The sequence below is a fragment of the Homo sapiens genome, chromosome 5, assembly GCF_000001405.40.
Source record: "Homo sapiens chromosome 5, GRCh38.p14 Primary Assembly".
In the NCBI taxonomy this organism is placed as follows: domain Eukaryota; kingdom Metazoa; phylum Chordata; class Mammalia; order Primates; family Hominidae; genus Homo; species Homo sapiens.
Window position 1 is genome coordinate 3,160,088 of NC_000005.10, and position 71,735 is coordinate 3,231,822.

At 44.6% G+C, this 71,735-nt stretch overlaps 1 long non-coding RNA gene across 1 annotated transcript, besides 6 other annotated features; it reads left to right on the forward strand.

Annotated features, from left to right (window-relative positions):
- Positions 16,716 to 17,915: an enhancer, noted in NCBI's record as "BRD4-independent group 4 enhancer chr5:3176917-3178116 (GRCh37/hg19 assembly coordinates)". NCBI's record gives its function as "activates an origin of replication core promoter dependent on BRD2, P300/CBP, MED14 and CDK7 cofactors, and independent of BRD4, by STARR-seq in HCT116 cells {active_cell/tissue: HCT116}" and the evidence as "EXISTENCE:reporter gene assay evidence [ECO:0000049][PMID:35650434]".
- Positions 17,748 to 21,145, forward strand: LINC01377 (long intergenic non-protein coding RNA 1377). The gene is made up of 2 exons (NR_104617.1): positions 17,748 to 18,092; positions 20,842 to 21,145. It is a non-coding gene; the product is annotated as a long intergenic non-protein coding RNA 1377 (long non-coding RNA).
- Positions 22,017 to 23,070: an enhancer, noted in NCBI's record as "VISTA enhancer hs603". NCBI's record gives its function as "enhancer in: hindbrain (rhombencephalon)[5/10]" and the evidence as "EXISTENCE:transgenic organism evidence [ECO:0001131][PMID:17130149]".
- Positions 25,106 to 25,621: an enhancer, noted in NCBI's record as "H3K4me1 hESC enhancer chr5:3185307-3185822 (GRCh37/hg19 assembly coordinates)". NCBI's record gives its function as "activates a minimal SCP1, AML or CMV promoter by ChIP-STARR-seq in naive H9 embryonic stem cells {active_cell/tissue: H9 hESC(naive)}" and the evidence as "EXISTENCE:reporter gene assay evidence [ECO:0000049][PMID:30033119]".
- Positions 26,238 to 27,725: an enhancer, noted in NCBI's record as "VISTA enhancer hs533". NCBI's record gives its function as "enhancer in: neural tube[9/9] | midbrain (mesencephalon)[9/9]" and the evidence as "EXISTENCE:transgenic organism evidence [ECO:0001131][PMID:17130149]".
- Positions 30,997 to 31,162: a silencer, noted in NCBI's record as "fragment chr5:3191198-3191363 (GRCh37/hg19 assembly coordinates)". NCBI's record gives its function as "represses an EF-1alpha promoter that drives an FKBP-Casp9 reporter gene in an ReSE screen in phorbol 12-myristate 13-acetate-treated (for megakaryocytic differentiation) K562 erythroleukemia cells {active_cell/tissue: K562(+PMA)}" and the evidence as "EXISTENCE:reporter gene assay evidence [ECO:0000049][PMID:32094911]".
- Positions 37,664 to 38,741: an enhancer, noted in NCBI's record as "VISTA enhancer hs754". NCBI's record gives its function as "enhancer in: hindbrain (rhombencephalon)[6/10] | forebrain[5/10]" and the evidence as "EXISTENCE:transgenic organism evidence [ECO:0001131][PMID:17130149]".

The following is a 71,735-nucleotide window of genomic DNA, read 5'->3' on the forward strand; positions in this document are numbered from 1 at the left end:
AGGAGCCCCACGCCAAGTCTCCCTGTAATAAGTAGCTGCTGATGAATGAATGCACATTTTACAGGTTAGTAAGAAGAAGAGGAGGCTTCATTTTGTATCATTTGGAGAGTGATGAGTTTCAGACAGTGAGTCCTGAAAATGCCATGGAATTCAAGGCTGACTGCAGATTGTACACTGGACACAGCCTCAAGACATCTAGGGTAAGAAAACCTGCAAACTGCATAGCCAGGCAGCAAGAGTGACTGCAGATGTGGGGATACTCATCACATAAATAAACAAGTCAGGGGTGTGGATCTTTATCTGGGTGGAGGCATTGGGCAGGGTGGTAAAGTTGGTTTTAGATATTCTGAGTTTGAGAAACTCATGGCACTTCCAAGTTGCAATGCTGATTGTTCCATGATTCATGAGATAGCATGTGACCTTGGCAAATTTCTTAACTCCTCAGGAATTCTCATCCTCATCTGTGCAATGTGAACATTCACATCAGAAGGTATCTACAACTATTAAGTGAGACAAAGTACAGGCATTTTTCAAGCCTGGCACAAAACAAGAACTTGACAAATATTACCTACAATAAAGGTAAAAACATGAATAATAAAATACAATGATGGGGTAAACTTCGTGTGTGTGTGTGTGTCTGTGTGTGTGTCTCTCTCTGTGTGTGTTTGTATGTGCGTGTGTTTTTGTGTGTGTCTGTATGTGTTTGTATGTTGTGTGTATTTCTCTGTGTGTCTCTGTGTGTGTGTGTCTCTGTGTGTGTGTCTCTGTGTGTGTGTTTTTATGTGTGTGTGTCCGTGTGTATGTGTTTGTGTGTGTGTCTCTCTCTCTCTGTGTCTCTGTGTGTGTGTGTGTGTTCTACACATGGAATGAGTGCATTAGTGCAGAATTGATGGGGTATATTTTCCAAAGGTAAGGGAAGCTAGGCTTTTGACGCTATGTGTTTTTTTTTATATTTTTAAAGATTTGTCTATAGAGCACAACCTTGCCTTCACTCACGGTACACTGATAACTACAGACATGGTGATGAATAGATTCCTTATCTTTTATAGATGTCACTGAACACGTGACTTCTGTCTCCTGAGCACCACGCAGAGCTACAGAGATGAAAGCAGAATCCATTCAATCCATAGTTACGGCCTTGGTCTGAGTCAATCGCCTGCCATTTTCCAGAGAAAGAATGAATGAAGACAACTTTGGATACAAGAATACTCGTGACAGTGATTTTCTCCCATCAACCATGCCAGCACTGAGGGGTATTCTCCGTATAATGTGAGGATATGCCCTCTCTTTTAGACCTGTTTCCCCCCAAAATATAGAAATATCACAGTAACATTTTACTTGTCAGAAATCCAAGCCGCTAACAAACTCACTAAATTAGTTAATTTTCACATTGCTATAAAAAACTTCCCTGAGACTGGGTAATTTTAAAGGAAAGAGGTTTAACTGACTTACAGTTCCACATGGCTGGGAAGACTTCAGGAAACTTATAATCATGGCGGAAGGGGAAGCAGGCATCTTCTTAACAAGGCATCAGGAGGGAGAAGAACAAAGGAGGAACTTCTAAACACGCATAAAACCATCAGATCTTGTGAAACTCATTCACTATCATGAGAACAGCATGGGGGAAACTGCCCCATGATCCAATCCCCTCCCAGCCTCGACACACAGGGGTTACAATTTGAGATGAGATTTGGGTGGGGATACAGAGCCAAACTGTATCACTGCCCTATAAAGAAGCCTCCCCGAAACAGAAAGCGAATGTAAGCATTTTCCCACGTGCACTTGAGGGAGATCTCAGCACCTGTGGACCATCCCCTGTGCCCGGCTACGCACATCTTCTTAGGCTGCTGCTCCTGAAGAACACTTACTCCCTGCAGGGTCTTCAGAGCCTACTAAACCACCTTCTGACCTGCTGCAGGGTAGAGGGTGTAGGAAAGAAGAGGTGGTCCTTCTGCGGGTCGGGAAGCCACCAGGGTCTGGTGTGTGCAGTGTGAGGCAGCCGAGTGCGAGGTCGGAAGGTCTGCTCAGGCCTCCTCATTCCCAGACTCCCACTGTGATCTGTTCTTTCTTCCTGGAGTCAGACGCCACACACACCCCAAGGATCCCAGAGCTTCTACCATTGCTGCTGTCTCGTTGGAGCTCCAAACTTGCAGAGCCAGCTGTCTTTCAGCCACCTCTTCTCAGATGTCACACCAATATCACAAATTTGAAGCACTCAAACCTTCACTCTCAGTATCCACACATTCTCCCACCCCTAACATGCGATTTCTCTCCCACTCCCTATCTGGCCATCCAAAGCATAAACCTCTCCCCCAGCACAGCAACCACTAGGTCATGGTGACCTCATGGGGAGTGTCCCCCAGGTTGTCCATTTTCCTCCATCCCCACCCTGGTCCGGGGCCCACCCATTTAACTTGGGTCCCTGAACCCGCGTCTGAGTTCCCTCTCCCTGTACTGTTTTACTGCTTCCAATCCTTTCTCCATGACAGTCAGGGTGATTGTGCTCAGTGGCACATGTGATCCTGCTGCAGCTCTCTCTGGGTCTCCTTTTGTTCTTTGCACAGAATCCCAACCCTAAGGGGTCACCCAACCCTCTTCATGCATTGCCTCTGGCTCACCCTGCAACCTAATGTCCTGTCCCATATCCCCCCAGCCCAGTGTCTGAGCATGCTCACTTCATCTGGTTCCTTGGGGTTCAGCCTCCCCCACACCTCTGGGTTTGTCTGGACATCTGGACATCTTGTCCCACATTCCCCATCCCGGGCCTCCCCAGCCCAGCATATGAGCGTGCTCATTTCATCCTATTCCCTAGAGTTCAGCCTCCTCCACAGCTTTTGGTTTGTCTGGACGTCTGGACAGCTTGTCCCGCATCCCCCACTCCCCAGCCCAGCATCTGAACATGCTGATTTCATCTTGTTTCTCGGGGTTTAGCCTTCCCCCACACCTCTGGGTTCGCCTGGCAGCAGCAGCTTTTCTCCTCCCCACACTTTCTCTCCACTAAGAGGTACAACATCTTTTGGTTCCCAAGATGGCTGCCCCTTCTTTCATGAAGATTTCTGGGATCGCTGAAATATGGAACAGACGCACCATGACACAGGCTTTCTCGGTAGCAGTGATAAGCCCGCTGCCCTTGTTCTTATGGTACAATATTGCAGTTGCTTGTTCGGTGGCTTTCTTCTCCCTTAGACTGCAGGAAAGGAAAGAGAAATGACAGTAACCAGGCATCCTGCTAAGGACATTGCACATACTATGTCATTTAATCCTTAAAGCCTTTTTTAAAAAGTAACATTATTAACCCTACTTTGTGGATGAGAAACTGAGATTAAGAAAGAGTAAGTGATTTTTCCCCAAGTGATCTGGTGTGAAGGAGCCAAGAGTCAAGCTCAGACAATGCAAGCGACGCCCATCCCGGCTTCACTCAGCAGCAGGACCAGGCCTTCCCTTCTCCTGTGCTTCCAGGGTCTCCAGAGCTTAGAAAGTGCACAACAAAGTCCATGCTCAAGTTTCATGGGGTGCAAGCAAAATGAACAGACTATGACCAAAAAAACAGGGAGAATGTATTACTATAGGGGACAAATGGGTGCCCCATGGAGGAACTGGGTTTAGAAGGGCAGGAGCCAGGGTGGTGGTCGGTTTTCAGGGAGCTCAAGAACAGCAGTGCAGAGTGCCGCTTCCTGGAGGGCTGTCCTCAAACACTCTCCCCGGAGTGCAAGTCCCTGTGAAGCGAGTGCCTGGAGGTCTCACTCAATTCCTGTGACACTCCCCTGTGGCTGGGCATATTGACCAACAGTGTCCCCAGGACTACGTGGCCTGGATCAGATGCCACAATGACAACACCCTCAGGCCTTCAGTGGCAGACAGTACAGACACGGACCTATTCCTGAGTCTGATGGGTCTGGGTGAGCACATCTGGGCTGGGTTTGACTAATCTCAGCTCACTGGCGCATCTGCGGTTGCTGCACGTGTGTGTGTTAGGCGGCTCTGCCGATTTTGGCTGGGCTTGCCCACCAGCTGGCTGACCTAGAACCACCTGGGTGGGACCCTGGGTGACCCCCCTCGGGGCCTGTGCCATCCTCCAGTAGATCATCCCGGGGAACACGGGCATGGTGGCAGAGCACCAGCAGGGAGACCATCTCTTCTGCAAATGGTTGAGGGAACTGGATCATGCAAAAGAATGAAATTGCACCCTTATACCAGACACAAAAATCCACTCCAGATGGATTAAAGGCTTAATCATAAGACCCCAAACTGCAAAAGTCCTAGAAGAAAACATAGCGAAGCATCTTCCAGACATTGGTCTTGGCAGTGATTTCCTTGATATGACCCCAAAGCACAGGAAACAAAAGCAAAAATAGGCAAGTGACACTAAGCTTGCTCAAACTAAAAAAGCTCCTGCAAGCAAAGGGCGCAATCAACAGAATGAAAAGGCAGCGTGTAGGATGGGGAAAATATTTGCAAGTTATAAATCGGATTGAGTTAATATCCTAAATATATTAGGAACTGCTATAACTCCACAGCAAAATAATAATAAAAATAATAACATGACTAAAACATGGGTAAATTTTCACTTGTCATTTTTCTATAAATGCACTTCACTGTACGTACATACTTCGAGAATCAGATTCACGAAACAAGTCTACTCGTTTATAAAACGAGTGATTAATTTATAAGAAGTACTTAAATAGTATCCCTTTAAATATATATAGAGAACTATGACAGGCACATTGCTGTTATGTAAACTAAGCTAGTTTAAGCAACTTCTGTGAAAATCGTGTTCACTGCTAATATATTTATAGATTTAATTTTTTTACAGCTGAATAGAAATTTTATCTTACTCCCAAGGCCAATAGCTAACGTTCCCCAATAGAAGCCTCACAAGGCTCTACTTTACCACAACATGGGCTCTGCCTGTCCAAGGGAAAGTTAAACAAAGAAGATTAAATAAGAGTTCAGCATTTTTAAGGTAAAATTAAAATTTACAGGAGCTTCTGCTGGGAGAATGGGCTCTCACTGGGTGCTCTGTGTTATCACTGGGGCACCAGGTTCTAAGCAGGCATCTGCAGCTGAGCAGTGGGCTTCAAGTGGGAGGATGTTTTCATGTGTACCAACACAGAGCTGCGAATTGTCAGAAATACAAAATATTTGCATACATCGATGTGATATATGAACCCTCAAAAAAAAAAAGCAAAACCAACAAAACATAGTGTGTGTGATCTAGCATCATAGATATATTTCTGATTCTCAGGACACACATAGAAGACAATCTGTCCTCTTATTTTGTAAGGGCCAACATTGGTCAACTGTATCTTGGAGAGACCACAGGTGGCCTTGGCCAGTGCATGGCCAAAAATGTAAACAGCCTGTGAACGGGAGTGCTGAGGAGTGAAGGGAGGAAGGTGGTTTCTGCACTCCCGGGTTCCAACAGGAAATGCAATTCTCAAAGTCTGCAAGACCCTAGACTAGAAAAATTCATTTGAGTATTAGAAATAATTTTATTTTTATTGGTTATTTTCTTTATAAAGAAATAAAGTTTTAGAACTTAACTTTAGAAATAAAGTTAAGATAGCCACCTGAAAGAGGTTAGATTGGGATTTTTCAAAAAAATTTTTTTTCCAAAAGTGTTTTGTTGCTGTTAAAAATAAAATTAAGAAAATGCTGATTTAAATTGACACTTAACTATCAGAGCCTACTATTTTCTTTTCTACTATGCAACTAAAATAATCAAGATGGTGCACAAGAAGAAAGAGTTAATAAAGGAAAAATAACATTAGGAATTAGAATAGATCCCAATTCAGGCCATAAGAGGCCCTGAGAAGTGCATTAGAAAACGTGCATATCAATCTACATTCTTGGTTTAGATGTGAAGTGTGGCATCTGCCCCCCTCTAGGTGGAGAGGAAGAGGTCAACTGTGCACCAGGCCTTCTGTAGTGCATAGACACCAGGCTGCAGCCTACGCATCCGTATTTATTTTCAAAGGAAAATAAACCCAGTTAAGAGATAAACATGTGTACCCTAAACTCAACTCCATTGCACAGTGGATATGCATTATTATCTTGAAAATGGAGAGGAAGAGCCTACTTTTAAGATAATTCATCAAAGGGAGCAGAAGGACATTTTAGAAAGTGTCCCTTTTCCATATTTTTCTATTTCCCTTCAGAGTGGCAAAAAGTTGCTATTGATTTTGGGGATTTTTTTTCTTTTATGACAAAATTAACTCAAATAATTTACGAGAAGATGTGCCATTTCTGTCTTTAGATACAAATTGTTGCATGTTCCAGAGTCTTACAAGTTAAGCTGCTGGAATCTGTGGAATATGTAAGGACGGTGCATTTAGAGCCCATCTGGAGGGGCTTGCTCAGTGTTGTGCCTGGTCACAGCGTATCGATCCAGGAACAGTAACCGGGATCAGGGGTGCACGACCATACGGCCCATCTCCACAGAAAGAGCACACGGAGAAGACAACTTGGTGGCTTTGGATTCACCACCAAGATCTGTGTGTGTTTCACATAGAATCTTGATGATTGTGGAATGAACTACTTTGGCCAACATCCCCATATTTGGCAAAATGATTTGCTGAAACTACATGTGAGGAATGGGTTCAAAAAATGTCTTGGTAGACATTTTTTAATGTCTCAGCCTTATGAATTTCGATGGTTTGAATGTGTTTCTCCAAACTTCATGTTGAATTGAATCTCCATTATGGTGGAATTAAGAGGTAGGGCCTGGCCAGGCGTGGTGGCTTACGCCTGTAATCCCAGCACTTTGGGAGGCAGAGGTGGGTGGGTCACCTGAGGTTGGGAGTTTGAGATCAGCCTGACCAACATGCAGAAACCCCGTCTCTACTAAAAATACAAAATTAGCTGGGCGTGGTGGCACATTCCTATAATCTCAGCTACTTGGGAAGCTGAGGCAGGAGAATTGCTTGAACCGGGGAGGCAGAGGTTGTGGTGAGTACCGAGATTGTGCCATTGCACTTCAGCCTGGGTGACAGAGCAAGACTCCATCTCAAAAAAAAGAGGTAGGGCCTTTGGGGAACTGATTGAGTCATGAAAGTCCATCATGTAACAAGTTGGTTGATAGTGTTGTTGATGGCATTTTTGTCTCTTTGTTCTATTAGTTACAAGATGACTACTAAAATCTACAAAGTTATAGAGATTTGTTTATTTCTCCCTTCAGTTCTGTAAGTCAGGGCTTCTTATATTTTGAATCAGTTATTTGCTGCTTATGTGTTTATGGTTGCTTTGTCTTCCTGATAATTTGTCCTCTTTATCATTGCCAAATGTCCCTTTAAATCCCTATTACCATTTAGTTTTCTACATCTATTTTATTACCTATATTGTCACTGTAGCTTTTTGCTCAGTGTTTGCATGATACATATGATACATATATTTCTACCCTTTTACTCTGAAATTATGTATTTCTTTTTTAAAGGGGATTTCTTTCTTCATTCTTTCCTTTTTGTGTGTGTGTTTTGAGACAGGGTCTCACTCTTTTACCCAGGCTGAAGTAAAGTAGATTTTTTTATAGACAACATGTATTTGAGTATTGCTCTTTTTTTGCAATCTTATAATCCCTGTCATTTAACTAAAGATTTAGGCCACTTATATTTAACATAATTTTCTATATGCCTACATTTAAATACACAATCTTGCCATTTATTTTCTATTTATTCTATTCTTTGTTACCATTTTCTTTCCTGCTTTTTTTTCTTCTCTTCTACAACTTTCTATCCTCTACTTTACAAGTAAGGGTATATATTTTTCTCATTCTCAATCCTACTACAATGAACTTTTCTGCAATGTGAAGTTCTCTAGGAAAACAAACAAAGGGGCACTTTGAAATACTGTGTCTTTTACCCACTTACACTAAAAAAGAAATTATAAAAGAGGTGTGTTTGAATGTGTTTGGCTTCCTGAAGTAGCAAGGAACAGCAGACATGATGAACATTATTTTATGATCTTGTTTATTCTATGTCCATACTATTGTCAAGGATACAATGCTCCTGAGGTCCTTGCTATTGAATGAATGTCTGTGTCTCCAAATTTTATACATTGAAGTATTAATCTCCAATGTAATGGTATTAGAATGTGGGGATTTGGAAGGTGATTAGTTTTAGATAAGGTCTGGAGGGTGGAGGCCCCAAGATGGAATTAGTACCCTTACAAGAAGAGGAAGAGGCTGGGTTCAGTGGCTCACAACTGAAATCTCAGCACTTTGTGAGGTCAAGGTGGGAGAATCACTTGAGGCCAGGGGTTCTAAACCAGCCTGGGCAACATAGTGAGACCCTATCTCTAAAAAAAATAAAAAAGAAAAAAAAAAAGAAAAAGAGGAAGAGACCAGAGCCTCTTCACCACATGAAGATACAGCAAGAAGATGGCCATCTATAAGCCAGAAAGTGAACCATCACCAGACATCAAATCTGTCAGTGCCTTGATTTTGGACTTCCCAGCCTCCAGAACTATGCTGTTGAAGCTACCCAGTTTATAGTATTTGATTAGAGCAACTTGAACTAAGACAGACCTTCCCATGAAAACATAGTCAATAAATACTGTTAAAGGTTGTGGAACCCTAATTCATCACAGCAAAAAGCACATGGCAAGGCTTTGAACCTTGTCTATTGTCTGTCTCCATCTATCTGTCTGTTTATCTATGTATCTATTTACCTATCATTGATCTACATTTATTTTTGCCCTATTTATTTTATGATTTGTAAAGTGCATGCTCTGAAAAATCAGTTTCTCTATGCCTTCATTTTCTCCAGTCTTAGCAATGAGAATCAATATAGCACCCAAATCCGATGTGTGTCTCAGTTGCACTCTACATGTTATCAAGGAAGAGAAAGTAAGTTTCTATATTCTCTTCTGACATGTCAATACCAGAATCACATATTGGAGATAAATTAGCATTTTCTATTTATTTGATCATTGTCATTAATTATGCTAAATGATTATTGAATAATGTAAATTTATCGCCTAGGTCACTACAAGCACAAAATACTTAAAATTTCTAATTTATTTGTATATTTTGCAGGAATGTATGATAGGGTGACCAATTTCCACAAAGTAAATAATGAGCATACATTTCTTTTTTTTTTTTTTCGAGAAAGAGTCTCACTCTGTTGCCCAGGCTGGAATGCAGTGGTGTGTTCTTGGCTCACTGCAACCTCTGTCTCCCCGGTTCAAGCAGTTCACCTGCCTCAGCCTCCTGAGTAGCTGGGACTGCGGGTGCTCACCACCACACTGGCTAATTTTGTTGTATTTTTAGTAGAGATGGGTTTCATCATGTCAGTCAGGCTGGTCTGGAACTCCTGACCCCAAGTGATCCTCCCTACTTGGCCACCCAAAGTGCTGGGATTACAGACATGAGCCACTGCACCCAGCCAGCATACATTTCTTTAGAAGTGAAATAGAAATATGAATTCAAGAATTAAAAGAAACAATGTAATATTTATGAGATTTAGACAGCTTGTTCATATATTTTATCATTGATGATATTCATTATATATTTTTATTTCATTAAACATATTTAAAAATGTGTGACAATTTATTTTCTAATACATATTTATAATACAACAGAAATGACTTATTTATAATTGTGTAAACATGGCATAAGATTAGAAATCTGTATCTGTAATATGATTCTACAGTTCTTTCAATGGATAATTAAAAAAACCCATATTATTAGAAACAGAACTTCTGGGTCATAGGTTATATATTTTATGGTCATAATCATTTTATTAACAGTAGCTAAACCCTGGAAACAACCCAAATGTCTGTCAACAAGCAATGGACAAATGAGTTGATGTATTCATGCAATAGAATATCACTGAGTAATAAGGATGAATTAACTATTCTTGCAATAAACTATATGGATAAATATCACATTCATAATGTTGAGTGGAAGAAGTTGGATTAAAAATTACATATAATATACATCAATTTACACAAAATTGTAGAGCAGGCGAAATTAGTCTAAAGTGAAAACACTCAGAACAATTTATTTAGAAGAAAATAAACAGTTAAGTGAAAAATTCTGTTTGGAAATATAAAAACCCACATTTGGTAACTTATGGGTTAAAGAAATGATGATGGAATTTTTTAAAAAGCTAAAACTAAGTAATAGAAATAAAATGTATCAAAAGTCATGAAATGCAGCAAAACATACCTGAGAAGAAATGTTTAGCTTTAAATGCTTATATTTAAAAAACAGAATGACTGAAATTTCTGAAGTATGAATTCTCCATCTTAAAGGTAGAACAAGATCAATAAACACCTCACAAATAGGAAGACGGTAATTTACATTTTAAAGAAATTTTTTTTACAAATTTATAGCCTACATCTGCAATTTTGTCACATACATAGATTGTGTAACGGTCAAATCGGGGCTCATAGAATACCTAGTACCCAAACAATGTATGTTGTACCCATTAATCAATTCTTCTTCATCCTCCCTTCTCCCACACCGTCCTTCTCCTAAATCTCCATTATTTATCCTTCCACTGTCTATGTCAACGTGAAGACATTTTTCAGCCCCCAATTATGAGTGAAAACATGCATTATTTGTCTTTCTGTGCCTGGCTTGTTCCTCTTAAGATAATGGCCTCCAGTTTCTTCTGTTTTGCGGCAAAAGACACGATTTCATTCTTTTTTATGACTGAGTAGTATTCCAGGTACGGTTGTTTTTCACTTTACTGTGTATTGTGCGGTTCTCCAAAGTGCTGTACTTATGTCCCTTCCTACTAGCATTGATTGAAGCTCCACTCTTCCGCAAATTTGTGAAGAAAATGTAATTCATTGTCATTTTAGTTTACATTACTGTACATTACATTACATTGTTAATTACTTCTCATTGGCTAGCAAGATTGAACATCTGTGTATGTTTGTATGCATAAGATTTTCTCATCTGTCAATTGCTTACATGTGTCCATTATATATTTGAAAGGCTTTTCATATTCTCTGGATACAATTCTCTGTTTTGGTAAAAAAAATATATTTTTTAGTATATTACTTGTATTTTAATGTTGATTATACTATGTTTTATTATATGAGTTATAAATGATAATGTAGCCATATTTATCAAATATTTCCTTTATTATTCATACAAATTTTGTCTTGTGAAATAAATTATTCTCCATCCCAAGGTTTGGGATGCTAGGTTTTGTTTGCATAAATTTTATTCAGGATTATATACATATATGAGTATATAAATATTATATATACATATATGTACAAATACACATACATTTCATACATATTATATATCAATGAAGACATGTAATGTACTATGCATATAAAATATTGACAAATATTACAATAATTATATAATTGGTCATTTAACTCAAATAACTAAAAAACTGACAAATTATTCCCAACTCTTTGTGTTGCTGTTGTCTTACATATAAAACGGAGATTATTTATCTTAATGTGTTTTGTCAGTGCTTTAAACACTTATAAAAGTGAAGTGCTTAGATCAGTGCCTGGTATCTTAAAACGCTTAATAAAAACTCGGTATCATTTTGTCATCATTATTATGTTTTACACGTTTGTTTTCTGGCCTCGGTACAAGGCTAGGCTAACGTAATAAAATGGCATGAACTTCATTTTGTATGATTTTAAAAAATATCTACTCTATCTTACAATCTATTTCATAATACAAGTATTATGTGAACATGATTTTTTTTCCTTACAACCATTTAGGTTGTTTGTACATTTTATGAGTCTTTAACTAAAATGCTTTTTATACATGCTCTCTCTCTTTTATATTTAATTTATATTGATTTTTTAATGCTATTTTAAAATTTGTTTTTCCTCTATTTTTCCAAATTTTTAATTTGATTAATAATGTTCATTCCCTATCCCTTTGTAGATTTTGAATATAAAGTAGTAACCTTTCCCCTAAATATTATGTTGGTGTACCCTACAAGAGCTTTGGTTTTATTCTGTTTGAAATATCTTCTAATTTCCCATAGAATTTTATCTTTGAGTAATAAATTACTTGGGTCTTAGTTTTTAATTTCCAAATGCTTTAGTATTGGTGACTATTTTGTGTTACTTTCTCCTGGTATTTTTTTGTTAAAAGAAAATAATATAAACTTTTTTGGCTTTTAAAAACTTTTCTGAATCCCACTGCATGTTAAATTTTTAAAAGTTGTATATGCCTAAAAAGGGAACTGAGAGTTTTGAAATCCTTGAGTATAGGTTCCTAGGGTATTTATTTGATCAACTTTGATAATTTGTGTTATTCAAATTTTTTATTGTAACTAATTTTACTTGCTTGCTTTATTCATTTTCAGAATATTTTGTTAAAAGCACTTATTACAATGACAGATTTGCCCACTTTTTTTGCTTATTTGTCATTGTTTATGGACTCTATGTTATTGTGTACATGAAGGATATAGTTTCTTTGTTTCCACAGGTGTTTCTGTTTGCTAAAAAGTCTATTACATTTGTTATTGACAGTTTAACCGTCTTGTTTTACTAGATTTTTTAAATCTCTTATTTTCACTATTTTTGCTTCTTTCTGTGTTTCGAGTTATTCTTTTAAAATGGATGTAGATAGATTTTTACTTGCTTCTTTCTGATAATCTACAACTTTGAAAAAGATAGTTTATTATTTCTATCTTTATTTTAATTGATAACATATTCGGGGTTATTTCTGTCACTGTATGTTAAGTTTTTCATTTACCATGTATTCTCATTTCTTTTTTTCTTAGTCCACATTTTTTTTAAATTGCATTAAATTAGGCTTATCTACTCATTTCCCCCTTATTATCAATTTGATACTTTTATGTCCTATCTATATAAAAACATCAAAATGTTTACTGATATGGTTTGGAGGTTTGTCCCCTCCAAATCTTGTGTTGACCTATGTTGTCCAGTGTTGGATGTGGGGCCTAGTAGGACATGACTGGATCATGGGGGCGGATCCCTCATGAATGGTTCAGCACCATCCCCTGGGTACTGTCCTGGTGATAGTGAGTGAGTTCTCATGAGACCTGGTCATTTAAAAGTGTGTGCCGCCTCCCTCATCCCTCTTGCTCCCTTTCTTGCCGTAAGAGGCGTTGGCTCCCACTTTGCCTTCTGCCGTGATTGGAAGCTTCCTGAGGCCTCTCCAGAGGCTGAGGCTGTACCATGCTTCTTGTACAGCTTGAAGAACTGTGAGCCAATTGAGTCTCTTTTCTTTAAAAATTGCCCAGTCTCAGTTATTCCCTTATAGAAATGCAAATGGACTAATACATTTGTTTATTGTATAAAACCAATCAATAGCTTTATGTGAAGATTTTAACTTTTTTTCACCGATAAAATTTTAATGTTTAACCAACATTAAAATTTTATTGGTGTAAAAATGTTTAACTCTCAACCACTTGTTCATATTCATTGACATTTTGTTCAGTCTATTATTTTTCATATTATTTTTCACCTCACACATGACTATTTTTAGTAACCATGTTTTTTCAAGTTTATCTGTGTTTACCAATATTTTGCCTAACATTTTTCCTATCATACTCTTTATTTCCGTATTTGTATTTTTAAAATTGAAGCACAACCTTTACTATTCTCCTGGTTCTGATGGGATAATGTAAATATTCTGTCTTGATTAAATAAAAAAACCTCTTGTGTTTTATGTTTGAATGACTATTCTTACCAACTAAAAAGAAAAGGTCAAAACATAATTATTTTATATAAAACAACAAAAATTGTCTTAACAGAGAGCTTTTAATAGACCTAGGCCTGGAAAGAGAATCATTTAAAATAGAAACAATATTCATAGAAACACCAGATCTGTACATTTTTGCTTACGAGATTTGGCAAAACCTCAAGTAAGAGATGAGAATGATACTGTAGTTGGACATGCATTTTAGGTTTAAAATTATTCCTACAGTATATATCACACTACACAATGCTTTCCAGATTTTATAGTTGCTGAAAAACTAGTTATTGTCATTTTGAAAGTCTTATGTCTTTTATTTGTTTGTGTTAAAGCTTTCCTCTTGGTGTCTTCTGTTTTTGAGGTGTAGACTTTTTAAAAATTGTTTTTCTAAGTGTTTATGTGCTTTCAAATTGGAGATTTATGTATTCCTTTAATTCTAGCATTTTTTAAATGTAGACTCTCTTAAAAAAATCTTCTTTCTCATTTAAAAATATTTACTACTTCTACTTTTTGTCTTTTTTATTATAGTCTTCAATCTCTCAATCTTTATTTCCTATACTCTATTTATTTCTTTTTCTGGGCTACCTTGTGAGTAATTTTCTTCCCTGTCTTTCAGTTTAGTAATTCTTACTTATCTATATCTAATTGCCTATTTAATTCTTTGATAACAATTTTAAAATTCACCAGCAGTTTTTGTGGATGCTCTAGGCATTTTTCTTGTTGACTTTCTGAAGGGTCAGAGAGAGATAAGAGGTGCTTCTTAGGAGACTGTTTTGAGAAAGCCAAGCTTTACCAGAGCCCTTCATCACAGCAATGCAGCAATGCACCTACTCATTCCTCTCACAACCAAGGACATTTGTGTGAGAGTTTTGATGGGAAATCTTTAGGCATCCTCCTTATGCTTCTGAATTGGCTCCTTCCAACTTCTTTTCGTTTCCTAATTTTAAAATGTCTGTAAAGGGAATCCATTTTTCTTCAGTTAATAATAATAATAAAAGACTGCATTGCCAGGGTTAAATTCCCAGGACCCTCAGTCCTTTAGGGATGGACAAAATGGGGGCATCATCACTTACAAAAATGTCTTGAATTTGATGGTGATTATGTTGAGAAATAAAGTTCATATTTTTTATTTTTATCTTTTATTTTTATTTGTATGAACTTTTAAAAGTCCCCTATATTATAGTATATCTATATTCTAGCTGTTATCTATTTATCAATCACCTACCTATCTATTATCTATCAACCAATCTATCTGTTCTGTGTATGTATGTATGTATCTATCTATCTGCCTATCTATCATATATCTATTATCTATCTATCTACCTATCTATGTAATATGTAATTTATCAATCTATTGGTCTATCTATCATCTGTCTATATCTATTTATCTATCTTCCTATCTGTTTATCTATCAGTCTTTATCTATCTGTATTCTATCTACCTGTCTATCTATCTACCTGTCTATATCTTTCTGTCTATCTATCTATTTATCTACCTACCTATCATCTGTCATCGACCTATCTATGCCTATCTCTCTCTGTCTGCTTGTCTATTTATCTGTCCCTTTGTCTATCTGGTTATATCTCACTTATGCTCCACCTGTGGAACAAGCAGAGTTGACTGTAGTTAGGACTGCTCCGTTTCCAGAAGTCCCTAGTCTATTGTTTGTGCCTTCACTCTTTGCAAAATAACCTTAAATTTTCAAAATCCAGGCTCTTAAGAATCCATTCTTGACTTTCAGGACATTTTCTGCAATGTGGCTCAAAAAACTTGAAATCCAAAGGAAGGGAATGGTCTTGGTTATTCCGAGTCTGCTGTGGCATTCCTCCTTGTGACATGGACACAGCGGGCAGCACCAGGACAGGGCAGGCAGCGGCACAGCACGACCCGCAGGGGTGTGGAGCCCCAGAGGCTACTTCGATTCCTAGCCTGCTCTGTGTGCTTTGCTTATCTATCTTTTGTTGCCATCGAATCAGCAATAACTCACATATTTAGCATCACTGATTTAAAGCCATACTTCAAGAGGAACAAACTGACAATACCCACCAATTACCTTGTAATTATTTAGTCTAATTTATGCTAAAACTCTTAAAATATATGGAAGTATTGAAATAAAATAACAATTAGCTTTAGATGCAAAGTATGACGTTTTAGGGCTGTTCAAACAGTGTTAATATGTCAAATCCACCTCATGTAAGCAGTGACCACCATTTAAATAAAAAAATTCTACTTTAAGAATGAAGTGTGAACCCAGATATAATTTATTATTTTAATGATACCTAAGGGATATTATTAAGCTACTACCACTTGTCCATATTTTATTAGCCATGCACTATCAATACCCAATTTTTAAGTGTACAGGGCCCTTTTCTGTATTACAATATTTTATGAATTACATATGATAGTGCTGTAATTCAGATCAATTTGAGTAGCGGGTGACCTCCTGACACTTTCTTAAATACGTGGACTCCAGATCTGAAATGTGGAAGGGAGTACATTAAATCGTAATTAAACCAGTGATATGTTTGCCATAGAAAACTTATTTGTGGATGACGGAGATTGAAATGATAATGGTTACATGAACACCACAGATATACCCTCTGTTAAAATAAGAAATATATGAGTATAATAGATTTAATAATATATATACAGACTTTTAAATAAAGGTGATCAGACTCCAGGTTGTTCCTTGGCCTTTCCCACTCAATTGCCTGTCCAGACAACTCTAAAAATTGCTCTAAGTCTCTCTCTAAGAGATGACTGAATAAAACCAAAAGTTTCTATTGGCAACAACTAAAGATATGTGAGCCTTATTTAAGAAATAAATTTTTATTGAAAGATAAATGACCTGCAATGTTCTTTGTATTAATTTGAAAATAAATGGAAGCTTCAAGAGGAATACAATTGATTTTTTTCTGTTCCATTTTATTGGCGGCAACTTTTCTAAACTCAAAATTGGTAGACATTTAAAAATCTGTTTCATGCTTTTAAAATACGGTTTTATTTTAAAAAACTAAAAATTCTTAAGAAATTAAACTCAAAACTCACCGGCACTTGTAATTGCTTAACGCTGGGGTCATGGCCATTAGGGGCAGCCCTGTGAAGGGCCAGACATGAATTCTGCATGCAAATCATACTATTGGGGAAGGAAAACGCGTGATCGATATTCAATCCAAACAAGGGACAAGAAAGTCACCAAGCAGTCTTGCTGGGGCCAGCATGTGAACTACACTGGAACTGCAGTGAGGGTAAAAAAGAGGAAGGGGATGCTTACAGGTTCAGGAAACTGCGGGGAAAAGCGAGAACTAGAACCAGGAGAAGCCCGGGGGCTCAGCTCGTCCACAGCATGATTCATGCAAAGGACACAGGAAGGTGGGGAGGGTTGGGGTGGGGACCATCACTAAGGCTGAGGCCTGTGTCTCAAGAGGAAAGGGAAGGTCTCTGAGCCATGGGGTTGGTGACCAGGGTTCCACTGGAGGAATTTGAATGCCGTGTTGTGAAGAGGCAAGAGGGATCTCACATGAGCGCCCACCATTTGTTAAATATGTGCTCTGCATAATGCCTGATTCCCCCAGAAACCCTGAGCAATAAGTCTTACTTTCTTCATCTCCAAGGTGGTGAAACGGTGAAGCAAAGCAGCCTTAATCCAGGCAAGACCAAAACTCAAAGGTGTCTGGCTTAAACCTCGGGGCTGTCTCGCCACCCCATGCGCCTCCCCAGAGACTGGGCATGATTTGGTTCTGTTGGTTACCGTGAAGGTGGAAGAACCTAAGAGAGACAGGGCAGGGAAAGCGGGTAGGTTAGGACCCTAGCAGGGAGGGACGGGAGATAGAGCGGGATCCTATGGTCGCGCAGTTCCTCCTGGCAATGTACCCGGAGATGGGAAACAGCTGTCAGGTCCCAGAGCCATGCCCCTGTGGGTGAGAGGCTTAGAAGTCCCAGAAGGCAAGTGCCAGCTGTGGCTTCCACACGTGCTAGTGACACGTGCGCCTCCGTTTCCTCTTCTAGCACATAGGCATCACCACGTTTCCCTCACAGCTTCGCACGTGAGATCACAATCGACAATGCAGTGAAGCGCCCGCAATGGACTGCAGATATTAAGCAGTGAAGACAGTGAGTTACTCAGCTGATTTGTTCCGTGGAGAGTCAGGCTACCTGGTCATCCTACTCAATATCCAGGCCTGCCCGAACCTCAAGACTGGGTGGGCACCGTTCAGAGGCCCCCAGCCCCTGCCCTTCTCCTGCGAGGGCCGAGCTCACCGTCAGGTCCCTGGGGCTTGGAACTAAGTAGCCACTTCATAAACACATGGATTTTGGGGTGCCCCGGCCCCCATAAAGAGATCAAATTATGTCTCCTGCATTCTGCTGTAATGAAATGAATCATAAAATATGTTTTAGAAGAAAATTACTATAAAAAGTTTCAAAATTGTTATTTAAAAAGGTAAGTTATAGACACCTGTAAGATAATTTCTGGTAGAAAAGTTGATTGCCTGCTGACCCTGAGTATGGGGAACAGCCAATATTCAGCACTCCTCACTCCTTATTCAGCCTCCAGCAACTTTGTGTGGTGCTATTACTGTTTGCATGGACAGTTGGCAGGCTCAGGAAAGTGAAATACCTGCCCGGGTCATGGGGGCAGTACCTGGGTGGAAGCTTTTCTATTAATTGAAACACTTAACACCTTTTTGTTAGCGAAATGAGACGTACATAGGTAAAGCCATATTAATTGACAGAGTTGGTAGATTAGAAGTCTGCTCAGTGAAGTCCTGAATTATCCAAAACCATGTCAAACACATAGCCTAGTTTTGTCTGATTAACACAAATTCCTTCTTCATAAAGAGTCACCAATAGATCTCATTTTGCCAATTATCTAAAGACTGTGGTTCTTTGAATAAGCCAACTCTCAATTCCAGAGTGTTTGTTTTATAGGAGTCTTCAGTTTTCATTCCAAGTCACAAAGAACCACTTGTTCTTCACATGAAAATAAATATGTAGAGAGAGAGAGAGCAAGAAAGAGAGAGAGAGAAGGAATAATTATGTACAAAGGATAAATCAGCTAAACAAAAGTGATTTGGAACTTAAAAAGCAAAAAGGGGAAGAGAGAATGGAGGCATTTCTGTGCACAGGAGGAAGGAAAGAAGTAGTTTAAGGAAAGGTGTGATGTTTTTCAGCTATCTTCTGTCTAAAATTAAAAACTACAAGACTGTGCCTATTTTTACCTTTATTTTTCTCTTGAAATGTTTAAACTTTCACCATGGGTGAATCACAAACCCCTCAACCGAGGCCTAGTGTCCTGATGGTGAAGCCTCCTGGGTAACCAACAAAATGCTTTTCCAAAGCAGGTGCTACCGGAGGACTCTTCTGTCGGGACAGCCCTGGCCTGGGTCTGCCCTGCTTGCTCAGCACCTTAGGGGTTAAGAATAAGCCTCATCTATGTCTTGCTTTGTGGACCTGCTTTAGGCACGTGGAACTGGTTTGATTCTTAGCTGGAGGAAGCAAAACACAGAAAATAAGTCAGGGACAGATGTCCTTAGAGCCAGTGACAATTTAGGTTCCCAGTCAGGAGTGGGAACTTCTACAAAGCACAAAGGTTTCTAGGGCAAGAAGCCACCCAACAGTTGAACCAAATCAGCCCCTGGCTGACACAGCACTCCACCAGGAGGCGGTCCCGACCCAGGCTGAGTTCCAACACTTTCCCCTTGTGAGGGCCAGAAGGACCTTCCTGCTTTCCTCCCTAACCTGCAGGAGACTTGTAAGGCGTCCCCATTCACAGCTTCTGTTGGAATCTGCAGGCCTGCAACTTCCATTACAGACTCCGGGTAATGTTGATGGGGTTTCCCGAGTAATCCTGTGAGATTTGTTTAATAACTATGCTGTTTCAAAACAGAGAAGGGATGGGTGTTCTGATTTAATTAGAAACTCCTATAATCAGTGCCTTTCCCTCCAACCGCAGAGTGTGTGATGCTCCTCCACCGGTGGCTAGGAAGACTTTCTTACATTTGCTGGCAAGCCACTGTGTCCGACACATTGGGGGGTGTCAGCTTTTAATTGTAACTGTCTTGCAGAGCGGTGTTGTTTTAATATCCTGTATAGATTTTTATGTAATACACTTACTTGCAGGCAGCCCGAAGCAAGAATCAATTCTGTGAAGGGCTCTTCTTTTGTTAAAAGCCAGTCTTGTTTTAATGATGCATGAAGAAATATTCGAGCATTGACATTTTTCTGTCAGGTTTCTTTTGAAAAATCAATTAAGATAATACTGCTTTGACCTAGTTATCTAGTTAATGCTTATTAGGAATGTAATATGATTTACTGTCAGCATAATAATTTTTGTATCTTATCCCATTAGCTTGTGCATATTTCAAAGTGTATTACACAATGGTCACTTCTTAAAATGTAATGTAGCAGAATGCATTAATTAGATTGACTAGGATCATTAGACAGAAACTGTCTCATTGGCTCCTTGTATCAAATTTGTATACAATCTTTACCAAGATAATGCATTATTTACATGCCTAGAAACCTGCTTCTTGACCAGAGAGTGGACTTAGCCACTTTCTGCATGCCCAACTATTCTTTTACCAATTACAAATTACTTGATTCTTTTGCTTAAAACTGATTAATTTGGGATTTGTCATTATGCCTGAAATGTAAGCAAAATAAGTCTCCAACAAATTAAGAATTGTCCTCCCAGATTCAGTCCTTAGCAACTTTCCATGCTGCGAACATTCAGATAGTATAAGGTGTGCTGGGAAATCACATAAATATGCAAAATTGAGCATTATTTCAAAAGGGTCCTCGCCTTTCTTTGTTGCCTTTGTGTTAACAACTGTCGATGGCACTGTCAAGAAGGGAGCAATGGCCAAGACCCTTCCAGGGAAATTATTGATTTCTGCCCGTTCGGGATTCTGAAGTAACCAGCGGCACTGCAAGCTTAACCTTGTTAACGTGGAACCCAAGTGAAATCTCTCACCGCTTCCAGCGTGAGGCGGGACCAGCAGTGCAAGTTCGGCTCTCTCAGTTAGGACTCACCCTTGTCCTGGGCATCTGCCGGAATGTGACAGGCGGCCAAGCCACGTGCTGTGCCTCTGAGACGATGCCGGTGAACTAAGGAGTGACACACCTTTGCAAGTCAGGGCTTTCGGCAGCCTCCCCCAGCTGATCATCATGTATTTCTGTTTCTCTGATAGGACCCCGCCAACACGCATATTGACCCAAGGAATCTTCGGGATGGACTCTGCTTCTGATCACATCTTCACCTGCTCGAGGATCACCTGTGGCACGTCGGGCTCTGAATGCAAGCCCCAGGACACCCCATTTCATGCGTCTGCATTCTTAACCTCACTGCGCATTAACATGCATCTCAATGCATCCAAAATACCGCACCCCCATCACATCAGAGAGCATTAAAAATAAGCCAGCTCAATGCACAAAAATGAGGGCGACAATCGGAAACACAATGATGTTTCTAAAGAATGTCCAACCTTAACTGCAGCTTTTCAGTTTCCAAATTCTCTCTTCTTTATCTCGTCATTTCCCTGAATCACTGGGGCCCAACAACACCATTCTCAGTCAGATGTCTGCCTGAGACACATCATTTCAAATTCACCGGTAAAATGTTTGCAGTTACCAGAAGTGACCTTGTTTTACACACCAACGTGATGAATTTATGTGGGTGGCTTAGTGGAGCTGTTCATTTCCAGCTTGGTAATATTTTAATTAATTAAAAGGGAAAAATCAATGAACAAAGATTCTGTTTCCTATGATATTTTATATTTTCTACTTTTATTCAAAATTAAGGGTTTTAACATTTTTTTCGGTTAGTCACAATTTTTGTCTCCCTCCCTCTCCCTGGTTCTCTCTCTTTCTCTCTATTCCCCCACCCTGCCCCACCTCTGATTCTCTCTCTCCATCTTAAAATGTATATCTCCAGGGGCATTTAGGGTGCAAAAGGTTGCCAATTGTTCTTAGTGCAGAGAGCATCTGAATCCTGTAGTGTGTTGATTTGAATAAAGCAAGGAACGCTCTTCCTACCGTGATGGCCTCTTGCAGGGCTGAACGGGAAAGGGACGCGGCACAGTCTGGCAGTGCGTGGGAGCAAACGAAACCTGCACAAAGGGAGGCGGAAGAAAACAGGGAGGGATCTGAACACACACTCAATAGGGATCCATTGTGGAGGAAGCCAAGCTAAGGGAGAGGTGCTGCGATGCTCTCAGGCGTGTGCACATTTGCATACGGGCTCGCAGACCCTGACGCGGCGTCGGGCTTGTCACTTTTAAGCACCCAATTAATTGACTTGACGGTGCGGTGAGCTTCCTCCTTTCAGAGAGATACTACTGCGGACTGCGGTTTTAATTATATGAAATATTAACCGCGGATTGAAATTGGAAACCTGAAGTTATTGTTTAATGATCATTGATCAGATGCATAGTCCAAATAAAGAAAATGAGGGTGGTGGACGTGGGCATTTGGATTTGGGTTTTACGTTATTATCTCGTTCCTAACTAGGCACTTTTCCTGCGTATCTGAACTCTTTTGCCTTTTAACTGTGCCTGCAGTTGCTATAGTGATGGCATAATTTTGTAATGGTCTAAAAATGACACTGGCATAGATACTGACAGATAGGAATTAATTCACTAACAAGTAATTATGTAGCGAAATGTTGACTGCCATGCAGAACGTGCACAGTGACACATTTTCTGTTTTTCAGGGATGGCAGTAACATTAGCGTTGGTCATTAGCGGTAGACATCTCAGTACAGTGTTGGATACAGACTTATATGCAGACCTATTTAGTTACCTGTGTGACAGGCTTGTTCAGGACACCAGAAACAGCTGTCCCAGCCTGTATGAGCCAAAATAATTAGGCCTGTCATCTTCTCGCTCTGATTTCCCCTTCAACCTGCTCCACAAAATGCAAATATTTGGCTTTCATTGTCACATTCACCTTGACATGGATATTGCTTTGGTGCATAACTGGATGAGATGACTCAGAATTTGCATTGTTCATTCTAATAAATTTGCTTCCCCTCCATTGCATGGCAGGACCCATCAGATAAAGTCTCCCGGAGTGTCATCAATCACCAGCCTTGACAGACGGCTTTTGCCTTCATTTGTTACATACGAGAACATGCTTAATTATTTGTCCTGTAATTAGTTGGGAAAATGTCAGGAAATGTCAACTCTCTGTTCGCTGTGGAAGGACTCGGCTTGAAAGCCGGGATGACTGAAGTGTCATTAATGCCACCTAACTAGACGAGGATCAGCTGGGGAGAAGGGAGAGCTTCTAAAAAAGTAATCACGGTGAGTTAGGGGAAACGGAAAATCAGCCCCCATAACAAGATGTGAGTCCTATTAGCAAACAGTTGTGTTTTTTATCTGCTAGTCTTCACAATAAAATGTGGGAGAGCAAACTGAAGAACAAATATGTTGGATTGATATAATTTCTGTCACATTCTCCTTGTCATCTCATAAGCCAATCATGCTTAATGTATTACTATAGGGGGCACCTAATATTTAATTTGCAGATTTAAAGCTCATCTTACCATTCGATCGCACAGTGCAAAATTCAGTGAATATGCAAAGGTGAACAGTTTTGCATTCATCTAATGATGTGATGAATTGAATATGTAAAATTAAAATTGTCATTCTGCTGTTAGAACCCTTTACTAATAAAAGCAAATTGCTGTTAATCATTACTTGGCAAAAGAAGACAAAAACAAAAAAATATGTATATGTAAAAAGATGCACTGAGGATGAAAAACAGGCAGGTCGACTTCAGGCATAGAGTAAGTTCGCTTCCATAGATGTCTTGCCCATGTCGGTAATGCTAAGAAGAGCTCGTTGTTAATTTCAGCAATGGGCTGGAAGACCTTCAGTGTATTTCCTAGCTAACTAAGAGCGAAACAAACTCATTGGGAAGAAGAACAATTTTATCACATGACAGACAACTTCACTGTGAAATGGATTCACCTGGGTTTTTAATTGTTGTGCCACCAGTGCTCCGATATCCAAGTGGCGTGTGCACGGTTGCATTTTGTGAACGATGCTCCTTCATCGTTGTGTTCTGGATGCCGCATTTGTTCATAAAATGCCCTTCGCAAATTCTGCATCACAGGTATCGGCTACTTTCTGTAATGTTGTCACAATAATGTGTTCACATGAGATCTTTCTTTGCTTAATTACTTCTACCATTTTGTGGCTCAAGAACAAGGAAATTATTGTTAGGTCTCTTAACAAAGAGTAATTAGGGGTGACATTCTGTAGTTTAACAATTCACAACTTGTCACAGGTGTAGCTGAGCTGATTATCAGATAAATAAAATAAAGTAAACCGTTTATTCTATGAGGAGTATTGCAGTGGTTCCATGAACAAAAACTACGTTTGAGGCCGAGGCCGTCCCAACTCACAGCACCTTCAGAATACATGAAAATTTCGATTTGCCTGCGGGCCTTGGAAACTGAGTTTACGTTGTCCCTCCTGGTAGATCAGACTTCAGGAAATCAGTTATTTTATCTTTCAAAATGTGCTAAGTGAATGAAGCGAGTCGTTGGAAGCTGGATGACGCAGACATTTAATGACCATTCATTCTTAATATTCAGATTTTTGAGAAAGATAAAACTGTATCCACAATTATTTTGACAGCACAGTCTTTCAAAGCTTATTCTGATTTAATCTTTGTCCCTAAAATACATCCACGTAACATACTATTATTAGTTTTCCTAAGGGGGTGAAGTCCTTCATGTCCACAGCGTGGTAACACTTACACTGTCTTTCCCTTTAAGAACGATCTCTGCTGGGTTTTGAAAGACTCAAGCATCAGAGCGGATGTTGAAACTTCCAGCAATTAGCCACACAGAAGAACAACATTTTCTTTCCATCATCCTGGGATTGTCTTTAGGTTCTATAGAGGTTGAATCATCTTTAACGAATGCCAAGGGGATAGTTAAAAAAACCTTTTTATCCTGCATCAGCCTCCCGAGTAGCTGAGACTACAGGTGCATGGCACCACACCCAGCTAATTTTTGTATTTTTAGTAGAATGGGGTTTCACCATGTTGGCCAGGACAGTCTCAATCTCTTGACCTCATGATCCACCTGCCTCTGCCTCCCAAAGTGCTGGGATTACAGGCATGAGCCACCGCTTGTACCTGGGAGGCAGAGGTTACCGTGAACCAAGATCACACCACTGCACTCCAGCCTGGTGACAGAGCAAGACTTCATCTCAAACAAAAACAAACAAAAAACAAACCTTTCTGTCAATTATGTCTTTCAGTGTTATAGTCTTGTAGAGTGGAAATGGGGCAAGCATTAGAGACATTCTAAAAACCCTCCTTTTAGATAATGGTTGGAGTGGAATGGAAGGGAGCCCCTCCTCATAAATCACCACGAAGAGGTGAGGAATTAAGATGTGATTTCTCACTGCCCACATTTCCCCTGGTCCGTTCAACTTGCCAGAATAAATGGAGATGGTTCTCTCTGTAGACGGCATGCAAAGGCGAGAGCATCCCACCGACCTGTGCAGTTTGCAAACTTGCTTCAACTTCCAGGAGGTTTAAATACGCTTAGCCTCAGCTCATGATACATGATAAGCCACTAATAACAAGGCGAGGGGGAGCAAGTCCCCCGATTACTCCGGCCATGATTCTAACGCAGCCTGGGCAACTCCTCATTAGTAAGCTTCTGTTCTGATTCACACCTTGATGGAGGTTGTATATAAAAGCAGAGCCCTCCTAGGAAATCTTAATAATAGCTACAAATTAAAAAAAAAAAAAAAAAGACGAATTCTTATTTAATAGAAAGCTCCGAGGATAAATGTATTCTAATACTCCAAGGAATACTGGGCTCACCCTCCTTCTCCGTGCAGCTTGGGGGTAAGTACACACAGTTCCTGCCACGGTTCCCCGAACGGGCCAGGGGGACCAGGCAGAGAGTGAAGGAATGCGGCTGTCTTCTGTGCTCTGCCAGGGGGTGGCCTCTGCCCGTGACTGCCCAGCACCAAGCCTGTCGATGCTGGGGTGCAGGCTGTCCCCCCACAAGGGTGCTGGGGGAAGAAACAGGGAGTGGGGAGTCGAGAGGCCACCCAGAAACCCTTTGCTTGGTCTCCCTCGGCGGCTGCCTGTTATTCAGAAGCAGCTGTTTCAGGCAGTTCCAAGAAGACAAATGTCTTTTCAGGGGATTTTGATAAAATAAATCAAAATCATTTGGATAAGGCACATCTTATTAGTGACAAACACTCATGGGTGACTTTGTTTCATGTTTTACTAAATGAAATGTAGAGATTCAGGTTATCACAGGCAAAGTTTAAAAATAGGACTTCCAGCCCTATGCATTTACCTATATATATGTATATAAATTTGTTTTATACCCTCCTCTAAAATGAGTTTCTATGGGGTGGTGGAAGGATAAATTGTTTCTTTTTTTTTAGGGGGGGGTGGTGTGGCCTTTCCTTTTTCTGGAGAAAAAGGAAGGGCCAGAAAATTGGTCAAGACCATTTGCTGCTTCAGAGGTGGAAAGAAACAGATTCTTTCTCTTGAGTAAAGGTATTTTGAATGCACACGAAGCAAGATTCCTGCGGGGCCGTGCCTGTAGCATGGTTAGGTTGGGAGAAATAAGCCCGGCGCCTCCCTGTCTCCAGGTTTGCAGGTTCCAGGGACACGGTGCATATTTCATGAAATGATTAATGCCAGAAAGGAGCTCACATTTTTACATTAACATATTTAAGCATACATAATAAATTGGGAATTCTTACAAATAGATAAGACGAGTTTAATGGCATTATGGACAAATAACAATACAATAAGCTTGAAACAATACATTTAAGAGGAATAAAAACAAAGATGTAAGGTCAGACAATATCTCACATAACATTTGGAAAAGGCTGCCAATTGTTTGGATAACGGTACAATGGCAAAGCCTCTTAGAACGTTGTTAAGTCTTTATTCAGTAATACATTATCATGCATATTTCATAGCAGGGATTACTAAGACAGAATTGTGTGTCATTTTTGTTGTATGTCTTTATAATTACACCTTGAAGCCACAACTAGATTTTTTTTTAAACTACATATTCATGAAAAGCGGACTTGTAATTTGATAAAGGGGAGCTTGTGTTCCCGTCTCCATTCAAACGGCATCATGAAGCAGAATTAAAGTAGGCATCTGTGTTCTCCGGCATTAATCTCCTCAAGCACATTCCAGCTGCTATGATGTGCAGGAGGGAGATAAGTCCTGAACGGACTGAAGCTGAGCGGGCCAGACAACTCTATTATTGGCTTCATAATTGCTTAATTAAACTTTTGTCACTAATCATTATGAGGGCAATAGAGCTGTTATACTGGCTTCTGTTAAGCAAAAATCAATAAACTGTTGGAGTTAATTTCGCCGTATTTTTTGTCCTGCAAATGAAATTCATTGCTGCCGGTTAGTGATCTGTGTGGCTGGCGACCGACTGATATGAACAGCCATCACCATTTGAATTGAGGGTATTCAGTAGCACATGAATATGAACAAATGGCAAACATAAATCTCTTGCATGAAGTACACCTTCTATCCCTTTATTATGGAACAATTGACCCATCTAAAATGAATTCTAATGCCAGGAAAGCGTTTAGATTTAAATTACACCATGGTCTTCTGGATCTGAAAGATGGTGGCATAAAAAAGATTAATATGCTAATTATTTTTCTCCTTATTTTTTTCCTTCGACATCCATGGTAGGGTATTGTGAAGCGTGTAAATAAGATGACTGTTTTGTCAAGAAATGGCTCTGAGGCACACTATATTCCATTGCAATTTAATTTGTTTATTCAAAACCTCACTCCAGATTTTAACTGTGTTTGCAGTAACACTTTATTTTTCACATAATGTTTTCCTTTCACAAAGAATTCCTGGAATAAGTAAAGCATGTTTTTGTTTATTGAAATAGATTTAATGGTATTATGAATGATGATATACTTAACCAAGGCTGTATTTATAAATTCCTGTCAAACTTATATTTTCTTCCCCTCTTCTCAGGCTTCTAGGATTGATCATGGGTGTTGCTGTCTCTCTCTGTCTTTTGTACTGGGCAGGAAAATGGAGGAGGTGTGCAGGACGTTTTGTTCTTTATGCTTTATCCATCCGGCAACTTACTCCAGAGCCTCCAATGGCACCTCCTGACATTCTTCATATGAAAAATTAAAAAACGAAACAAATAAAAGCTCAGGCTCTCCGGGCGCATCAGCCTGATGTGCAGTTAGCACTGAAAGCCGCGTCTGTCTGGGCGTCGCAGGAGCGGTCTAAAGTGTTTACTCTGCTTCTTCTCAGAAATGGCTTTGATAGCGCCAATAACCGCTACAACCGGAAGCGAAATGAAAGGGGGGGGGACTTTTTTGAAATGATGTTTCGGTGCCGCCATGCACTTTTCATGCGTCCTGGCAGGTTCACACTGTGCTCCCAGGCTGCAGCTGGCTCACTGCGGCCGGAGCCTGCCAGGCGGGTTCCCGCGGGCGCAGCCGAGGGTGCAGCTAGGCTCCGGGTCGCCCGTGCTGCCCCCAGGGTGGTGGAAAGGCCCTGGACATTCTTCTGAAACTAGAAAGTCAAGTCCGATTGTAGAAAGAAAATGTTTATTCTATGAAGATAAAGAGAAGAGAAAAACTCCATTCTGAATGCTTTATTGCTCTGTGCCCAAAAATAAAGGAAAATTAAAAAAATAAAAAATTAAGAACCAGATAAAAATCCTATACTTTTATTTCTGTAAGTGTAGGCAGTTCTCTACATCATCATGGCATAGATTTATTCCTAATGAGTTGGCTTTTCTTTCTGTTTTTTGTTTGTTTGTTTGTTTTTGTTTTTTTGTTTGTTTGTTTTTTGAGACAGAGTTTCCTTCTTGTTGCCCAGGCTGGAATGCAATGGTGCGATCTCAGCTCACTGCAACCTCTGCCTCCCGGGTTCAAGCGACTCTCGTGCTTCAGTCTCCCTAGTAGCTGGGATTACAGGCACCCGCCACCATGTGCGGCTAATTTTTAAATATTTTTAGTGGAGACGGGGTTTCACCATATTGGCCAGCCTGAACTGACCTCAGGTGATCTGCCTGCCTTGGCCTCCCAAAGTGTTGGGATTACAGGCGTGAGCCACTGCGCCCTGACTACTTGGATTTCTTTGTGAAAAAGGATACTGAAGGTTTGGGTTCATTTGGAGGCAGCAGGGGCAACTTACTGCACACTGATGGAAGGGGAAGAATGCCTGTCCAGGGGGCTGGCACATAGCAGGTGTTCAGTTAATGCTGTGTAAGGATGGAGGGATAAATATGCATCCACGCACCTTGCATTTCAGGAAGGGTATAGAGTGACGAGACCCTCCAGATCCCAAATCCTTGCTACTGTTTCCTTTTTTGGGTCTAATGATAAACCCTGGCTTTTCAGGATGGGAGTGACTAGGATGGTGGCACTAAGAAACCAGGTGAGGAGGAGAAGCCCACGCTGCCCCTTTCCAAACTAATAGACATGCATTTCCATCTCAATTTGGTCTGAGCTTATGTATTTGCCAGAATAATTTTAAATTATTCTCTTTCTCAGCCCCCAGCCCTGACAATCAATGTTTTATGTGGGGAGAGAAACACTGCACCTTCTAGGAGCATGATTTGTGTCATTGTTGAAATTATTATTATATCCATACAGTCTCAAAAAGGGAGGGACAGGTTGCTGATAAATCCTCTTCTAATAAAAAAAGTCTGACATCATAAAAGTGGCTCCTACAGGATGCATATTCTTAAGTCCCAAAACAACTTCCCACAAATAAAAGAACAGCATCGTAGGAAATGCTATTTAAAATCACATGTAGATTAAAACAGGCACAGCCATGCATATTGGGATTTTAATTTTCATTATTGCATTCATTATATGATTTAAATGAGATTACAGCATAACACACACTGTATCTTGTGATTAAATAACAATATTTAAGCCCCCTGTAAATCTTATAGGTTATTCCTTTCTAAAATTGCAACTTACTCATTTCGACATGCATTATGTATTGAGTTTCAAAGCTACATAAAGCTTGTATAAATATGTGATTTTCCTCCAAGAACACCTAGAAGTAAAAGGGATTAGAAACCTTTTGGCTGGATTGAAAATGATGTAGGTGGTGAGGCTGAGTAAAGCCACTGGGACGGCCAAATTAAGCAAGCTGGTCCTCTGGAATTTTCCTGACAGACTTGCTACATAGGTCAGGTCCCAGAGGAGATTTTTACAGAGATCTCAAAAGTACCTTGCATTTCTACTTGAGAAACAGTAATCCCTCCCTCTGCAGCCGACTGAGAACTGATCTCGAACCTTAGGTGCACTGTATACTCCCTTTGAATAAAAAATAATGTGAATTTTTATTTTTATAAAGTTTAATATTTGAAAACATTTAATGGTACCCTGGTCCAGGCACTTGCTCACTTCCTTTATTAAATGTGCTTTTTGTTCCCTGGATGCAGTGCAGCCCTGGACAGATGAAGTTGATCTCACAATGTTTTTATGAGTATACTGAAATTCAGTCATGATGTTAGCACTGGAGAGAAGGGCACTGGTAGGTTGTGTATGTCATCCCCATTTGTTATGTATAAGTGAGTTTCCAAGATAATCATTTGACCCATTTCATGTACAGATACGTTCAGAGTTGACTAGGTTACAGTGAACCGTGGCTGGTGGTCAACGTTTACTGAGGGTTTATAGTGTTCTTAGGAATGTAAAATATGAATCCTTCATGTCCAACAGCCTATTTTTCCTTCTAGAGTCAAAGTAGAAAGAAAGAGAGAGGGAAGAAGAGAGGGAGCGATATCAACAGAGAAATAAACTTAAATATAAGAAAGAAAATTAAATGTAAAGGTAGTAAGTATATTAAAATGCATTTAAATATAATAAAATAAATAAATTTGTTCAGATCATTTTGGTGACTATTATAATTTGGTTTTAAAATGTTTTAATATTTAATTTAATTTTGTGTTGTTTTGTAAGCATCATGCTTCTATGACTTAATACCTGAAGGAACATTTCAGAGTCAAATTTAAAACAAACAAACAAAAACAAACCCTCAATGCAATTGGAGATAATGAAGGGAAAATATAATTCTGAGAAGGGAATTGCCCAGCTAGATAATTCTACTCACCAGCTCAGTGACCATCCCTAGGGCCCTAGGCCTTCCCTAGGCCAGCCCCCATCTCCCTGGTTCCTTGTACAACTTCTCAACAGGCCCTGGGCACAGAGGGCAATTTCCTGCAGCCCCAGCCGGTCCCTGATGACACCACACTCTTTCTTCCTCAGTTCTTCCTCCTGCCCACAGGACCCTCAGCCTGAGTCCAGCCATGTCTCAACTCCAGCCGCTCCACGGCATCACGTGGGCCGTGCGGCCCAGGCCGAGCCCTCCCTGCTCTCACTCCCCTGTTTCTGGCACAGAGCCACACTTTGAAAAGTAGGACTCATCTTGTCATTTTCTTCTGGTAGAGAAGGCATGAACTAGTCTTCGTAGAAAGCAAAAAACAATGACAGACCAAAAGAAGAAGCTTAAAATCACCCATAACACCCAGCTCGGAAATAACCAGTGCTGGCATTTGCACGTACAGCTTGCTGGGACCCAGGCACAGGGGCCTGGTGTGTGTTTGTTCAAATAGTCTAATTTCTTGCGGAAGAAGAGGCATAACTTGTCTATACTTGTGTCCCACCTAAAACCTCGCACGGTAGGATGAAGTCAAGAAAGCGCATTTTGCCGTTAAAATCTGCACACTGAATGTTGCGAAGCCTTCATAAACTCACTTTCTGAATATGTTTTTCATCACTTAAAATGGGGAAAACCCTGGTCTTGGGCAGCATTGTCCCCTGGCACAGCAGTCTTAGTGTTTATCGTTTGTTCTCAGATATTTGTTAATTAAATGAATTGTTTAAAAGCACGCTTACTGTTTTCTTTTTTTCCCCGTGCACTGTGACTTCTTAATTTTCTGAATAATAAAATGTGCGGTGCTTCTGTGGATGCGACGGCAAGGTACCGGCTGGATGGGTGCTGCGGGGGCTGCGTCCGCCTCCACTGGGTGGGCTGGCCCCGGCTCTGCGTCCAGGCTCTTGCTGCCGGGCTGACCTTGCACACGTACCTGATAAGGAGAAACAACATTTCAGAGTCAAAGATTTCACTTCCTCAACTATTCATCACAAGCAAAACACCCCAAACGTTTTCATAGAGGTTGCTATGCCTGAACACAATTGTTTAGGAAATTAAACTTACCTGAATTTTCTAACCAGGTCTTTGACTCCCATCACTAATTGTTTCCTCAGGAACTGGGCTAAGGCAAGAAAGTGCATTTTGCCATTGAAATCTGCACACTGAATATTGCTAAGCACTCATAAGGTCAATTCTTGAATATGTTTTCATAATTTTAAATGGGGAATGCTCTGGTCTTTAGCAAAATTGCACCTTAGACACACAGCAATCTTACATGCCCCCTCCTGATGACACTGGCATGACACTTGGCCAATGCAATTCACCATAGAAATTATTGACATAGTAATTTGGAAATGAGAGAGAAGAACTTTCCTTTTTCTTGCCAATGTCTTCTCTTCCTCACACAGTGAGGATACAGAGCAGTTAATTTTATCATTATTCTATGTATTGATGAGATATTAGAAACAAATTTAAAAGTAATCGAATATGGACTTTTTAGTTTTTTCAACCCAGGAGCAAACTTGGAGAGAGATTGTAAATGTGAGTGTAAAACGGGGAAAATGTTCCTGGACAGCTCCTGGGAGGCTCTAGGCAAATAGCTGCATTCCTAAAATCATCGTGCATTTTCTGTTCATAAAAAAAAAAAAAAATCAGCCACACACTGAGCTTCATTTTCTCTCTCCAGACCATCTTCACTGTGGTGCAGCCTTCCTTGTCCACCTGCAAAAACGTTTGCAGTAAAATGAAAAACATTCTCCACTCTTCTTTGAATGTAAACTGTTAGATAGTGTTGTTTTCCTTTAATCACATACAAAATTTACGTAGCCTTAACAAGGAAGAAAATGGCTTTAAAGTAGGTTTGGTTTAATAACATAATTATGAGGACTATATTCCTTCTAACTTCAAAGTGGGGACATGTGAGGTGTGATTTTGTTCCACTTCAAGCACGACACATTTTACTCCAAAGCATCTCTATTTCCTGAGACCCAAAGCCAGAGCAGGAACTGAGCTTTTCCAGAAAATCACGATGAATTTACAAGGTGTTTTTGGGAACTCTGGGTTAGAGCTTTTCTTTAGTGAAAGCCAGATTATTAATAGACTGAACACGGTTCCAGCGAAAGGCAATATTCTCTTGGAAGAGAAGTAGATTTGGGCTGTAACCAGTGATGGTCTGTGGGTCACTCTGGATTTTCTTCAGAATATGGGGGGCTGTGAGGAGACCACTCCCCAAATGTCCAGCAACCTCTTTCGCTCCCATTTCCAGAGACAGGCAGCATGGGAGCTTTGTAAACAAATTCCATGGCCTTTTCAGGAAGCCCTTTCTGGCGGCCCATTGATACCACTGTTTATTCACGAAAACTCCTGAAGCGTGGCAAGCATGAAAACATGGTATTAAATGTGGAAACTTTAATTTTCATCTCATTAAGAGTGCATGAATTGAATACTAATTATAAAAAGTGAAGTAAAATAAAAAATGCCTGCTTGAGGGAGTCCAATTAAACTAACTTTGCCTTGACTGCATTCATAAAAATAGCAGGTACTCAATACAAATAATTCAATAACTAACCTGTATTAGTTACTGGCTTAAAGAACATTAAGAGGCTGGGCGTGGTGGCTCACGCCTGTAATCTCAGCACTTTGGGAGGCCGAGGCGGGTGGATCGTTTGAGGTAAGGAGTTCGAGACCAGCCTGGCCAACATGGTGAAACCCCCATCTCTACTAAAAATAGAAGAATTAGCATGGTGTGGTGGTGGGTGCCTGTAATCCCAGCTACTCAGGAGGCTGAGGCAGGAGAATCCTTTGAACTCAGGAGGCAGGGTTGCTGTGAGCCAAGATCATGCCACTGCACTCCAGCCTGGGTGACAGAGTGAGACTCCACCTCAAAAAAGAAAGAAGGAAAAAGAAAAAGTAACATTATGAAAAATCTGAGATGGCTCCTACGAGAGAGGCGTCATCATAATACCTCATATATGAGACTTTATTGCCATACCTGTTTTAGTAATACCTTTGCCAGTTTTTAAATCTTGCATTCTCAACTCCCTGGTTCTGAAAACAGACCTACTTTCTTTAAAACATGTAATGGGTTGTTTGCCATGACTTTCAAAGTCAAGGCATGTGACAGGTACCCTAAGTGGCTGTGTCCTCCTGGCCAAAAATCACAGCCCAGGGTCCAGACATCTCTGTGTAGAGGGAGGGATGGTTGCCGAGGCCCCTAGGGGAATCTCTGCTGTCCCTGGAGTGGGATCTTCCTGCTCAAGCTTTTAGGAGCTGTCAGAGGTCACAGCAGGGGCTCAGCCCCTGGTCCTGTGGCAGCGCTGGGGGCCCCTGCGCACCCAGCTCCTCAGCCACAGCCATGGCCTCACACAGTGCCCTCTGCCGAGCGAGCCACAGCTTCTCCCACCTCTCCCTGCTCTGGGAGGCAGGTTTCCTTCCCCTCTGTTGCCAATATCTTGTCATGCTTAAAGAGCAAACAAAACATCAAAAGCTTACATATAATGTTAGTGAACAGTACTCTCAAGTACAGGAACCTCTGTTTATTATTGTAAGAAAACTGAGCTAATTTCTTTAAAGCAAGGCAGACAGGCGTCGCCACCCTGCTCCGGATGCCCAGTGTGGTTTTGTGTGACCTGCTGGGGCTTGTTGTTTGGAAATCGGAGCGTTGCATTTTAGCCACATTGATGTCTTTGTAAAGGTGATACATGTGGTCTGTCTGTCAGACAAATACCCCAACAAGTACAGGTATTTATCAAATTACCTTTAAACGCGCAGGTTGGAGGGGCCTTTTCAGCCAAACGTGGGAAGGCGAGCTCAGCTCATTCACACAGAAATCACTTAATGATAGTTAATATCGCCCTGTAATCTCTGCAGCTCCCACTTAATTGCAACGTTTTGAAGTCTGTCTGCACCCCCAGAGGACGGCGGATCCTTCCCTCTTAAGACAATTCAGGTGGTCCTGGCGCTCACGCCCAGGCGGAAAGGTCAGTGAGAGCAGTGACCTGCAGCAGCAGCAGCCAGGCTCCTCCGCCTGGATTTTCTTTTCTACTTTGGAGAGGCCGCTCCCATGCAGCCCCTGCAGAAGGTGCCTGGGGAAGCGCAGGGAATGGGCGTGGGCTGCTTTGAAAAGGAAAGGCCAATATTGTGTGTGTGTGAATGTGTGTGTGTGTATGTGTGTGTTTCACAACCAAATCCTCAGATTTTGAAAAGCCACACATTTTAGCAAATGACCTTGTTTGGAAATACAAACTAAATAGTCTAAAAATATTTAGTGACCTTCACTGTGTGGAGGGAAAATTGGAAAGTGGGATGTCATCCGTAGCATGGAGAGGATTTTATAAATGTTTTAACTGTAAAAGTTCCTCTCAAATAACTTCTTTCCCCAATAGTGCCTGATCTTTCCTCAGTTCCTGATGAAGTAGGATTCAAGTTAATGTTCTCCAGTATCTTCCTCTCTCCCGCCTAATTCACACTGGCTTTACCCTCGGAGCTATATGAATAAACAATTAAATAAAAACTGATGATTTAAACATTTTTTATTATGTCTTCTTTCTTTTGATTACATAGAAACAGACTCAATAATCATTGCTCATCTTTTCCAGCCAAATTAATAAAACCATCAACAAATTAAGAGACTCAACATTACCACTTTTGCTTGCTCTAAAGTTCACAGATCTACTTGATATTTGTGTGTAATAATTGATTTTTCAGTGTAATCGAAAAGACACTGAAGTGTGCTCCATGCATATCTGTTAGGAATATCAAAGTGCTAACGAAAAGCTGGCAGCAATTTGACCTGTAAAGCCTTTGAATACTGTGGCCCAGAAAAGTTGCAAGTAAAATTCCAGCCACAAACGTAAAAGACTGGTAGACTAGGATTGTGATAGAATCCTTCATGTGTTGAATATTTTATTTGCTTTTTGAAGCAAGATAGTATGTACTTTTTAAAAGTGTGAACATGTTTTCCTCAGCAGACATACGGCTTAAGGGTTCCATTGGATTGGGAATTATCTTAATTAAAATTATTCATATGAGCTGCCACAAATTTCCAATTCTTTGCCTTTTTTTTTTTTTTCTGCATCATGGGTGAAGCATTTCTGTTTCCTTCTTCAGCTGGAGTTAGCTGGCCATCATGCATGTAAAGCTGCATTTATTCCCCACTGCTCTCATCAGGAGCTTGCCTTGGGCCACGGAGGGCCCACCTTTTGCTCTCCTGAGTTCGGGAGTGGGCGGCAGAGGACAGGAGGGACTGGGCTGGTTGGATTCCAGCTCTTGAGCACCGTGGCTCAAGACTGCCTCTTCTGGAGGGTCTCCCAAGCACCCTCCTTGCCAGGAAAGCCAGCTCAAGACTGATGGTATCTCTAAATGTACATCTTCATCTGCAGCTCCTCCACCTTCTATTATAAAACTGGCACCCGAAGTGGGTTATGCTGCCAGAAAGGTTCACCGTTGCTTCAGGTAGACACAGGGCGACCTTGCGATCCCCTCCAAGGATGAGTACACTAATTGATTAAATAACCCCATGTCTACTGCCCATAGAGCAGGGGCTGCGGTGGAACAATGGCTATATATGGGAGGCCTCCCTGAAGCGGATTTGGGCATTAATTACACCCATGCTATGGGCTGATTTTTGTCTTATTTCCTTTTGTCTTGGAGATGACTGCCTGGACTTCAAAGGATGCTTTAAATTTGAATCTCTTCTCCATGGCAAAAGCCAGTGTTAAAAGACTGGGATTACAATAAAAGTTCTGTAGTTAAATGCCTGAGCTCATCATTGCACAAACTTCACAACAGTTAATGACATACATAAACCTATCATAGTTTTCAAGACAGAATGGTTTTAGAGTTTGGCATGGGAAATTCACACCCATTTATTTAAAGACCAGAAAGCATGCTTTTGATTTTCTTACCATAAAAGGCTTAAGAGACGTAGGCTTCCTAGGTTCTAACAAATATGTTGTCTCTGAATACATAGTAAATATCCCCAAAGCTAATCAAGACTGAGGCTGGTGGTGACCACTGAACAGTGTATGTATTTATTAGCCTTGTGTTCAAATCCACTTTGGATCCACACATTCACCCTGAATCAGATGGAAGCATTTTATTAATTTCTAAACAAAAATTTTAAGGGTGAGTGGTTTTACCCTGTCTGGCCACTACGCAGACAAATAGATGAAATCTAAGCATGAAGAGGTGTTGTGGTTTGTGCATTAGCATAACTTGTCCTGGCAGACACACCCTCTGCGATCCTGTCGCCTAGTACTGAGTGAAGGGGTCTTCATCCTAACAGACGGATGCCCGGTTAGCATCCTTGGGCTCTCTAAGAGTCCATTTCTGTGTATATTTGCATCTTTTTCTGGTGAAAATCCTTTTTCGAAGCTTCCCCGACTGTTTTCCCTTCTTCCCTGACACCCAGGCTCACACATTGTTTTCTGACAACCCCTTTGCTAATTTTGCTAACAGGTTCCTGCCTCTTGTAAAACATTACATCACAGCATTCCTGTGCAATTATTCTATACATGAATTAGCACTTACTTTGCCTGAGTGAATGGCGTTTGGAACTTTTTGTTTTGTTTTGCTGTGCTGTGTGCCTGAGTGTGAGTGTGTCTACAGGGCGTGTGTCCCTTTGTGTGGGGTACGTGCACACACATATATAGAAGCAAGGCGATGCCCCCGATGATCTCAATGGCTTTGTTGCACATCCGTTATCGTGGCTGCTTGATTTCCGTAGAAATCAATCTAAAGAACCCGCGGTCCTGTGGCGTGATTTCCTGGGACTGACTTCCTGGAGAGGCTACTGCGGGATGTGAGGGGCTGGCAGGAGCGGCCCTCCCTGGCCTTGGCCATTGTCTTTCCGGAGAGGCATTCTGCCCCCGCTCCCGTCACTTGCGATGAGTCCCCTTTCCCAGAGCGGCGCACTCTCCAGGCCAGCAGCACAAAAGATTGCTTTGCTCAATCTTGAGCTTGGGTGCGCCCGGCACGAGCTCCGTGACGACCATTCTCAGCTGCTCCTCGTCCCCAGTAATTAGCCTGTCACGGCTGCTGCCTCTTGTGGCTTTGCCTGTGAGAGACATTTGACACAGCAGACATCAGAGGGATTTTTCAGGAGGCTCTTGTGGCGTCCGAATGGCTCTTAATTAACCACTTAGGTATCCGCCTTCACTCCCCTGCCTGGCACTTTCCAAATGGTAGGGGTTGCACTGTGGATCTAAACACCGGGGAAGCATGCTATCAAAAGATCTTGTAAATGAAGGCTTGTGTAAATTATTTTTAATGATTCCCTCCTGGCACATCATTATGTTTGTAGTTGCACACAGGCACTTCAGAGATGGCTCCTCTTCCGCGAGGTCAGCTGCAGGACCGCCGTAACTAGCTGCAGTCAGTAAATGGCTTATTAATTAGCACCGTGATTTTACATTGCTAAGAGCTCTGATGTATGGAGCTGGAATTGTAATTGTGTAGGATCGAAATAATAAGCCATCTCAGGGCTCCTTATGCAAATTGGCATATTATAAAATCATTACCTATCTAAACACTGAGTTTTAATAAGAATTACCATGATGAATTTTATGATAATTGACACTCAAATTTTAATCTCTTGGATTTTTATCATTTTGGTGGTTAAAGTGTGTTTCTAATTAAATGTTGCTTAAAATGCAAAGGATTGTTTAACAATTCTATTCCGTTCTTCTACTTCAAATCAGGTTATTCTCTTTGGTCATAGAAAATACGCCTTCTTAGTAATAGATACGTGACATTATGTAACACATGTACAGAAAGATGTTTAATCGTCACTTTTTTTATGAGTATGGTTTTGATGACGATGTATTGTCAACTGTGAGACAAAGAACATTAAATGGTGCTGGGCTTGACTCCATAGTAAGGGTGATACACCATGAAGAAGCAAAGCCAAGGAATATTGTTACATCTTTATAAGAGCTCATGGGTTTGGGGTGGGGATTGACTTTTTAAATAATTATGGCTTCAGTAACAAATATTTTATCTTCTCAAACCCATGAAATGCAATTTAATTTAAATGTATTGATTTTAAAATCACTTGCCAATATTATGATTTATGTATGGCATCTAGTAATAAATGATATCATAGTTGTTTCAAAAGCAAACTCTAATAAGCAAAGGAAGAAAAGTAAAGTTTTCTTTTTATTTGGTCTAGAACAAATAACTGTGAGAGATATCATCAGAAGACATAAGCTACACCTCACTGAAATAGTCAGAAGGTTAATATAATCACTACCCCCATGATCTAAATAGAATTATCGTGCTTTTTTGAGAACTGACGCGATTTGTGCATGAAAGAAGTTTTTTCTATTTGTTGTGATGTTGCGTTTATCTCTAAGAACATGGGAAACCTGGCATGTAAATAATATGAGATTGAGAAAACTAAAAAACAACAAAACACACACACGCAACTGGATTTCAAAAACAAAATAAAGCAGTTTTTAGAAAATCAATGTTATAGCTTTTTGAGAGGAACAGGTGCACCTGTGGATCTTGATGATTTTATGAACATGTTACAGATTAAATAAAGGAATTTAACATGGGATGCATTCCAGGTAAGCCTCGGTGGGACTCCAAGGGTCTGTGTCCGAAACGTGAAGGACGAGTTCTGCCTCCCAACGGCCTGGAAGCCAAACTGGGTGAGGGCTACAGAACCTTAGGATGCTGGAGCTGGGAAGCCTGGGGAGTCCCCTTGTGCCACTGTTCTCTTTACGAGTCACCTGCTCATCCACAGGAGAACTGGGAATGGGAAGCTGTCTGCCAGAACCCGACATGGCAGCGCCCATGTTTAGGATGCTTCCTCCCTTTCCCTCTCCTTCTTTGTCCTCCAGGAAGTGACCAGGAGGACTCATGATCTCACCCATGTCCCCTTCCCCATACCTAACTCTGTTTGGGGTGCTGTCCATCCTCAGAAAGGCCCCACACTCCAAACCTCTTCCAACGTCCTGAGTGCACTGCCCCAACACCTGATCCACTCACTGGGGAGTCTCTGGGGGCTGCAGGGTCTCCTGCGCAGCTAATGCATCTGTGCTTGAGCTTGCATGAAGACGTTTCACGTGCAAAGAAACAGAAAAACAGCAGCCTGGCCACCCCATTCTATCAATGCCCTGAGCCTTGTTCCACCTGCCTGTGCACATCTCAGGAACAGTCACCTGGGACGCCTGTGTTTTGGCACGTGGTTTTCCCAACTCCTCCGTCAAGCAAAACTGCAGTGTGTGTAGGAAACCCCCGGAGGCAGCTGCATACCTCTCTCGATGCCTCTGACTTCTTTCTGCAGCCCAGATTTACTGCTGCTTCCTTCTCAATGGATTCCGCCTCCTTCTCTTTGCAACCAGCCTGCACCTCCAGATGCTGCTGCCCCGTGTCCCGGTCACACCCTCCTGCTGCTGACAGGCTCCCCATGATTGCCTCTGCACCCTCAGCCTGGAAACTGAACCCCCTTTGTCGGTGTTTTGACCTTCAACCTTGCCATGCACTGTTTCAGTTGCCAGGGAGACAGCTGTGACCCAAACCACATGCCCCGGTTCTCCTGGGTCTCCCATTTTGGAGGTTTGTGTCTAATAAATCACTGCAGGAGGGAGCCAGGTGCCTCCCCTGAGAGCTTTCCCTCAAAGCTTCCGGAGCCTTACAGAGGCCGAGCTTCCTGCTCTGGCCCTGCCCAGGACACAGTGAGACTGGGTGTGGAGACAGAAGCCACCAGATGTAGGTATCTCCTCCCCTGCTCCCTTCTGTCTTCAGCAGGTGGATATGCCGGCTCTGGGCTGCTGCTGAACCTGTGGCTGGCTCTGAGGGATGATGCCTTTCCTGAGCTGCTCTTCTAAAAAACAGTCCAGATTATCTGCGAGACATCTAGGGTAGGACCAAGTTTTGGCCAAGCAGAGAGCTGATGCGAGGGCGCTGCGTCCTAAGAGGTGTGGGCTCAATTCCTCCCTCTTCTGGTTTCCCCCCAGGCAGCCAAATCAGAGCCCTACTAATTTTGGAACTTGGCCCCATATTGGGAAAACACACAGTCCATTGGTATGTGCTCAGAGGAAGAAACAAAATGCTTGGCTGTCGTTTCAGCCGATCAGAAGCTTCCCAGCTTAGGTGCAGGAGGGCTGGAGGGGCCACGTATGTGCAGCTTCTTCTGGAGGCCTTCAGGCCCGTCACCCCCATCTCTCACCTCCACCATCAGCACGATGGTGCCTTCTTGTCCTCACCCCTGCATCCAAGCATCCACCATGGCAGTGGGGCATTTGAGCCCGACACCCCATCTCTATTAGTTTCTTGTACGGCTATAACAAGGTGCCACAAACCAGGCAGCTTAAACAACAGGAATTTATTCTCACAGTCCTGGAGGGCTGGAGTCTGAAATCCAGGTGTCACAGGGCCACGCTCCCTCCAAGGCCTCCAGGGGAGGAGCCCTCCTGACTCTCTGGCTTCTGGCAGTGGCCAGTGACCCCGGCGCTCTGGGACGTGCAGGTTCATCCCTCCCCTCTCCGCCTGGCATCTCAGCCTGTGCCCAAATCTCCCTCTTCTTACAAGGATACCATTCATTGGTTCAGGGCCCACCCTACTCCGGGATGATCTCATCTAAGTGTAGCTAGTTGTATCTGCAAAGGTCTTCTTTCCATTTGTACATTTTTTAACTTTTATTATTTTTAACTGGCACATAGTAATTGTACACATTTATGCGATGCATTGTGACATTGCTCTACATGTATACAACATGTAATGATCAACCAGGGTAATTAACATAGCCATTACCTCAAACGGGACATTTCTTTGTATTGGGAACATTCCCATTTCAATTCAATCTCTTCCAGCTGATTGAAAATATACAGTAAGTTGCAAATTACAGTCACCCTACAGTACTATACAGCACTAGAACTGTGTCTCCTGTTGAGTTGGGCTTGTGCATCCGTTAACTACTCTCTGGCTTGTGGAGGCCACGTGCCGAGGTTTTGAGTGGACAAACATTTTGGGAGACACCATTCAATGGTGACACCACCCCAGCCAAGGAAGGAGGAAAAGGGTAAGGGGTGCTCCTGCCTGCTCTCTTCCTCCTTATCCTTTTATGCAGAACACAGGCCTTTGCAGAAGTCCATCCTGTCTCCATAGGCACAAGCCTAATTTCTTTATTGGCTAAAGTGGGTCCACTGCATGAGGTGGTTTTGTGCAGTGTCTCCCCAGACCCCCAGTAAGGACGGCGCTGGAAGGTTGGATGGCGAGCAGGATGACAGCTGTGGTGCCTTCACCTCACACCCTCCGGTCCGGAAGCCTCTGCCCCTGTGTGGAGCTAGAGCAATGAGGTCCTCTCAGAGAGCCCTGCACCTGCAGCCTGTCACCTCTTCCTCCACCTTCTCCAGCAATGAGGTCCTCTCGGAGAGCCCTGCACCTGCAGCCTGTCACCTCTTCCTCCACCTTCTCCAGCAATGAGGTCCTCTCGGAGAGCCCTGCACCTGCAGCCTGTCACCTCTTCCTCCACCTTCTCCAGCAATGAGGTCCTCTCGGAGAGCCCTGCACCTGCAGCCTGTCACCTCTTCCTCCACCTTCTGCAGCAATGAGGTCCTCTCGGAGAGCCCTGCACCTGCAGCCTGTCACCTCTTCCTCCACCTTCTCCAGCAATGAGGTCCTCTCGGAGAGCCCTGCACCTGCAGCCTGTCACCACTTCCTCCACCTTCTCCAGCAATGAGGTCCTCTCGGAGAGCCCTGCACCCTGCAGCCTGTCACCTCTTCCTCCACCTTCTCCACCAGTGCCTCCACCTAACCTCTGGAGCAATTCTTGTGGGCAAGTGGAAGACAAGTGGACCACGCGGTGGAGACATCTGACTGGCACAAATCGGCGTGGGGACCCGCGGCCCACGGCCTTGTCTCGGGACACGTGGCCCACAGCCCCATGTCAGGAGCTGGCCTGGTCGTCTTGCTTGTTTGGCCTCTGGGCTCGGGCTGGGTCTGGCTCTGCTCATTTTGCTCTAATCCCAGGCTCAACACGCTTCCCTCAAACTCTAATTTTTGTGTTCCTCATTCCTGGAAATTCCTCACCAAAGCAAATCCCATTTCCTCCTTTTCCCGTGAACGTTAGGTGGTTGATGCAGGCCACATCAGCGTTGGTACACGTCACCTAACTTTCAAAAGTGACATCAACGTAATAGAACGAGTGTGGCAGTTCCATGCTAGCCTCTGACTCTGTAGGCAGATAAATAGATCCAAAAAATTCTTGGATGTCATCAAAGCAAAATTCAGATTCTTGTTTAGTACATGACGGCACTTGGAATAACCTTCACAAGCCATTAACCACCTAAATAAGAAGGCACTATGTTCCTCACTCATCAACATACAGAATGTAACTACTGACTTCTCAGTGAAGTTCTGTTTTAAAGTCATGAGATAATGCCTGGGTAACAGAGCAGATGAGTTGGAAATGCTCACTGCCCCTCAGTCAAATTCTCTTTCTTTCTCATCCACAGGACTCTGACTGTGTGCTGGGAGCCCGGTGCAGACCTCGTTCCAGCCTCCTTTGCAGCTCGATGTGGCTGTCTGGCTGATCCTGGCCAGTGAAATGCAAGAGCAGGTGTGCGTAGGCTCCTCCAAAGCTGCCTAATGCCAGTGCCTCCACCAGGCATCTCCTGCAAGCCCACTGCCCTCTCCCTCCTGCAGCCTGAAATGTGAGTGTGCATTCCAGGGGCTGTCAGCCACCTTGGCCCAGGAGAGGACTTTGAGAAATGGAGTCCATGTGGGATGCAGAGGCCACAGAGTGAGCATCCAGTCCCTAGCAATCGCATTTAAGCACCGGGTCTGTAGTCTCTCTGCTGGCAATGGAATGCACTTTTGAGCCGAAACAACCTCTTCCCCTACATCCCTCCAGCATGCTAGAGTCCAGTGAGTCTGTGGGGTTGCGCTGGTGCAATATTTTACAGATAGTCGCATAGAGGAGTTGGTGGGTCCCCTGGTGTGTGATGGAACGTGGGGAGGGAGGTGGGCAGCTGGGCACGTTTTTCCTTTCTTCTGATAACAGGACTTCAGTTTGCCACGGTGGTTGTAGACCCCTCCGCACGCTCAGTCTTGGGACTGATAGCACCTCTTAGAGATCATCAGAGGTCAAGAAGTCAGGCTTGGCTCCCAATCCCCATGGTGATAGTGGGTCCAACGAAGGTCAGTCCCATGACTGTGGAGACCACAGCAAAGAGGCCTCGGTCTTGCAAACTGAATTGCAGCGGGGTGCAGAGAAGAGTGGAAACCTGCTGGGGGGCAGCTCCTGGGTACAGCTGTGCCTGAAGCCAGCTAGCCTTGGACTTCTCAGGTCTCTGGAGCACTAAATTCCTCTTCTTCTAAACAGGTGTGCATGCCCTAGGTTATTTTTTAACAATCACTCACAAACATGCTTTCTAATAAGAAGCAGTAACACAAGAACAGCCTGTTTGGGGCCAGGCCCCGAGGATGGGAGTGGCATCTGACTTGAACAGGATTGTTCTTCTAGGCCTAGCATGGAGTCTGGATCCTAGCATATGTGGTAGAAACTAGAAAATGGTTCCCCCGAAAAATTTTCAGACTGAATCCTTGCGAACAACCCATGTTGCTTTACATTGTGAAATGGACTTTGTGGACAGGATTAAGTTTCAAATTCTGAGCTGGGGGGATCACTCTGGATTCTCTTCTGGGGGGCCTGAGTGTCCTCGCCTGCATCCTGATAGGAGGAAAGCACAGGGGGATTTGACTTCGACAGAAATGAAGAGGACAGACACACAGAGGAGAGAACCAGGTGGCCATGAGATAGAGTCTGGAGTGACGCGGTCACAAGCCAAGGAATGCTGGAGGCCACCAGGGCAGAAAGAGGCTGGGAGTGGTTTTGCTTCTGAGCCCAGCACCTTTTGAGAATGAATTTCAGTTTGTGATGATTTGCCATGGCAGAGTGTGCATACGCAGTGGCCATCGCCTTCTGCTGAAGGGCCTTCCATGGCGCTGACCATCTGAAGAGACCACTGCCCCAGCACCTTCCTTCCCTAGAGTCATCTGTCCACGTGCTACTGGAAGCTCTGTTAGGGTATGCCCATGGCATCTCAAATTCACTTCCCAGAAGCATACCTTATCTTCTCTCCCCACATCGGGGCCTTTTACATCTTTCCCCACGTGGGGCCTTTTACATCTTTCCCCACAGAGTGAATGTCAGGGATGTAGTGTCCCTTGAGCCACACACCTGGGAATTCTCCTCCACCTGCTCCTCTTTCCCACCCGCAAAGTCCAGCATTAGGGTCTTAGCTCTTTCCTCTTCAGTATCTCTTGAAACATTTTTTTCTTGACACCTCCTTGGCCCTCCCCTTAGTTCAAGCTGCTCTGTCTCTCACCTGCGTGATGGCCTGCACTTCCAAACTGACAACGCTTCCTGCATGCTTCTTCTGCAGCCAGGTGAGCAACACCTTGGGTCAAGTCACCCCTGGGCAAGGTACTTCCCATAAAGAACCAGTTCCAGGGTCCATCAGCTCCCTCATGCTCTGGCCCACCCTGCTAGCTCCCCCGGGTGAACCTGCACCCAGCCATGCAGCTTGAGGGCGCTCTTCAGTGACTTGCCTGCTCCCTGTGTTCCTCGTGGGTGCTGTTGTGGTAGGACAGCCTCTTCTGCCAGTTTTGAGCCCGTGCCTCAGTTTCTCCTTCTCAGCTCCTACTCACCCTTCAGACCGAGCTTCTATCACCTTCCCGCCTTCAGAAACATCTTCCCCCATTTCCCCTTTAGTCAATGTTTTCATCACAACTGTTGTTTCATATTAGTTTATGTGATTCTTGAAATTGCCTAAAATTACACAGATCTTCATCATTAGCTTTGAAGCTCATGAAGGCAGAAAACAAGCTTGACTTTGCTTATCACTACATCCTGGGTTCGCAGCACAATACCTCATATGTGGGACATCATTAGCAATGATTTATTGAATCAAAGAACACCGGGATAGAGAACAAAACACCAGCACCTGCTAAACATACTTGTCACGGTATTAGGCATCTCCAAAGAATCAAGTGTCCCATGAAGCTTCTTCTTTTTTATACCTTTGAAACCTCTCTGTGTTTTCCACTGATAATGACCTTGAACTATATCATTTTATTGATTTATTTCATAATGCATTGGTTATTACATTTTTATCTCAAGAAAGGTCAACCACCAGCTTGTTTCGGGAAGTATTACTTGGAAAAGTAATAAAGAAGCGTTATCATCCATTATAAAATAAAAAAACATACTTTCTCCTGTTGTAAAGTCCACTTTCAACAGAGTGGTACTAATGCACAAAAGCCAGAGAAGAATCACCTCCTACTTCCGGAGAGTTGTTCCTTGAGGCTCACCCTACGGGCATCCAGTGCTCTCTCAGCCCTGTCTGCACCCCCCAGCTTCTGGGTGCCTCAGCGGCACATCCTGCCGTGTGAGCCACCCCTGCTCCTTCCATCCCCAGGGGATTACTGCAGCACGGGAGCATGATGTTTCCTTGGTATGGCTGAAATGAGATGTATGGCCCATCATCCATCATTTTCCTGTCATTCTTTCATACCTTGTCTGCTCACCCTCAGGACTCCTGCAAGAGCACGGACTGAATTCCTGTGTAAGTTCTTGGCCAGCTGTGAGGTGTCCCGCTGAAGAGGGCATTCTGCTTCTCCAGAGGCTCTCACAGCCCCTGGGCATCCCAGCCAAGCATAACACAAGCTGGACGTCCCTCAAAGCTCTCCCCAGGCCAGCGTCTACCAACCTTTCTAACAGGTGTTTTCTGAGACAGCTGTGCAGGAGAAGGGGCTGGGGATGGGGGCGTGTAAAAGAGAGCTTGAGACAATTCTAACAAATACCCGAGCTTGCTAAGCCTTCACTAAAGACATTTACTAAGTTTCCTGTGATAAAGTGAAAACTGCTATATTTTTTTTTCCATTTTAAAACAAAACTCAGGCCTGGCACGTTGGTTCACTCCTGTAATCACAGCACTTCGGGAGGCCGAGGCAGGTAGATCACCTCAGGTCAGGAGTTTGAGACCAGCCTGGCCAACATGGTGAAACCCCGTCTCTACTAAAAATACAAAAATTAGCTGGGCTTGGTGGCAGGTGCCTGTAATCCCAGCTACTTGGGAGGCTGAGGCAGGAGAATCCTTGATACCTGGGAGGCAGAGGTTGCAGTGAGCCAAGATCACACCATTGCATTCCAACCTGGGCAACAAGAGCAAAACTCCATCTCAAAAATGATAAATAAATAAATAAATAATAACTAAAACAAAATAAAATAAAACTCAGTGTGGTTTAAATGAGAATGCCATGGCTGCCCAGAGACAGAGTTTTGCACAATAATCTCTTCTTTTCAGGGACATGCAAGATAGACATTTTAAGTGTTATTTTTAGCTTCAGAATTAACTTTTTAAAAGAGATTTTAACTTTTATTTTAAGTTCACAGTTACCTGTGTGCAGGATTGTCATCTAGATAAACTAGTGTCATGGGATTTGCTGTACAGATTATTTCATCACCTGGGTACTAAGCCTAGTACTCATTAGTTATTTTTCATGCTCCTCTCCCTTCTCCCCCCTCCACTCTTCAATAGGCCCCAGGGTCTGCTGTTCCCCTCTCTATGTGCCCATGTGTTCTTATAATTTGGCTCTCACTTATAAGTAAGAACATGCCGTATTTAGTTTTCTCTTCTTGCATTAGTTTGCCAAGGATAATGGCCCCCACCTCCATCCATGTTCCAGCAAAGGACATAACCTCTTTCTTTTATATGGCTGTATAGTATTCCACGGTATAAACAAACCACCTTTTCCTTATCCAGGATGTCACTGATGGGCACTTAGGTTGATTTCATGCCTTTGCCATTGTGAACAGTGCTGCAATGAACACAGCGTGCATGTGTCTTTATAATCAAATGATTTATATTCCTTTTGTTAGAATAAAATGATTTACATTCCTTTGGGTATATACCCAGTAATGGGATGGCTGGGTCAAATGGTATTTCTGGTTCTAGGTCTTTGAGGAGTTGCCACAGTGTCTTCTATGATGGCTGAACTAGTTTACACTCCCATCGACAGTGTATAAGCGTTCTCTTTTCTTCACAACCTGTAGTGCAAGGAAATCAGACAGCAAGCTTCAGTGTTCCAACACATGGACAGAGCCACAGCAATCTTAGCCTGGAAGCCACTTTTTAAGTCAGTGTAATCAACAGCAGAGGGGAAAAGGCCATGACCCAACTGGCCTCATCCAGACACTCATCTCTCCCGAGTTTAAACAAGGACGCTGGTGCATCTCAAAGGTGAGTGGCTGGCGTGCAGCCTGCGGACACAGCAGAGTGCCACCAACACTGGCCAGCTAAATATTGATTTCCCAATGTTGGATGTAGGAGCAAATCTTTAGGAAAATTCCAGTTCAAAGTGTCAATTCCAGTCCAAAGGGGCTGAGATTGAGTCCTACGTAAAGTGCGCATGGAGCACATTCATCTAGAATAAGTCTCAGATTTCATCCATTTACAAAGAAATAAAAACAGATTTCATCATGATTTAGATTATTTTCTCCACTTTCAAGTAAAATGTGGTGACTAGTTTGGCATAAATTGGAAAGAGGATGAGCACAGGACATCATTTTACAAAACTAAAGAAGAGAAAACTTGAGTTTTATGAAAACTTTTTCAAATATTAATGTCATTTGTGAGCTATAAATAAATGAATAAATTGATTTTATTTGTTCATTTATTTATTTTTGTTTGTTTTTTGTTTTTTGAGGTGGAGTCTCTCTCTGTTACCCAGGCTGGAGTGCCGTGGTGCGGTCTCACTTCACTGCAATCTCCCCCTCCCAGGTTTAAGTGATTCTCCTGCCTCAGCCTCCCAAGTAGCTGAGATTACATATGCCAGCCACCACATCTGGCTATTTTTTTTTAATTTTTAATTTTTAATTTTTAGTAGAGATGGGGTTTTACCATTTTGGACAGGCCCATCTCCAATTCCTGAGCTCGAGCAATCTGCCCGCCTTGGCCTTCCAAAGGGCTGGGATTAGAGGCATTAGCCACTGCACCAGGCCACATTTTATTTATTTTTAAATGTTGTATTAGTCCTTTTTCATGATGCTGATAAAGACATACCCGAGACTGGAAAATTTACAAAAGAAAGAGGTTTAATGGACTTATGGTTCCACCTGGCTGGGGAAGCCTCATAATCATGGTGGAAGGCAAAGAGGAGCAAGTCTTACATGGATGGCAGCAGGCACAGACAGAGAGCTTGTGCAGAGAGACTCCCCCTGCTAAAACCATCACATCTTGTGAGACAGATTCACTATCACAAGACTAGAATGGGAAAGACCCACCCCCATGATTCAGTTACCTCTCACCAGGTCTCTCCCACAACATGCAGGAATTCTGGGAGCTACAAGATGAGATTTGGGTGGGGACCATATCAACTGTGTTTATCAAATGATCAACTTGGCTTGCAGGAAGTCACAGAACTGGTCCTTGAAACACCGAGAGCATAAATTAAGATTCTGACTTTCAGTGCTTTCTCCATTTCCACATGGCAAACTTTGCTTTATGTGTACCTCTCGTGTTTATTCTTATTTTAAAGGCTAATATTATTATTCTTGTTTGCCTGCACCGTGCTCCCCTGGACAAGTCCTTTATCCTACTTGTATTCTTCCTTAAGAGCCTGAAGGTCTTTGGGGCCATTTGTTCTTGTAGAGCTGTATAACCACAGTTTGAAATTCTGCACAGGCTATAAAAAACGGTCTTCTAGGATTGTTTTTAAATGAAAGACTTGGAGACAATTTCTTATCCTGGGTCACTGAAAGAAGCATATTGGTCCCAGAGCTGGAATAAAAGCAGATCGTGTCATGCCTGTGGCTGGACAAAGGGGCTGTGCTGTCCTGCTCCTTGGCGCCTCCTCCGTGAGGACCTTCCGTGGATACTCCTTCCATGCCAGGCTCCTGAGAGTTCAGCCCCGTGAGGTTTCTATTCAGCACTCGTGGCCTTGGTGCAAGGGCAGAAAGATTTCCCTGGGGTGCTGGCTGTTATCCTGGGTGCACAGGGTGTCTGGGGAACCCTGGACTGGATGTCCTGGGCCACACAGAGCTCCACCTTCCTCAAGGGTTCATGGTCAGACTACCCCTTAAGCAAAGCAGTGAGAACCACTTCCCTGGTTTTCCATTCCCTGGTGTCATTGGATGGTGAGGTTTCATTAACTTTAACGTGACACCTATTAAAGTTCATCACGTGACCCAACTTCACGTTTTAAACAAACTCTATTGCACGGTGGTCGAGGTTAAGCCAGCTTTGCAGATGACTGCAGTGAGCATGGGCCCAGGTGATGGAACCAGGTGTGTTATTTTGTTTTTCCTTTGCACTCCTTGTTTTTACTGGCATGGATGCTATGAGGAAACTGGCTTTCTTCTTTGCCTGTGATACTATTTAGGACACTCAGATGGTTTTTGTCTTTGTTTTGTTTTTCCCATCTATAAAGATTATTTCACTAAGGCATGCTCATACTCAGAAGATGCACCTGTTCTCTCAGATTTCCAAAGTTTTATTTTAATTCTGTCTAATGAGTATATAGTGTTGAGCATGTGAGGCTTTGAGCTGGGAGAGAAACAAGATGCTCTCTGTGGCCTTCTGAGCCTGTGTTCTGTAAGAGGGACGAGACACACCTGGGCACCTGTAAGGCAAGATGAAGAAAAGGACTGCGGCAGGAGAGTGCGCAGTGCCAGGTGTGTGGCCAGACAGCGCAGGGCGAAGCTGGTTCCCATGGAAGGGGGTCGAGGGTGGTGGGGGAGGATGAGGCTGGGGCCTCGATCTGCATCTGCAGCAGGCTCCCCTGGAGGGCTTGGTAAGCACAGATGGCTGGGAGCCTCCCCGACCCAATCCCAGCTTCTGTGTCCATTGGTCTGGGCGGGGCTGGACAGTGTGTATTTGTAAGAAGTGCTAGTTAACTAACACTGCTGGCCGAGAACTCCACTTTGGGAGCCACTTGGTTTTCTGGGTGCCAGGGCTGTGGTGAGAAGGTCAGCCAGGTGCTCCTCTCAACCACATTCACCACCAAGCTTGTGGACCGTGTGATTCTCCCTGGGGGCAGCTGATGATGGCTTCCTCTCTGGAGAAGACTGGCTCCAGACCTCCCAGTGACTGGCTTTGGTGACCTCAGCCATCCACTGGTGCGGTCCTACTGGGTATCCTGCTGAGAACTCAGAGGTTGGCAGACTTTTCATATCTCCTCGCCAGCTCTTGGGGACAGCACCCACTGAGGCACTGGCCAGGCCAAGAACACACCACGGTGTGTGCCTAGGAGCAAGCCCCTCTTTTCCTAGCCTTCTGAGAAGTCTTCTTCCCCAACCCTCAGCTATGCGCCAAGGCAGGTAACAGCTTTTTCCCTACTTGCAGGGAATTTGGTGGAGATAGAGATGCCATCTCTCCGACACCCCTAACAAGCTGCCATATGTGTCACCATCATTGGCACCCATGGCCTTAACTTTTACAAATTTCCTCTCCTGGTGCCACAGGCCCTCCAAGCCCCCTCTTCCTTTTTCTTTCTGCAACTTGAACACCACTTATAGGAGCAAAGTGGAGATTCAGCTTTGAGTGAGGGAGAGAAGGCACAGAATAATTCCTGGTCCAGGGGTCTTCCAGCCAAATTCCTGGCTAACAGCTACCTGAGAAAAGTTCTCTGACCAAGTGGGAGTGTCAGAAATGTCAAAGGAGTAATACTTATCTGGCTTTTCACGTGTGCATGTGTGTGTGTTATGTGTGGCTGTAGGCTTCTGCAAGTATGTGTGCGCGTGTGGGTATGAGAATGTGTGTGTGCATTGTGAGTGTGTGTGTAGATGTGTGTATGGGTGTGCATGCATGTGGGAGGATGAATGCAGGCATAGGTGTGTGCACTTGCGTGTAATTGTGTGTGCACATATGTATATATGTGTGGAGGTGGGTGTGGAATGTGTGTGCATGTGGGAGGGTTATGCAGGCATAGGTATGTGCACTGAGGTTTAAGTGTGTGTGCACACGTGTATGTGTGTGTAGATGGGCGTACAGGTGTGTGTGTGCATTTGGGTGTAGGTGTGTGCACGTGAGTGTAGGTGTGTATGTGTAGAGGATGCATGTCTGTGTAGATGTGTGCATGGGTGTGTGTGCATATGGGGGTGTGTGTATGTGCGTACGTGTGCGTGTGTGTGTAGATACATGGATGGGCGTGTGTCCCTGCGGAAGTGTGTGTGGGCATAGGTGTGTGCATTTGGTAGTAGCTGTGTATGTGCACATGTGTATGTGTGTGTACAGAAGCATGGATGGGTGTGTGTGCATGTGGGAGGGTGCATGTAGGCATAGGTGTGTGGACTTGAGTGCAGTTGTGAAGGTGCACAGGTGTCTATGTGTGTGCACATGGGTGTACAGGTGGTGTGTATGTGGGAGAATGTTCAGGTGTAGGTGTGTGCACTTGGAAATAGGTGTGTATGTGCACAGGAGTGCACGTGTGTATAGGTGTGTGCATGCGTGTGTGTATGTGAGTGGGTGCATGTAGGCATAGGTGTGTGCATGTCTGCACTTGGGTATAGAGGTGTGTGTGCATGGGTGCGTGTGTGTGTGTGTGTGCGTGCATGACTGTGCCTGGGTATATTGCCTGTGTGTGGTGTGCATGTGTGTGTGAGTGTGTGTGCGTGGAGAAGCAGAGTTCCTAAAAGTCCATGGGAAGGGAGGGCTTGAGGCATCGCAGAAGGAAGGGTGCCGAGGGGCAGTACCCAGGTGGAGGAAGGTGGTGCTGACTCTTCAGTTTTGGGGAGCGAGACATCCCTGTGAGAAGGTGTCCCCCTGGATGTGTCCCAGCTGCACGCCCACTTCCCTCCCCGGATGCCAGTCTGTGCACACCTCCGTGGCTGCTGAACAACATGAGAAACCCTCACAGCCTCTATTGTACATCTCAGAAGCACCCAAAAATGTCAACAACTTTGGGAAACAAATATGACAAAAGGATTAATTTACCTCCTGACATGTAATTAGGAGTCCCTCAAGCAAATTATGCATCATTTAAACAAAAGTTCTCAGAAAAGCACGTGTGAACAAATTAAATGTGGCTACTCTATTTTTTGTCCTAACTCACTCTCCAGCAGCAGCTTCTCGTCATTCAAATTAACGCAACGGTTGCGGCTCAGGCCCCAAGACAGCGAGATCCCGGGAAAGCTGGTTCGGCGGGTCGGTCACACCTTCCTCTTCTTTTTAGTGTTCGTTCCTGGAAGAATCATGGAAGAAATGGTCTTGGTGGCTTCCTGCGCCCTCCTCAGCGCTCCTCCCATTCTGACACTGGCTGGTGGGTCCAAGGCCCATTTCTGTCTCATCTCCCCAGGGCAAAGTGAACTTCTCTGCAGCAAGTCTTTAATGAGACGTTCCCGGGTCCTTTTAGACGCAGCTTGTAGATCCAGAGGTTGATCCACGCCCCTACAGGCTCTCGGTCTGTGATTCAAACCCACTCATCCTTATAGGAAGAGAAGGTGCAGTGTCCGGGGTGAAGGGAGTTGTGACGGTTCCAAGGGCCTTTTCCAACCTTCTGCTTTTCTGGGAGCCTAGGAATCAGGTCAGGCCTGGGATTGGAACAATCACTGCATCTCGAAGTTTTTTTCTTTTTCTTTTCCAAGTTAAAAAATGTGTTAAGGTCTGGGTGTGATGGCTCACGCCTGTCATCCCAGCACTTTGGGAGGCAGAGGCAGGCGGATCACTCGAGGTCAGGAGTTCGAGACCACCCTGGCCAACAGGGTGAAACTCCATCACTACTAAAAATACAAAAATTAGCCAGGCGTGGTGGCAGGCGCCTGTAATCCCAGCTACTTGGGAGGCTGAGGCAGGAGAATCTCTTGAACCCGGGAGGTGGATGTTGTAGTGAGCAGAGATCATGCCACTGCACTCCAGCCTGGGTAACAGACAGAGATTCTGTCTCAAAAATAAAAAAACGTGTAAAGTATGAGGAGGGCTCTGAGAACCAGCATGACACATTCTCCCTGAGGAAGAGGAAGGCCCTGCAGCCACGATGCTTGTGCGAACAGAGCCCTCCAGCAAAGCCCAGCACACTCTCCTGCCAGGGCACACGGAGTCCCAGGGCTGTTGGGCAGCGTGCTGGACTTTGCCTGACAGATTGTCACAGATCTGTCAGCCCCGTGAACTAAGAAGTCACGCCAGAGTTGCACCAGAGCTTCTTCCTTTTTATTTTTTGAAACGGAGTTTTGCTTTTGTTGCCCAGGCTGGAGTGCAATGGCATGATCCTGGCTCAACACAACCTCCACCTCCCAGGTTCAAGCGATTCTCCTGCCTCAGCCTCCCGAGTAGCTGGGATTACAGGCATGCACCAACATGCCTGGCTAATTTTGTATTTTTAGTAGAGATGGGGTTTTTCCATGTTGGTCAGGCTGGTCTCAAACTCTCAACCTCGGGTGATCTGCCCGCCTCAGCCTCCCAAAGTGCTGGGATTACAGGCATGAGCCACCATGCCTGGCCCAGAGCTTCGTCTTCAACTCCGAGAGGTGTGAGCTCTGCATGCTGGCATCTCCCCCGGACTCATACATTGGAAGCTCACAGCCAAGGTGCTGGCGTTAGGAGGTGGAGCCTTTGCCGGGTGATGAGGCCATGGAGAAGGAGCTCTCTGGAATGGGATTTATGACCCTATAAAACAGCTGCAGAGAGCTCCCTTGCCCCTTCCTCTATGATGCCACAGGGAGAAGGTGCCATCTGCGAGCCAGGAAGCCGTCCTTATCAGACACCGAATCTGCATGGGCTGTGAACTTGGACTTCTAGCCTCCAGAAGGGTGAACAATCAATTTCCGCGGTTTCCAAATTACCCAGTCTGAGACATTTTGTTATGGCAGCTGAGCAGACTAAGATGGAAGCCAGCCAGGGTCCAGTTGAGAAAGGGCAGCCTGCACCAGAGGGTGCGAGTTATGGGGCAGGTGACGAGAGCACTGCAGACAGGGGAAGCTGGACAGCTCTGGGATGACCGACTGTGGGCCACCACCAGCCGCGGAGACAAAGAAGTATCAGCAGAGCCCAGGAGCTGTGCCCTGCAGCCAACAGAAGGGCCACGGAGAGGATTCCTCTTAGTGAGGAGCCTGATGTGAGCTGCAACCACAGAGCAGATGGAGCCACTCCTGGGAACGCCACCCATGAGGGGCAGAGACACAGCCTGGACTCTCCCATGCCCCCCTTCTGTGCCACCCATCAGCCAAGCCTCACAGGGGGCCAGTGGATGAGGCACCTGGGAGGGGCAGTCTGCACAGGTTGCCACCCTGATGTGCAAAACAGAGCAGAGGCAGGCTAGGGACAGCAGGACCGGAGGCCTTGGCCAAGAGATGGGAACGAGCCCCCAGCACCTGCCAAAGTGTGACCCACGGGGTCCAGTGCAGGGACCCTGCGAGGCAGCATGGCACTCTCTGCTTGTCGAGCAGGTCACCCCCTCTCTGTCCTTCTCTACTTCTCCCTCGACCTCACGGAGGAGATGAAATCCCTCCTTCAACCCACGCAGGCCAAGAGTCCCTACAAATGTGACCAGCAGTTCCCCAGAGGGCCCCAGGAGGGATGGTTCTGAGATGTCCTCCTTGGGCCTGGACTAGAATATAAACCCCAACCTGCTCACTTGCACAGGCTCAGCTCAGGGATCACACTGGGCATGGGCAGGCTGCTCAGGACACCTGGGGGACTGGCTCCACTTTGAGCTCTCACCTCAAGTCACAAAATGTCCTTGCATCAGTGACCCCTGGCCTGAGCCACTGGCTGGAACAAGAGCTCACTGCTCCTCCCTTGCGTTCAGGAACTTCTGGGTAGCAGTTCTGGAGAAGAGTCCTGTGGAGGCCCAAGGGTCCCTGCCCCCTGCCTTATATTTGACCAAGTTCAGATGATATTTTAACCCCACCAACTGAGAATCCAAAACAACACATTTGCTAGATCACATGCAGTGCTGGGTTAATAAGCTTACGTTATTAGTTAATATCATGCCAAAGTGTGGTGTGTGTACCTAGTGGAGTACTATTCAGCCATAAAAGGAATGGGATCCCATCACTGGCAACAACATAGATGGAACTGGAGGACATTATGTTAAGTAAAATGAGCCAGGCACAGAAAGAAAAACTTTGCATGTTCTCACTTATTTGTGGGAGCAAAAAATTAAAACAGTTGAACTCATGGAGACAGAGAGTAGAAGGATGGTTCCCAGAGGCCGGAAAGGGTAGTGGATGGGGGATAGAGGGGAAGTGGGAATACTTAATCATACAAAAGACAGAAAGAAGGAATAAGAGGTAGTACTTGATAGCATAGCAAGGTAACTAGAGTCAATACTAATTCAATTGTACTTTTAAAAATAAAATAACTAAGAGTACAGCTGGATTGTTTGTCACACAAAAGATAAATGCTTGAGGCCATGGATACCTTATCTGCCCTGATGTGATTATGCACATTGTATGCCTATATCAAAATATCCCATATACCTCATACATAAATACACCTACTATGAACCCTGAAAAATTAAAAAAAAGAAAGACGATAAAAGCAAATATTAAAAGATCATGGGAAGAGCTGGGATAGTTTTACTGTAATTATTGAGGGTGGAGGAGGGAGATCTCTGGCCATTTGGAGATGGGAAGGCAGATCTACTCAGCAGGATCAGCCTGGGAAAGCCCTGTAAATTCGATAAAAAGGGCAGCCCCGCAGCCGTGGATACAAAACCCATGCCACCCACACCTGGCAGCGGGCGGCTGTGCCAGAGGCAGTGAGGACAGAGAGGGTGACAGGGAAATCCCTGGCCAGGTATCTACATTTGGGCTGGGAGGGTAGGGAAGCTCTGCTAAGTGCTATCAAAAAAAAACAAAAAACAAAAAAAAGACAAAACAAAATCATGAGAAACACCAGTTCCACATATTTCAAAACCAACCGACATGCACAAGCACCTTCCCAGCCTGAGCAAGCTCCTCTTGTTAATTCCACAATGAAAATCGAGTCAGGAAACGTTACTGACAACAAAAACAGGGCCAGCTCTTTGATACAAAAGAAAAGAGATTATTTCACCACTCAAAGAAATCTATGAGAAAATTTGGCAATGTTCTACAAAGACCTAGAGCAGAGACAGTCTGGAATATCTCTAAATGTGATATACACACGGGAAGATACCAGGCGGAAGAGGCCAAGGAGGGCCCACCTAGAACCCCGAGGGAGTCACTTTGAGATTCACATTTCGGAGAGGCAGGGAGAAACTGCCTTTGTGCCCTGCATCCAGCGTTTGCCATCCCTCCGCCCTTCCGAGTGAGTCTCAATGCTCAGCCTCATCACAGATCCTGAGGAGGGGAGAGGATAGAGCAGATGCTGCCCAGACCACCTTCAGGACCCAGACCCTGGGCCTGGATGCAGATTCCCCAGGGGCTTCAACGCTTGGGAGAAAGACAGGGACAGGCTGCACAGTTGGCAGCCAAGTGTGAAGGCCAGAGGGGCTCCAGCTCATACGAAGGGACTCTCCTCCCCTATGCTCAGCAGGCAGAAAAATGGAGGTTCAGGTGTAGGTTCAGGACGTAGCAGAATCAGAGTTTCAGAAAAGGCTGAACACTCCACAACAGGGCCTGGTCGACGAAATCAGGCGCCAAGACTCAGGAGGGGATATTTGGGTCAACGCACTTGAAAACCTTGAATTCCCACATCCTCTGAGCCCTTTGGGGCTCCAGAAGAAGCCCCTCCATTCTGTTCAAAGCCAGCACTCTCATCTTGATCTAGGCTGGTGCAGAGGTTTCTCTGCTTTGAAGGGAACACACACAGTCACACACATGTGTACACACCTGCATGTTCACACACACACACCCCTCCCCCCTCTAACTTGTCCTGGGGTGCTGAGCCTGCTCAGAGAGGAAAGTGGATCCCCAACAAGGAGCTGCAGGACCAGCCAGCATGCACTGGCCTGCACACGGGACCAGATCCCAGGGGTGTGGGGGCAGGGGGGTTGGAATCTCAACTTAGATACGGGGAAGATTTCATCTAAATAGGAGCCCTGTCCCAGGAAGTCGCACTGAATGCCCTGGCAAAGACCCCAGGGGACCGTGCTAATATGCTGCCATATGGGCTATGGAAGGCTTGGGAAAGCAATGGTCCATGCTTAGTGGAGTAGAAATGACAGTCTCCAGGGCAGATGGCGGAGGAAGGATCAAAGGCTGAGAGAAGCGGGCACATTAGAGTCGACACAGCCCCGTCTGACGACCCATCCAGGGAGGGGGCGGCTCCCCGGGAGGTGTCTGGGACACTGCACTGGTGGGATACGGGATGTCCCAGGAGAGAAGTCTCCATGGAGAAGCTCCCCGTCACTGTCTGCTCCACACCAGGCCGCTTTCAGGAGGCTGTGGTGTTGCCCAGCTGGGACCCCGATAACCCCAGGTGAGGGGCCGGGCGATGGGGCTTAACTCAGCAGCCTGCTGGATGCACTTGGCGCAGGTGGGGCCAGGCTGGAGCCAGGGTCAGGAGGGCCTAAGCTGCAGATAGCCGCGGGGATGGTGAGTGCACCGGCTGGCATGCAGGGCAGGACAGAAGGGCAGGCAACAAGGGCATGGCTCACTCCGCACCATGAGAAGGAAAGGCAGGGTGAGCCCAGAGCTGCAGCCACTGCCCCAGGACAAAGTCATCATCCCTTGCTCGGATTCTGGGCCTGTGGCTATTTTTAGGCCCAGAACACATTGAGGGAGAGGTGAGTGCCCCCAGGGCAAGCCCTGCAGGGCTCCACGGATGCAGGATCCAGCAGTTCCCCAGATCTTGCCGGGAGACCTGAAGAGCCGTCCTTGAGGGAAGGAAAAGACTCAGGCATTTGGAGGGTCGATCTACACAGGGCTTAACAGCCTGTGCTCTCGCTCACTAAGGCCCATGCGGTTACCCCTGCTTCCCATGTCCAATCTGCCAATAAGAGACCAACACTGAGCCACTGACACAGCATCATCCCTCCAGGAGACCAACTGCACGCTTGGTGTCTAGGCGATGGCATGGGAGCCCTTCCAGCCTTGGGACAGAGATTCTCCTTGCCTGGGGTTAAGGCATCTTCTCAGTGGGGACCTGCTTTTCGCACTTGCAGGACATGAGCCAGCACTGCGAGCTGGGCCTTCCCAGCTCTATCCATTGTCTGGGCATCCCAGTAACATTGCATCAGACAAAGGGCCCGACTTACAGCAAAATGCAGCTTGGGCTGTGGCATGGGAACCCCTGGTCTCCTCACAGTCTACCTGCTGCCACCCGACAGAGGGGGAGCAACCCTCCACAGGTGCACTGAGACCCCAGCTCTGAGATGCCCTGTGGGGGACGCCCTGCCTCCAGGACAGCGCACGCTCATCGCTGAGGAGCACGTGGAGCCTCATCCTCCATAATGAGGCCTCAGGGGCCTGGAATCTGGGGGGAGGAAGGCAGGTGGCCCTTCCCACCTTCAGTCCTGGTAGCCAACTTGGGGGTTCTGTACATGTTGCTCGACACCTGTGGGTTGTGTAGGTCTGGAGCTCCTGGTCCACAGCGGGAGCTGCTTCCACGGCAGGAGGACCATCCAGCATTAAGGTTTAAGGGCTGCCCTGTGCACTTTGGGGTCCTCATGGCGAGGCACCACCAAGCGAGGAAGGAGTCACCCCTGGTCAGGGGCCATTGTTCCTGATGAGCAGGAGGAGGTGGGACTGCGGCTACCCCATGGGAGCCGGAGACCATCCTTCTGCACTGGGCCACGCCGCAGATTCCTCTTCACAGTCGCCTGGCTAAACCACACAGTAGGCGGACCTATGCAGTGACAGGGTGAGGACACCTTAGTCACGAGGAGATGACACCTCTTAGCCCTGGGCCCCCACTAGACTTTCAGGGGTGTCAACAGAGGAGGAAGAGACTCTTCAGCGGGTGGTAGAATAAAGAGTCTGGTTGTAGCGGAAAGGCTGTGTTTCCCCTCCTAAGCTTTCTCTTCCCGGCTTTGCCAGGCAGAGCCGAATCAGCACTGGGACAGAGCTGCTCCTGAGGGAGCTGATGTCACTGCTTGGAGGGGCTGGACCTGAGCATGGCCAGGGTGGGCTGCAGCAGACGCTGTGCTGTGCTCACCCATCTCACCTTTGCATCAACTGCTCAAGAGAGGAAAATGACACTTAACAAGCAAAGAAATCGAGGCGCAGAGAGAAGGTGACCTCGTGGTGAGGAAGTGGGGGCAGATGTCAGACCCCGGCCATCCAGCTGTGCTGGACAACACCGAACCCTGACGCCCCTTGACGTCTCACCCTGCTCCTCTCCCTCCTCCATCCCCCAACCATTCCCCGCCATCATCATCACCCGACTGATCCATTTCAATGGAAACTGGATTTTGTAAGTCCAGTCAAACATCTTCAGTGGCTTTTATCACCTGCAGGGCAAAATTGGAGCCCTCGCCTTGGCAGAAGACCCCAGGTTCTGTCCTCCGCCCCCAACACCCTCGTGGCTCCAGCCGGTGCGGCTCCAGGCCAATACTCCCTGGTGCTGCTTGCTGTTCTGGGAAAGCCCCTCCCCGCCGCACACCTGGATGAGGCTGCAGGAGGTTTCCCCAGGTGAGGGGGCTGCGGCGCCAGAGTCCTTTCCTGAAGCCCCAGGCTGAGCCAGATGTTCCCTGTGGGGCTCGCTCTGAGGCTGTGCCTCTCCGTAATAGAGTCGTTTGTCTCTGAGCCGACTGCTCCACAGACCAGCCAGGCCTCTTCCTCCCCACAGTGGATCCCCAGTGCCTGCACACAGTAAGGCCCAAGACCTGCTTGTTGACCTGAATTGAATGGCCAGCCACCAATGCCAACGTCAGCCAATGTGGCACAGGCGCCCTAGCGTGCAGGAGAGGGCTCTGTGAGCTTAGAGGGGACAAAGGTCCTATCCGGCTGCCCTCAAGGTCTCGTGAGAGTTTGCTTTGGATGACAGCCTATGGATGGGAAGAGTTTTTGACCGAGGAGCTGGGGCAGGGGAGTTTCTGATGCGGAAACGCCACAAGCAGAGCAAGGGGAAGAACCAGCCCTTTGCCAGGCAGGCGTCTGGGCAGATGCAGGCCGGCGCACTGTGCTCCTGGTCCTGGCGCGAGCATCTCCTTTCCAGCCTGCCCGGCGCTAGGGCTCCATGGAACCCCAAGCTCTCTGGCTTCAGAACTGCTCCAGGCAAATGCGTGGCATCATTCATAAGGAGGCAGCGTCTTGCGGTGCTGAGACCGAGCCCCTGGCTGCTTCCAGATGTCACTTCCAATGCCAGCCCTTCCGCATGATAGCTCTGTCACCAGGAGCGCTCGGGCGCCTTCACTCTGCTTGCGCCTCTAAAGCACACCTGCCCCGCCCACCTGGATCTGCTGTCAATAGCTGTCGGGCGTGCGGTGTGCAATTTGGGACTTAGGAAGCGTTGATACATGGTCGTTACTCTTTACGATCATTAGAAATATTGACTTCAAGGGCAACTTGTGATAAACTCAGGAGCATCTCATTTGAAAGATAAATAAGCTGCCAGCACCTCCGATGTTTCAGCAGAGGCAGGAGGTAGAAAAATATGTTCAGCAGAAGGAAGAGACCACGGAGAATGTCAACAGCCGAGTATCCCTCATTGTGCCTGGGGCCTGGGACCATTTTCTTTGAGTAGGAATTGATACTGTCTCCAATTGTCGGTCTTATTGCTCCTTTGGTTTTCCAGAAAGCAGACACCCAGGGAAGCTTGAGGAGAAGCTCTCCTTGGGGACAAGACCCCCAGGCTTCAGGACGTTGTGGATGCTGGCAGTGGCTTTTCAGTAGCTCACGTGGGGCGGTACCCAGGAAGAGCAGGGCAGAGGGGTGGGTGGGTGGGAGCGCAGGGCCCCGTGCCCAGAAGCACTGCCTGGCGGCTGGCATCTGGGCTGTGCTTGGTTTTGTAGAGTTCCAACCCTATTAAGCCCGATTGGAAGGTAGTTAGCAAAATGAAGTGTTGCGAATTATCTCACTAACTTGGGACATATTGGTGGCCAATTGAGATAATTTAAATCCTTAAGGAAAATTTTGGTCCCTAATTACGTTGAATCACTTTATATTCAAGTTCAACAAATAATTCTCAACCTTTTCCCCCTTTGCATAGGTGGAAGTGCAGTAATAACTATAAAGTAGGCAGAATTTAAAACAGAGGTTTTTTTCTGTCTTTATTTATTTATTTATTTATTTTTTGAGATGGAGTCTTGCTCTGTCGCCCAGGCTGGAGTGCGGTGGCGTGATCTCAGCTCACTGCAAGCTCCGCCTCCCAGGTTCACGCCATTCTCCTGCCTCAGCCTCCCGAGCCCGCCACCAGGCCTGGCTAACTTTTTGTATTTTTAGTAGAGACGGGGTTTCACCATGTTAGCCAGGATGGTCTCGATCTCCTGACCTTGTGATCCGCCCGCCTCGGCCTCCCAAAGTGCTGGGATTACAGGCTTGAGCCACCGCGCCTGGCCTCTGTCTTTATTTTTAGAAATGTGTGTGGAAAAGATTAGATTCTGCAAAGTGGCAGATGGCTGAAAGATGTTCTTTGGAGATCACTTTTCCAGTCCTGGGAAGCATGCGGAGAGGGATGGGACCCACAGCCTCAACTGCTCCAGGGCAAGGGCAATGCGGAAAGACATGGCAGGGTACATCACCATAACTCACAAAGGGTAAAGACCATGAGGCTAGTTGAGGACTGTACCACATCTGCCTCTCACTGAAGCAAGAGGAAGATCATCTCTTTTCCTTTTTCTCACTTAGAGGGGAGTGCACTCCCAAATCTGCAATTCTTTGGCTGCTATTGGTTGTTGTTGCTGCTGCTTGCATTCTCTGGATTAAAATGAAACACATGTTCCAAACCGTGAAAGGTCAGCAAGAAAGAGAGAAGTGTCCACAAGCTGCAGTCTGAGGATTTGATGAGCTGGTTCTTGAACTTTTGTAGGAAAATCTGAGAAGGGAAAGCCGGTTAAAGGGCCAGGGTTCAGCAAGCCTGGCTTCTTGGGGCAGCATCTCTCCACTTGCAGGGTGCCCTGTTCTGGACAGCAGAGGAATAGGATTGCCCTCCCAAATGCCCAGGAGGGTGTGTCTGTGAATAAATTCTGCTTGAAGCTCCATTGGCCTGAGGGCCAGGCACACCCTGGACATAGAGTGTTCACCCAGGCGAGGCCTTGGACCCCTGCAGGACAGCCTAGGACCAACTGGGTAATGGAAGCGTCCTGGTGCCTGACCTCTCTTGCATCTGTTTGCACAAACTCCAGTGACAACTGGAGTGGGAGTTATGGCCACATTCAGCTGGGAGGGCCTGGGTCTGGACAGGGGCCATTAGACCAGTTCAGTGCTCTGTGGGCTGTGGCCAGAGGCACCTTGACTGGGGCTGCTGTCCCCATCCTCATCCTCCTCCACTTGCTAGGCCCACTTCGTGAGGTGCCGAAGGTGAAACAGCCAGAGAACTTCACTTGCCCGCAACAACCTTAGAGTCAGATGCAGGTGGGGGAAAAGCCATATATCATCAGGTAACTTCATAGAGTTATAAACTTAAGAAATGCTTGGGGCCAAAGAGAGAGATCACCTTTCATTCATTCAACTAATATGTACTCCATGAGATCTGAGCCGGAAGCGGAATTCCTTGGACAGTTTTTGCTATTCTCCATGCCAGTGTTCCCTCTGGGCCTAGAGGTTTCTTTTTAGTCTGCCCTCATCCCCCGTTTCTGTCTTCTCTCTCTTCATGCAAATATTTCTTGGAAATTTCAACAAGGGTTACATGCCTTCTAGCATCTGCCTAGACACTCCCAAAATATAGTAGAAAGCTGTTTGAATGCATGGCTAGATGTGCAATTTCAGAAGTGCACCATTCACTAAGTCTTCTGAGGGACTGTGAAGTGTGTGAGCCAGCCTTGATTCTTCATTTACATCTTTTCTACCTGCAAAAGGACACCCTAAACCATTACTGCAAGCTTGCAGACAGCATTGGGGAAAGTGTCTACAGCAACCTTTCACCAGAATGCAATTTACATATTTTAAGGCATACATTTCATAATTATGGTATATATGTGTGTATAGCTATATATTATTGTTATATATATGGTATATGTACATATTACTCTCTCTCTCCATATATATATATATATATATATATATATATATATATATATATATATATACCAACTTACCAACAATAAAAATCCCGTTAGTTTCTCATCATTACCTATGAGAACTATAAACCCAAGTTTGTTGTTGAGGGACCTGTGAGGTAGGTGCACAGCTCTGTATGCATTCCTCTGTATAGAAAAGTTTAAGGAACAGCTGACTGTATATGGCTCAATTAGTTAATCATGATGAAAATGTTTGCAAATGATTAGCATGTATGGTGTTCTTTCTGTTAGCTTTGAATTTTTCTTGCTTTGAATACCATGCATCACACTGTGGCAAGCAGTGTGGCTTGGAGGGAAAAGTGGGATTTTCAGGGTCAGAAAGTCTTTGAATGCGTCCTGGGGAAAGTGTGTGTCCTGGCTTCTAGGGCGCCAGGGAGGATTTACACAATAATGTGTGGAAAGTGCTCTGTGCAGTGACTGGCACGCGGCAGACACTCAGTGCGTGGTGGCTGAGATGGCAGTGACTTAAAGTTGTTGGCTCAGTGTTATTCAGAGAGTGTCCTGATTGGCTGGCCCACCCTCTCCACCCATCAGTCCTGTGCAGAACACATGCCATGAGCCTGGCACCTGTTGGATGCTGTGGAAGCAAAGGTGAATCACACGCATCCCTGCAACACCCACTACTAGTGAGGTGTGGTCAGGGAGACATAACAATGCAAGTAGAACATGAACATGACATTGCAGAGATAACAACGCAAGTAGAACACAACATTGCAGAGATAACAATGCACGTAGAACACAAAAAGTTGCAGAGATGTGAACGAGATGGCCAGTTCCCCAAGCATCCCTTCCTTCTAGAAGCAACTTCAAAAGTGCTGAACATACCTCTCTCTGGTGTGATCCCCTCCATACTTACCCATCATCTAAGCATCAGGAGTCCCAGAGTGGGGCCCTCCTATTGCCTCCAGTCTGGGTTGGGAGGCCAGGATCTCCCTGGGTAAGACTCAAAAACACCCTCTCCCCCAGCACTCTGAATGTTTGGAAGAGAAGGTAGTGATAGGGAGTGAGGAAAGAAGGGTTTCCACCGACTCACACAGCCAGAACTCGAGGACCGCAGGGGAGACTGTGGAGCCTGAGGAAGAGCCTGAAGCGTCCTGGGGGAGCTGCCACTTGGCATCTGTGTTTGAAGCTTTAAAAGCTCTAGTTTTTGTTTTGTTTCTCCCTGAGGTTATCTGAATTGGCAGGACTGCAAGCGCACTTGAAATCTGCAACTATTGAGGTTTTTCCCCTGGTCTCCTAACCCTCCACATGGTCAACACTGCATGGGGTGGTGCTGGCAGCAGGAGGAGAGAGCCGAGCTCTCCCCACAGCGGGGAAGCCTTAGGTCAGGAGACACATATCTAAGCATCCTAAACCAAGCATGCTTGGTAGATGTGAGCATGGGGGTCTTGCTCCAGGAACCAGGACGTCTGTAAATGCAGGGACCTGGGAAGGGCGGAGTGTCAACTTGAGGCACACGGGCTAGTGTGCAAGGAACAGTTGCTCTTCTTGCCTTTCATAGAGAAGGAATGCCTCGCTGGCATGGGGAGCTGTGTTCCGGAAGTTGCCAGCCTGCTTCTCCTCCCACAGCCACTTGAGGTGGAGCTTTAATTTGGCACAAAGTTGCTGGTTGTCTCCTGATTTGACCACCTCGATTCTGGCCCTGTAGATTGCAACTGGGCTGCTCTCAGGAATCCTGGAACTCACTGCTAGCTTCCAGGGAAAGGACATTTTTCAGCCCTCGGAGAATCTGAGTGCGGACAACTCACTGGCAGAAGATCCGCATTTTGGTAACCCGCGAGGCCAACTGCCGCGTACTCTGTTCCCGCATGTTGTGATGTTGAGGATTGGCCTGGGGAGGCCCCGGCTCAGGATTGTGTGAGGATGAGGAGCGGCCGGGGAGACGGAGGAAGGTAATTTGGTGTTTTAGAAAGGAATTCGATGTGGTCTTTCTCAGTCTTTGCTTTTCTCCTTAAAAATCCATCCACAGAAGCATCATCGTGCATGCAGCCAAGAGCAAAGCAAACAGCGTTTTGCCGCCTACCAGCCTTTTGATTCTGCAATAGAGCCCGATGGATTATGGCCCTCTCAGCCTGCAATGCCATAATACTTTATTTCAACATGATATGACATCATTAAAGACACTTTATGTTGTTTTTGTCTGTGGTTTGGAATTATGTCTGCTTAATCAATTCCATTATGCATTCAACTTCCATGACACGTCAAAGGCTGATAAGGTTTTTATTTTTTTTAAACTTTGCTTGCTTAAAATGATTTCCCTCCAGATCAAGATGCAGAGCACAAAATATTAATCAGTTTAAATAAATATCAAGACTACCCAAATAATATGAATAATTGGCACGGGATCGTGCCTACTGCCCAGTTCCCAGCAGCTGGTCACGCTGGCACGAGGCTCCTCTCAACAGTCTCTGAGATAATGACTTTGGCATCTGCTGACGAGTGCTTGTGACTGCCCACAGAATTTACAACTCACAAGTGGAAAACAGAGGCTCCGACAGAACTGTTTTATGCAAGGTCTTTGAAATTTATTAATGTAATGCAAACACGAGCCTTCCAACCCATTAAATTGTTGATGTTATGCGAGCCCACTCTGGAATTGCAGATCCTCATTAGCATTATTTGCATGTTAATCTGCATCTTTTTAATTAGTGATATTATTTATGCACATAATTTTCGCCTACTGGTGCCAAGGCTGAAGCGCATTAATTAATCTACTGAGATGCCAAACTGTTTATTTTCCCCCGTACTTTTATTTGTTTACATGGTGTTTTGGATTCAGGGAAAATAAAAAAGAGCCTGAAGAATAAAAGCTGAAAGACAAGATTAACTAAAAGCTCTTTTTGTTTTCATAATTTAAATTGTAATATTAGCCAAATGTTGTGTTTCTTCCCTTAGAGATCGGTTATTCAGTTACATTACCTTGATGTATTATTAAAATGTATAATGGACTCTGGAGGCTTCTGTTAGTTCTCTCCTTCATTTACAGAATCTACTCAATGTTATTTTAATCTTCCTACAACGCTCCCATGCATAGGCAATGATGAGCCATCCCCAGTGAATCCCCTGCACGGCTCCACTTTGCACAACTGATAAACATTTAAATAAGCCTTTTCAAAAAAGAATAGCACGTAAAATTATTAACCCATTGATGGAGTTAGCTACCGCTCAGTAATTCATCTTTCCTCAAAACAGGTCAATCGCAAAATGCATTTGACTTGGCGACATTGAGGCATTCTCATTCCTGCAACCGTGGTTACCAGGCATTATCCAGAACCGTGTGTCCATTTGAGTACACGCACGCCACACGAATTTTTTAAATGTATAATTAAAAGTGTCCCGCACTATCTATGCTAAGTACATACAATTTGAGAGCCAGGAAAAGGCCTAGAGATTGTATGCCATGGGGCCTTGTAATAAATGATAACATAATTCAAAACCAGTGATCATTCCAAAGGAATGAAAGTTAAAAAAGCCATTCAACTAACCACGGTCATGCAATATCTATTATTTATACCACATCGGAAAGGGTATTCGCAGAGCAGTTGGAAAGATACACAAATAAGTGTTTATGTTATTAGTAGAAGGGAATAACAATTTGTTTCCAGCATCAATTTATCAGGGATATGAGGTAATACCTCTGCCTCTCCACATCATATCTGTCTTCCAGAGAGCTACCCTCTGAATTTTCTCCAGTTGAACAGGACCTCATGTACCGCAAGTGACTAACCCATCAGGCCTGCCTGGAGTAAATCATAACCATGGCCCCTATTTTAATAAGATGGTTGCAATCTATTGGGCATGACGGCATGGGGGAGTGAAGTTAGACCAAGTTCCCTTCTGTTTGATGTTATTGGAATAGCACATAATCCTAGGCGGTGCTTCATCTGTCAAACAGCTTGGAATCCTGTGCTGGTTCCTGGTTCACCGAAGGGTCGAGAAGAGAGAATTGGCTGTGGCGGGTGTGGAAATTCAAGGGCAAGGCAGTGAGTATGAAGGTCTCTGGGTACAAACCAGGAGCAGGAGTGCCGTCGTCAATGTTTTCCAAGAGGACTGGGGCAATGGGACCAAAGGCACATGCCCTTGTTTGTTTTGAGGCAGCAAATATGAAATTGTTTTTTATTAATTGATTTTTATTTTAGGGGGTAACAAATGCTGTTGGTAAAAGCCCAAAGACAAAGAATGTACTGTGAAAGCAAAGAACTTCTTCCTGGCCCCTGACTAAAGGTCTTGCTTATCTTTGCAGAAAATTCTATGAATATGCAAGCATCTCTCCAGTCATGAAAAACAGGAATACATTATACCTGCCGTTCTGCAGGTGTTCCTTCCAAGAAACAACACGAGATGAGCATCTTTCCAGCCATGTTTTGACTCATGCAATTCTGGACTCTGTGGAGGTTTTGGTCATGGACATTCCCAGGATGCAACCACAGTACAGCCCACCGCTGTAGGTAACAGGGAACTCTAGGGAATGTGATCCCGCCAGGGAATGACTTTGGGGCTACTGAGCTATACTCATTGACATTCTTCATTTTTCATGCCTCCCAGGTAATTGCCTGAGAAAATCATCCACAATAGCCTGGATGGATCAACCAGTGGAAGACACAATTTCTTGTAATTCTACAAATGGTTTTTAGATGTTATTCCTAACATAATATCCATTTTGATGTAAGTGAGAACATGGAAAGAATAGACAAATTATATACAAATCATATATGAAAATGTGATGTTAAATACAAAACTGAAAAAAGGAGGGTGGACTTCTAAGCATGTAGCTAGGCTAACTTTACAATGACTGTTGACACTGGCATTCTAGCTGACTGCAGAATGAGCTCACCACACCTAGATCCTATAATCTGGGTCTGGCTTGATTTGAAGTTGCTGGGTCAGGTTGGTGGTAGTGTTAGGGCCTTTCTTTAGGGTTGGACAGTTTGGAATTAATGCAGATATAAAAATGACACCTCAGACCTCAGGAAGATTAGGTCTGACTCTCTCCTGATAGACCCAAGAATCTTCTGGAGCTTCTTGAGGGGAGAGAATCCTGAAGACTCTGGAATGAGAGGCCACGAAGTGTAACTTTCCCTTCATCCATACTGTGGCCTGCCTGCTGTGGTCCTCTTTTGTCAGTTGGCCAATGGGTGTTTTGCTTTCAACTGCTGGTTAGGGGAACCCACTATTTTCTCCTCACGCTATTTCATCTTCTTCTTTACTAGGATGATTACACTAGTGGACTACATTATTACATGAAATAGCTCAGTATCTTCTGGGAGAAAATTTGCTTGTACAATGTATGAGCTATGTTAGTGGCATATTATTTTACACTTTCTTCTTTTATTGACACATTTTTGGGGTTCTCCAGCAAATCGCTTAACCCTGATTTCCTTATCTTAACCACCAAGGGATTGAAACTGATCGTCTCTAAAGTCTCATACAAAGTCTTCTCTCCCTGCTCCCACATGCATGCATTGTGTTCACAGCACCTACCTGGCCTCCCAGCCTCCGGTTCTCTAACCTACTCCTACCCGAATCCACACTCCACCATGTTACTCAGTATATTCCTGTGCAGCCTGGCATTGCTGGATAGAGGGAAGGGCTCCCTGCCCCTGGTTCTTGGCATGGTTCTTGCAAACTCTCAGCTTCACCACTCACAGGGCAAGACATGCCCACCTCTGCCCCAGCCCAAACAAGGGCAGCTTCCTAGGAGGCCGTGTGGTTTGTGGATGCCCTGCCTTTGTTCAGAGCAATGCCTGGAATCATATCCCTCCAGTGCACCGAGAGCATTTTCTCCACCTCACAAGTCCATCAGGATTGTCCAGAGAAATTTTGAAAATCAGGGATGCCTCTGTTTCACCTGCAGCAATGGTGATTCCACTGGTCTAGATTGGGACCTGGGCAATGATGTTTTCTAAACCCCTCAGGTCGGAGAACCACCAGCTTAGGGAAGCCCAGTCAGCTTTAGAAACAGCACAAGCTATCTGTAATCCCAGCACTTTGGGAGGCCAAGGTGGGCAGATCATTTGAGGTCAAGAGTTTGAGGCCAGCCTGGCCAACATGGTGAAACCCCGTCCCTACTAAAAATACAAAAAATTAGCCAGGCATCGTGGTGTGCATCTGCAGTCCCAGCTACTTGGGAGGCTGAGGCAGGAGAATGGCTTGAACCCGGGAGGCAGAAGTTGCAGTGAGCTAAGATCGCTCCATTACACTCCAGCCTGGTGACAGAGTGAGACTCTGTGCCAACAAACAAACAAGCAAAAACAAAAATAAAAAAAAAGTAAAGAAACTGCACAAGTATCATGAGGCGTGTCCCACCACACTGCATTCCCTGCACCATGGGCAGCCCTGCTTCTGGAAGCCACCCTGTGGTCTGTCCCCTGCCCCTCTGTCTCCCTGGCCACTCAGGAAGGCCATGAGTCCCCACACATAGCAGTATGACTGGTCCCCAGTAGGCCAACAATGACTGCTCAGAAAACACTCTGGGCTCATTCGGTCTTTACCAGCAGGGAGGCACCTGTTGCCCTGAGTGAGCAGATGAATCTGATACTTGCTCCTCTTTGCATTTTCTAACATTTACTTCAATGCTGTCTGCAAGGATCATAGCACATTTCACAAGCACGTGAAAGTGCACTTGGCAGCTGTGAGTCATGCAAGGACAGTATTCTACTGACCTGAGATTGCGCTCTCTGCCCTCGCACCCCAACCCGTGCAGCCCCAACTGCGTCCAAGTTTCCTGCCCTCCTGCTCACATTGACCCATCTGTGTTGACCCAATCAACCAAACGAGCTTCAGGCCCAAACAGAATTCAGGATTTTCCTCAAATGTTATGTTCCAGCATTTAAAACTATGTAAGTATAAAATGTGTACCTCAGCTATGATGTTTATGTATGTTTTATAAACTTTTTTGAAAAAAAAAAATAAAGAGAATTTGAATCCCACGTGAAAAGGAAACTTGGCCATCCCATCTGGTGTCCGCAGGAGGTTTGGTCTGTGTTCATGCTTCTCAGATTCACACTGGCTTCATTGCTTTGTTAACACCCGCTCTGTGGTGCTTCTGGGCACATGTTCTGCAGATGTTCCAGAGGCCTGGTCAGACAGAAACGCTTGCCCCTCAGAGTCCTGTCTCACTTGCTCCAGGGACCGCAGAGCCTGGGAGTGTTGAGGAACTGCTCCATGCTCTTATCCGTGGAAGTCCAAGTTCCAATGGACAGCGGTTTTTGGAGGCCCAGGGGCCATGGGCAGAGGGCCCGTGACCTTCTCAGCAGTAGGTCAGGCATGTGTCAGCCTGTGAGGCTCACACCAGCTCCCTGTTGTCTGTGGCTGAGCACTGTGGACACGTCATAGGGGAGCATTACTACGCGGATGTCTGTCCCGACCAGCTGGTGGTCAGAACATCCTCGCTGCCACTGAGAAACAAATGACAGGCCCCCTCCGGTCCATATGTGATGTCTGAAGCAAGTCCCAAAATGGACTGTGTTGAGATCTACAAAGAATCCTTGGCTAGGCACATGTAGGAAGACAAACTAGATGTCTAGGGGGTAACTTTGTAATTACCAAAGGATTTTCCATTTTGTGAAAATGCTTGTTCATGTAGTTTCTTCATTATTTCTTTGTTCATGTAGCTGTTCGCTAATTTTTCCATTGTTCACCATGTTCCGGGCACTTGTGTGGAGCTGGGACCTGGACAAACAAGACAGCATCTCTGCCCTCAAGCACTTCTCTAGGTGATGGCATTTTGAAGTAGGTGATATTTTAAAGGGGATGCATCTGCAGTCTTTTCGGGAACTAATATTTTACAAATCAGGCCCCGTTGCCAAAGCCATTGGGCAACGTGTCCACAGATGGCCTAAGTGATAGAGAATTCTTT